The 65,382-nt window shown below is 42.3% G+C and overlaps 21 protein-coding genes across 21 annotated transcripts in view; 12 read left to right on the top strand and 9 right to left on the bottom strand.

The window, feature by feature from the left end:
- Nucleotides 1-9,349: 9,349 nt before the first annotated feature.
- On the bottom strand, nucleotides 9,350-9,816 carry K444DRAFT_646673 (uncharacterized protein; the record flags this gene model as incomplete). The annotated part of the gene is made up of 2 exons (XM_024885230.1): nucleotides 9,350-9,668; nucleotides 9,716-9,816. 2 exons carry the CDS (start codon nucleotides 9,814-9,816, stop codon nucleotides 9,350-9,352), a joined length of 420 nt encoding a protein of 139 aa, XP_024730684.1.
- Nucleotides 9,817-10,028: 212 nt separating this feature from the next.
- On the top strand, nucleotides 10,029-10,667 carry K444DRAFT_540887 (uncharacterized protein; the record flags this gene model as incomplete). Its single annotated transcript, XM_024875751.1, has 2 exons — nucleotides 10,029-10,436; nucleotides 10,563-10,667. The coding sequence occupies 2 exons, from the start codon at nucleotides 10,029-10,031 to the stop codon at nucleotides 10,665-10,667; spliced, it is 513 nt and encodes a 170-aa protein (XP_024730685.1).
- A 41-nt stretch (nucleotides 10,668-10,708) lies between these two features.
- K444DRAFT_700517 (uncharacterized protein) lies at nucleotides 10,709-12,279 on the bottom strand (the record flags this gene model as incomplete). Its single annotated transcript, XM_024888011.1, has 4 exons — nucleotides 10,709-11,188; nucleotides 11,236-11,982; nucleotides 12,032-12,214; nucleotides 12,265-12,279. The coding sequence occupies 4 exons, from the start codon at nucleotides 12,277-12,279 to the stop codon at nucleotides 10,751-10,753; spliced, it is 1,383 nt and encodes a 460-aa protein (XP_024730686.1). The 3' UTR covers nucleotides 10,709-10,750.
- Nucleotides 12,280-12,853: 574 nt separating this feature from the next.
- On the bottom strand, nucleotides 12,854-15,020 carry K444DRAFT_571386 (uncharacterized protein; the record flags this gene model as incomplete). The annotated part of the gene is made up of 3 exons (XM_024877313.1): nucleotides 12,854-13,474; nucleotides 13,525-14,777; nucleotides 14,828-15,020. The coding sequence occupies 3 exons, from the start codon at nucleotides 15,015-15,017 to the stop codon at nucleotides 13,142-13,144; spliced, it is 1,776 nt and encodes a 591-aa protein (XP_024730687.1). The 3' UTR covers nucleotides 12,854-13,141.
- A 135-nt stretch (nucleotides 15,021-15,155) lies between these two features.
- Nucleotides 15,156-16,222, top strand: K444DRAFT_655931 (NTF2-like protein). Its single transcript, XM_024886047.1, has 2 exons — nucleotides 15,156-15,409; nucleotides 15,457-16,222. Exons 1-2 carry the CDS (start codon nucleotides 15,364-15,366, stop codon nucleotides 15,936-15,938), a joined length of 528 nt encoding a protein of 175 aa, XP_024730688.1. The 5' UTR covers nucleotides 15,156-15,363; the 3' UTR covers nucleotides 15,939-16,222.
- Nucleotides 16,223-17,178: 956 nt separating this feature from the next.
- K444DRAFT_635233 (uncharacterized protein) lies at nucleotides 17,179-19,485 on the top strand (the record flags this gene model as incomplete). The annotated part of the gene is made up of 5 exons (XM_024883835.1): nucleotides 17,179-17,497; nucleotides 17,615-17,819; nucleotides 17,868-19,281; nucleotides 19,330-19,386; nucleotides 19,444-19,485. The coding sequence occupies 5 exons, from the start codon at nucleotides 17,179-17,181 to the stop codon at nucleotides 19,483-19,485; spliced, it is 2,037 nt and encodes a 678-aa protein (XP_024730689.1).
- On the bottom strand, nucleotides 19,444-20,710 carry K444DRAFT_599231 (uncharacterized protein). The gene is made up of 5 exons (XM_024878560.1): nucleotides 20,496-20,710; nucleotides 20,432-20,444; nucleotides 20,294-20,377; nucleotides 20,196-20,242; nucleotides 19,444-20,006 (listed from the first exon to the last, which is right to left on the bottom strand). The coding sequence occupies exons 1-5, from the start codon at nucleotides 20,529-20,531 to the stop codon at nucleotides 19,923-19,925; spliced, it is 264 nt and encodes an 87-aa protein (XP_024730690.1). The 5' UTR covers nucleotides 20,532-20,710; the 3' UTR covers nucleotides 19,444-19,922.
- A 151-nt stretch (nucleotides 20,711-20,861) lies between these two features.
- K444DRAFT_618980 (putative 60S ribosomal protein L38) lies at nucleotides 20,862-21,713 on the top strand. The gene is made up of 4 exons (XM_024881429.1): nucleotides 20,862-20,937; nucleotides 21,004-21,037; nucleotides 21,152-21,280; nucleotides 21,428-21,713. Exons 1-4 carry the CDS (start codon nucleotides 20,908-20,910, stop codon nucleotides 21,481-21,483), a joined length of 249 nt encoding a protein of 82 aa, XP_024730691.1. The 5' UTR covers nucleotides 20,862-20,907; the 3' UTR covers nucleotides 21,484-21,713.
- A 140-nt stretch (nucleotides 21,714-21,853) lies between these two features.
- Nucleotides 21,854-22,809, top strand: K444DRAFT_655933 (uncharacterized protein; the record flags this gene model as incomplete). The annotated part of the gene is made up of 5 exons (XM_024886048.1): nucleotides 21,854-22,038; nucleotides 22,116-22,159; nucleotides 22,214-22,238; nucleotides 22,358-22,443; nucleotides 22,521-22,809. The coding sequence occupies exons 1-5, from the start codon at nucleotides 21,961-21,963 to the stop codon at nucleotides 22,807-22,809; spliced, it is 522 nt and encodes a 173-aa protein (XP_024730692.1). The 5' UTR covers nucleotides 21,854-21,960.
- An 895-nt stretch (nucleotides 22,810-23,704) lies between these two features.
- On the top strand, nucleotides 23,705-25,221 carry K444DRAFT_540955 (mevalonate kinase; the record flags this gene model as incomplete). The annotated part of the gene is made up of 2 exons (XM_024875753.1): nucleotides 23,705-23,893; nucleotides 23,944-25,221. 2 exons carry the CDS (start codon nucleotides 23,705-23,707, stop codon nucleotides 25,219-25,221), a joined length of 1,467 nt encoding a protein of 488 aa, XP_024730693.1.
- An 856-nt stretch (nucleotides 25,222-26,077) lies between these two features.
- On the top strand, nucleotides 26,078-27,148 carry K444DRAFT_540839 (protein farnesyltransferase; the record flags this gene model as incomplete). The annotated part of the gene is made up of 2 exons (XM_024875743.1): nucleotides 26,078-26,186; nucleotides 26,235-27,148. The coding sequence occupies 2 exons, from the start codon at nucleotides 26,078-26,080 to the stop codon at nucleotides 27,146-27,148; spliced, it is 1,023 nt and encodes a 340-aa protein (XP_024730694.1).
- A 98-nt stretch (nucleotides 27,149-27,246) lies between these two features.
- On the top strand, nucleotides 27,247-28,115 carry K444DRAFT_147257 (uncharacterized protein). Its single transcript, XM_024870571.1, has one exon. It carries the CDS (start codon nucleotides 27,375-27,377, stop codon nucleotides 27,996-27,998), a length of 624 nt encoding a protein of 207 aa, XP_024730695.1. The 5' UTR covers nucleotides 27,247-27,374; the 3' UTR covers nucleotides 27,999-28,115.
- A 1,096-nt stretch (nucleotides 28,116-29,211) lies between these two features.
- On the bottom strand, nucleotides 29,212-31,041 carry K444DRAFT_700531 (alpha/beta-hydrolase; the record flags this gene model as incomplete). The annotated part of the gene is made up of 7 exons (XM_024888012.1): nucleotides 29,212-29,434; nucleotides 29,482-29,617; nucleotides 29,666-29,806; nucleotides 29,877-30,096; nucleotides 30,289-30,428; nucleotides 30,511-30,621; nucleotides 30,698-31,041. The coding sequence occupies 7 exons, from the start codon at nucleotides 31,039-31,041 to the stop codon at nucleotides 29,375-29,377; spliced, it is 1,152 nt and encodes a 383-aa protein (XP_024730696.1). The 3' UTR covers nucleotides 29,212-29,374.
- A 14,151-nt stretch (nucleotides 31,042-45,192) lies between these two features.
- Nucleotides 45,193-46,164, top strand: K444DRAFT_668049 (uncharacterized protein; the record flags this gene model as incomplete). Its single annotated transcript, XM_024887363.1, has 2 exons — nucleotides 45,193-45,702; nucleotides 45,846-46,164. The coding sequence occupies exons 1-2, from the start codon at nucleotides 45,683-45,685 to the stop codon at nucleotides 46,162-46,164; spliced, it is 339 nt and encodes a 112-aa protein (XP_024730697.1). The 5' UTR covers nucleotides 45,193-45,682.
- A 33-nt stretch (nucleotides 46,165-46,197) lies between these two features.
- K444DRAFT_646682 (glycoside hydrolase family 114 protein) lies at nucleotides 46,198-47,152 on the top strand (the record flags this gene model as incomplete). Its single annotated transcript, XM_024885231.1, has 5 exons — nucleotides 46,198-46,312; nucleotides 46,435-46,614; nucleotides 46,654-46,874; nucleotides 46,908-46,968; nucleotides 47,037-47,152. 5 exons carry the CDS (start codon nucleotides 46,198-46,200, stop codon nucleotides 47,150-47,152), a joined length of 693 nt encoding a protein of 230 aa, XP_024730698.1.
- A 524-nt stretch (nucleotides 47,153-47,676) lies between these two features.
- On the bottom strand, nucleotides 47,677-49,974 carry K444DRAFT_618987 (uncharacterized protein). Its single transcript, XM_024881430.1, has 3 exons — nucleotides 49,567-49,974; nucleotides 48,736-49,496; nucleotides 47,677-48,625 (listed from the first exon to the last, which is right to left on the bottom strand). Exons 1-3 carry the CDS (start codon nucleotides 49,960-49,962, stop codon nucleotides 48,139-48,141), a joined length of 1,644 nt encoding a protein of 547 aa, XP_024730699.1. The 5' UTR covers nucleotides 49,963-49,974; the 3' UTR covers nucleotides 47,677-48,138.
- Nucleotides 49,975-51,091: 1,117 nt separating this feature from the next.
- Nucleotides 51,092-54,044, bottom strand: K444DRAFT_571401 (uncharacterized protein). The gene is made up of 2 exons (XM_024877314.1): nucleotides 53,116-54,044; nucleotides 51,092-53,069 (listed from the first exon to the last, which is right to left on the bottom strand). Exons 1-2 carry the CDS (start codon nucleotides 53,687-53,689, stop codon nucleotides 51,490-51,492), a joined length of 2,154 nt encoding a protein of 717 aa, XP_024730700.1. The 5' UTR covers nucleotides 53,690-54,044; the 3' UTR covers nucleotides 51,092-51,489.
- A 593-nt stretch (nucleotides 54,045-54,637) lies between these two features.
- Nucleotides 54,638-55,937, bottom strand: K444DRAFT_147410 (uncharacterized protein). Its single transcript, XM_024870573.1, has 4 exons — nucleotides 55,905-55,937; nucleotides 55,498-55,843; nucleotides 55,097-55,446; nucleotides 54,638-54,942 (listed from the first exon to the last, which is right to left on the bottom strand). The coding sequence occupies exons 2-3, from the start codon at nucleotides 55,643-55,645 to the stop codon at nucleotides 55,097-55,099; spliced, it is 498 nt and encodes a 165-aa protein (XP_024730701.1). The 5' UTR covers nucleotides 55,646-55,843; nucleotides 55,905-55,937; the 3' UTR covers nucleotides 54,638-54,942.
- A 2,396-nt stretch (nucleotides 55,938-58,333) lies between these two features.
- On the bottom strand, nucleotides 58,334-59,474 carry K444DRAFT_646685 (uncharacterized protein; the record flags this gene model as incomplete). The annotated part of the gene is made up of 2 exons (XM_024885232.1): nucleotides 58,334-59,023; nucleotides 59,463-59,474. 2 exons carry the CDS (start codon nucleotides 59,472-59,474, stop codon nucleotides 58,334-58,336), a joined length of 702 nt encoding a protein of 233 aa, XP_024730702.1.
- K444DRAFT_571409 (uncharacterized protein) lies at nucleotides 59,316-64,395 on the top strand. The gene is made up of 5 exons (XM_024877315.1): nucleotides 59,316-60,170; nucleotides 60,268-61,188; nucleotides 61,292-61,999; nucleotides 62,049-62,268; nucleotides 62,330-64,395. The coding sequence occupies exons 1-5, from the start codon at nucleotides 59,473-59,475 to the stop codon at nucleotides 64,247-64,249; spliced, it is 4,467 nt and encodes a 1,488-aa protein (XP_024730703.1). The 5' UTR covers nucleotides 59,316-59,472; the 3' UTR covers nucleotides 64,250-64,395.
- A 552-nt stretch (nucleotides 64,396-64,947) lies between these two features.
- The window catches only part of K444DRAFT_541050 (uncharacterized protein), a gene marked incomplete at both ends in the record, with an annotated part of 2,703 nt that continues 2,268 nt past the window's right edge, over nucleotides 64,948-65,382 (top strand). Inside the window, one exon of the mRNA XM_024875758.1 lies at nucleotides 64,948-65,382. This exon is cut by the window's right edge and continues 2,268 nt beyond it. Coding sequence (XP_024730704.1) covers nucleotides 64,948-65,382 — 435 coding nt within the window.

Below are 65,382 nucleotides of genomic sequence, written 5' to 3' on the forward strand. Positions count from 1 at the left end.
TTTTAAGATTTATTCTAATTATTATATCTTAAAGTACTTTATAATTACTAAAAAGCTCTTTTCTTAATAAGCTAGATAAGCTAAACTCTTATTTTATTATTATTTTAAGCTTATATATTATTCTGGAAAATTAAATAAATAAGTAAATACTTTATTATAAAAATAAAATAAAGTAAATATTTAAAGCCAGATTAAGGAAAAGCTATAAACTCAAGTATTTCTCTCTAAAAATAAGATTAATCTAGAGATTATTTATAACTTATAGCTTATAATAATACTTTATAAAGTCGGCTTACTTAATCCGGAATTCAGCTCTAAAAACCAAATATATACTAAGAATTTTCTTAAAAGCTTTACTAGTAAACTTTATTATAGTAGCCTTTATAAAAGTATTATTAAAAGCTTCTATTAAATATAATAGTTTATAACTTATAAATAAGATCCTATAAAATAATTATATATTACTAGATCTAGAAAAGCTATATATAATAGCCTAAGCTAAAAGTAATATCTAAATATTATAAAATAGCCTTTTTTTATATTATAAAAGACTTTATATTATAGAAAACGAAATAATTCCCGGACTACTTTTATAAATTATTCTAATTTATAAAATATATAATGAACTTCTTTTTAGATATTCTAGATATATAAAGCTTTATTAGCTATTAAAGAAATAATATTACTAGCTATTTATAAATAAGAATATTAATTAATACTATAGTAATTATTATACTTATAGAAAATTATATATACCTAAAAATAAGAAGTCTAATTTATTTTATTTTTTTCTAGTTTCTAATTATTTCTAGTAATATATTACTATAGATTTTAAGAGCTATCTAGAGAATAAATTAGGCTATAATATAATTATTATATTTATAAATTACTTATTTAAGTACCTAATTATAATTCTAGTATAAGATATAATTATAGCTAAATAGCTAGTATTTCTGTTTTTATTTTATATAATATACTAAATAAATATTTCAGAAATAATTATATTAGATCGAGAACTCTAATTTATATCTGATTTTTAAAATAAATTCTATACGAGAATTAATATAAAGCTTAAGCTTTCTATAACTAATTATTTCTAAATAAATAAATAAACGGAAATTATTAATTAGTACTTTAATTAGAGATTATATTTATATATTAATTATTATTAGAATAACTAGAATAAATAAGTTATTATAATTAATTATTAATAAGCTTTTCTTTAATATAAAACTATTAGCTAGTCTCTATTTATAACTAAAAAGAGCTATAAGCCTTATATTTCTCTAAACTAGAACTCTCTTATTAAAGCTAACTTACCTAAAAAGAAATTAAATAAAGATAAAGCTAAAGTATTAGTAAATTAATTATATAAATTATAATAACTTATCTAAGGCTATATGAAATAAATATAGAAATAATATATAATATAAACTAATAAGTACTATTATTTAATTAATTTCAAAGTCGGAAATAAAATATAAGTTATTATAAAATACTAGAAATTTAATTATTTGAGCTAGAAGCTAGAGAACTAAATAAAGGGCCTATTTAAAATTCTAGAATAATATAACTATTTATTTCTCCTAAAACTACCGGAAATTATAAAAATATATCTAGTTTTTTATATAAAGAAGCTATAAAAAGATTTCTAGAATTCTTTATTAGGTTAAGTAAATCCGGAACTACCTTTATTAATACTAGAGAATAATAAATAAAAGTATAATATTAAATAGATTATTATAGTTAAGCTAGTAAGAAATAGGCTAAAGTATAGAATTTAGTAGATTAGTTAGAATAAAAATCTAGTATAATATCTAGCTTTAGTACTAAATAATAGTTCTCTAGTTTTATAAAGTTTCTATAATAATAATATTAATATACTAGAATCTTTATAAAACCTATAATACTAACTAGATTATATAAAAAATAATACTTATCTAGAATTATATAGAAATAATAATAAATTCTTCTAGATTATATAATAAAGGCACTAGCCTTTTATATATAATATTTATATTCGAAATACTAGTTTTATTTTAAGAAAAAGTATAATATGAAATTAGATAGATTAATAGCTTTTATAAAGCTCGGAAATAAGCTTATTATAAAGAAAGAAATAATATTATAATTTCTAGATATCTGGTATCTAAAATACCTTATTAGATATTAGATATCTTCTAGATATATATAATATGGCTGTTTTACTAGGGAAATATACTTGAAATATACTAGAGATATTTAGAAAGCTAAGCCTCTTTAGAACTAGTATATTATAGAATATATATATTCTCTTATAGCTTTCTATATTCTAGTTTTCCTTTCTTTAGCTTTGAATTATTTTTATAAGAAACCTTTTATCTTACTTTTCAAGCCCTAAATACTATATCTATAATAAGTACTACTTTAAAATAGTATACTAGTTAATAATTAATTTATAATTAGTTATAAATAATATTTTCTTTAGAGAAATATTTATAATTCTTAGAAAGAACTTTATTTAGATTTTATTAATAGTCCTATATAGTTTATAGACTAATATAATATAGGTCTATTTATAGTAAATATAAATTTAGTTATAGCTCTATTAATTATTATTATAAATTAATATATGAATTTATAATAATTTATCTAAATAGAATTTTATAAACTGAATTAGTAATTTATTATATAATCTATTTTTAAATAAGCAAATTATATTTCTGTTTTTTATTTCATATATTTAGTTAGTTATAAACCTAATTAATTATATCTATCTATAAGAATAATTCTTATAGGCCCTATATAATTACTAGGCTTTTAGTAAATAAATAATTCTATTAACCCTAAATAATATAATTTATAAGCTTAACTAAATAATTCTAGATATATTTCTTAGCTAGAAACGAATATATTTTATAATAGATTTAGCTAATATAAATAAAACAGATTCTGAGATTATAGAATTACTTTTAAAAGTCTTATAAAATATTTATTTACTAGATCTATATCTTTTTAAGCTATAACTTAAAATTAGTATATCTATAATATTCTTACGGAATCTCTATTTATAAAAAGGGCTTTATAATAAGTTACGGATATTAATATATAGCTTTAAGAGATTCTTGATTCGAATATAGCTACTAGGTAGCGATTTTAATAACCAGTTATAAATAATTCCACGGATTAAGCTCTAGTCTATAGATTAGTAATTATTTTTTATAATTTCCTATAAGTAGTTTCTATTTACTTTATTCTTTATAATAATTATTAATAAATTATAAGGCTAGTTATTTAAGGCAATAAAAATAAATTTATAATTACTAGTTTTTTCTTATAACTAGTTCTATATAGCTGCCTTACGGGTTATCTTTTAAATAGGGCTTTATATTCTTTTATTCCCTAATATAGATTATATAAGTAATATAATATATCCAGAAATATTATAAGGTCTTACTTAGCTTTTAATTTATTTACAAGTGACTTTATATATTTACGGGCTATTTTTCTTCTTATACTATTTATAAAGAGTTTATACTTAATTTATATACTTAGCTAAAGCCTTTATTAAGTTATATGACTTTGGCCAAGGCCTTTATTATATAACATGCCCCCTTTAATTCCAAATCCACTCGGGACGAGTTTAGAATAAAATTATTAATTAGCCCTAGAGCTTATATAGGGCCGCTAATTAATAATTTTAGTAAAGCAGCCCTAAACTTATCTATATAATACTATTATGAAATCCGTATAATCCGGATACTATTACATAACCAGTTTTTGTTTATATAGGAATACCAAAACTCTTATATACTCTACTTATATACTCTACTTATACACTTCACTTATATACTTCACTTATATACTTCACTTATATACTCCTTATTTATAATTACACTCTCAATGGCCCGCCTATTACTACTACGAGTACCAAACCTGCCTTATCTCTTTAACCTCTGAATCCTTATATATATACTATAAGAAGAGGTACCGGATCCCGTAATCTGCCCGTAATTCGGACCGCTGCTTAATATACAAGCGTATTTGTCCGATAATCGACTTCCCTCTTGACCGGGCCTTCTTATGGGCATATACGTACTCCGCATACTACGTATAGAGGCGTGATTCTTACCGCAGATAAAGGGGCAGGCCGGTTTCACAAGAGGGACGAGTACGACGGTTTGCACAAGTACGGCAGGTTATTAAGAAGGCATTACGGGTACGATTACAAAAGGAGAGAATAAGAAGGCAGTAGCAAGAAAGGCGAGAGCAGTAGGCTAAGGGGGAGAGCTGGGGTATGGTATAAAGGGAGATAGAGAGCTTTATACTTCAGGACGAGTATTGGCTAGGGCCCTTGAGTCGAGAGGACTTTACGGTCTTGGAGGAGAGCTGGAAAGGTGTTCCAAAGGAGGGGGAAGGCCCTATAGATCTGCCAGAGCTTCGTACGGCCTTTTATAAGAAGAGGGAATATGCTAGGGCTATAAAGTGGCACTGGGATAGCCCGTATCGGTATTGGGAGGGTTGGACAAATAAGAAGGGCCCGTAGGAGAAAATGAAGGGCTTTACGAGTATGGGTAGCGGCTATAGCGGTTTGCAGGAGAGAAGGGAGGGTTTGCGAATAGAGGAGAGCTTGGCAGAGGGCTTGCAAGGGGAGGAGAGGGGGGATATAGACCGGGAGGAGAGCTAAGAAGGCTTGACGGACGAGGAAGGGAGCTCTACGGGCTTGCAGGATGGCTGGGGGGGGTTTCCGGATAAGAATGAGGCTTGGGAGGGCCCGCGAGAGGGAGGGAGCTTTGCGGGCGCGAGTAAGGCTTGGGAGGGTCCGCGAGAGGAAAGGGAGAGCTCTGCGAATAGGAGTAAGGCTTGGGAGGGAAGGGAGGGCCCTATAAGTAGGGATATAAGTAGGAGTAAGACTTGGGAAGGAGTTGCGGGTGAAAGTACGGGTGGTAAGGGGCTTGCGGGTGCGAGTGAGGCTTGGGAGGGCCCGCAAGAGCAGTATTGCTCCTCTTGCAATCAAAAAAAGCCTCTTATAGATTTTGGCCGGTTCTTTACGTATAATGCGTACCGGGAGCGGAATAAAAAAGCAAACCGGGCCCGATATACAAAGCAAAAAGCTAAATATTTAAATAAAAGCTCTTAAAAACTAATTTTCCTCACGCTTATACGTTACATTAGTACGAGCTTGCAAGCGCAATGTGGCTATATTTAATAAGGAAAAGGTTTTACAAGTAAGAGAAAGAGCTTAAAAGGGCTTATAATAGAGAAGAGAGAGCTTTACGGATATAATTAAAGGTTCTGGCAGTTTGTAAAGAGAAGTAAAGAGCTTTACGAATAAGAGTGAGGCTTAGTGTGACGGCTGGTGTCACATGGTTGGTTTCAGCTAAGGTTCCAAGCTATGGTTCAAACCAAGCTCGCTTCCAAAGCTCGGTGTTTCAGTGGTCTTAGCCATACCTACTTATCCACTGCCACACCTCACTCCTTCCTCCTTAGCTTTAAATTCTCAAGACATAGGAAATCATTGATCTTTGAGCCTCGTTCCATTGCTCTGTTCCTGCCGTCACACTTAGAATGGCCCGTAAAGAGGGGTAAATAGCTTTGCAAATAGAAGTGAGCCTTGGAAGGGCTTATAAAAGAGAAGGGAGAGCTTTATAAATATAATTAAAAAGTATGGCAGTTAATAAAGAGAGAGAGAGAGAGCTTTATAAGTGGGTATAAGGCTTAGAAAGCCTATAAGTAATAAGAGAGCTTTATTATAAGGAAGTCACGTGCCCTCTTAATCTCGAATCGAGGTCAGGGCAAAATTAAAGACTGGCCCCGGAGCTTGCGTAGGGCCGCCAGGCTTGAATTTTAGCGAAGCGGCCCTGATCTGGTAGTCTGGTATGACCTGATAAGGGAATAGCACAGCAGGAGCAGAGGCAGGGGAAGAGACTCGATTATATTGACTAAAGAGAGAAGAAGAGGAAGGGAGATCGCAGACTCTTATGGAGCTGCAATCTCGCTAGTCTACGCGACAGTGCCACATCTGCACGTGACACCATGTGACCTGTCTTCTCAACATAATAGAAGAAATACGGTATCTCGAGCCGAGGAGAGAAGTCGATTCGAGTCAGAGCAGTGGCAATAGTAAGGAGGAGATTTGCTATTATTAGATCGGGACTCAATCCTAGCTTTATACTCCAGAGGAGCAAATAGTCCGTGGACCGACTACTACAGGTTACCAGACCGCACCACAACGAGGTGTTGAGTCGTCGCGGTCCAACCCCAGCCCCTATTCAGTTTTCTATTTTGTAATTTTAAGACTCAGCTTTTCTTCTCGAGGCCTTAACCCTATGATCTGAGAATAGGAGCTGATTTAGATCGCCGCAACGAATTATATTCCTCAACAGACGTCCCTTTTCCACGTTTCGGTGTGTTCTGGTTTAGTCATTGAGCTTGCAGTGTTGTAAGATGAGTACGAAAAGGCGCGGGTTGAACCTCGTCCAATTCGCTTAACGAGGACCCGCATAATCTTGACCCTCGCCACACAGAAATTCTTATAATTCTGCCTCAAATTTAATTGTCGTAAAATTCCACGAAGCCTAGTTATTTTAGATCTATTTCTTTTCTGTTACGCAAACACGTTTAAAACATTTTGGTGATTCCGTCGAGATTCGGTGTAATTTTCTAATCGAAGCGGTTTTGGTCTTCACGTGTTTTGACAGCTGGTCGGTTTTCAACGCCGCCCGGCTTCGTAAACAAATGCACGATGACGATGATTTCTTCGAAGTTTTTTATCATCGCAATGGCAATATAATACCGCTCGACTTGCTCACTCCATATGCCAATTCCTTGTCGCAAAGCAGTCAAGTCATACCAGCTGACCACGGCCCATTGCGCCTTGGGGTAGCATCATCTCAGACAGGAAGGGCCAACAAGTCTCTCTCCCCGACTGTTTCCCCAACCTTAACCACGAATTTCAACCAGCTGGCTGTCTAGCAGAGCTGTCGAACCCTGTGAGGACGGGAGCTATCTCAACATACTCCTCCCCCCTAAATAAATGTAATAGTGGGTCCCCGCAAAACCAGCCTGGCACCAGTTGCCAGACAAAAAAAACCCCTGCACTTTGACCAATTGTTACATTTAATTAGGGGGGGGGGGGTAGCCAAAAGTCATCTACGTCTCTTCTACCAAACCATCGGAATTTAGTCATTCCTGAACTCTGGTACTCCTTCTGATTGGTCTTTACGGACGATGATGCGGATGATACCAAACTTTCCAAAAGCTTAATGAAGCCTGTTTGAAATTAACCTGGTAGAAGCTCTTCCGGGTGACGCCACAGATGAGATGGTTCCAAGCCATCGGCGCTAGAACCTCAATTGAGCCACGTTTCTAAAGTCTAATTCTACGCAAGGACCCTCAGTCGTCCCTTAACGCACCCATTCTTTTCGGAGAAACAGCCCCTGCGTAAAATTGACGTCCATATGAACTCCAACGAGAGAGGCTGACGAGCTTGCTAGTTGTATCCGGACTTCTCTTTGTAGATCAAATGTTCTGACTGGCGATGCATAATGTCGATGGCTTCTCTTTTTTCAGTTCCCGCACGCCACGAACACCCTTTGCCCTTCCAACCACCAGACTTGTTTGAAAAATCCCCTATGTCCTGTATTTCATTCACTGAATAAGTAACGGGATAGTTCGGATCTATTCAACCGTAGTCCTATGCCGTCTTGTCCTCCAGCTTACACTCGGAAGCCTTGGTGACGACGAGGAAATGTGTACGCTTTTTGACGGCGCGGATTTCGGCCTCTTGAAGTCAAGACACACAGGATCTCTGGGCATCCGTCACCATGGGACATCCATCGAGGCCAACTGAGATATAATTCTCGTTCTGCACCTGATGCAAAGGGCCTTGTTTTTCCAGAATCAAGAGCACAACCAATTCGCCGACATCCAGCCAAGATCATTGCCTCTAATATAATCTTCACATTTTCCACTTCCCTCAATACCAGCATGAATTTTTCAAAGATGGCAGAGGGCCTTACGCTCCTCATTCTTTGCTGCACTACAATCATTGCGGCTTCTATGTCTCAAGGAGCTGGTGTTGGCGCGGGTTGTGATGGTATGTAAAAAGTCATTAGAAACCGACTTCCTTCTCACCTCCGCAACCCTCACAGACGTCGATACTGGATCTGGCATGCTCGTCAAAGAGGCTAGTCAGAAAGCAGCTCCTCTTCTCAAGTCCGCCGGAGTAAAGCGACAGGGTAGCGACGTCTGCAATTCCATCTTGACAGATTGCGATACCGGATTCGGAATGGCTGTGAGAGAGGCCGGTCAAAACGCTGCCTCTCTTCTGAAATCTCCTGCTTAAGACGCCAACTTAACAAAGTCGGGCCGTTGTAGCTGCGTTCTGTCGGGCTGATCCGGACCTCGCTACCAACTAAGAGAGATTAACGGATATTATTGACGGCGATGGAACGAGCACAATGCAGTGGGTTGGTGAGCAGTTCGGGGCTTTGGAGTTCGAAGTTGGAGAAGGTGCTGGCAACCTTGTGCCATCCAAACCGCCTACTGCTGCTTAACTGTCGAATCAACTGAGAAGATTAGCCTCTTATTCACGTGCAGATGTGCGGGTCTGTGTGCCGATGGATTGTTGGGCTTCACCGTCATGTAATGTAAAAATTTGTGGGGTAGCTTGGAATCTCTGGTTATTTACTAGCGATGACATTTTGCATCTTGTTTGACTAATATAGTTTAAGAGCGTGATGTTTCTGGTTTGCTCATCAGCGATAAAATCTTAGATACTGCTTGAAAATTACGTAATGTAAAAGTAACCTTTATGTCAGAGAGACTCCAACTTTTACTTGAAGAGTTTTCAATTTCCTGCTCATCCTCGAATCTTCGGCGCAGATATGAATGATGAATCCAAATTTTGAGCATGACACTTTTCAAGTTGGGTGTAACCTTCAAGGGCCGCGTTGACATGCCATAGTTCCTGTTCCCGATTTTGCACGCTCAAGGTATGTGTAGAAAGATGCTCACCCAACAATAAAGACACCGTTTGATACAACTCACAACTCGACTGACCATGTTGACTTTGCACTGATTGCGCCTGCGAAATATAATACACAAAGAAATTGACGTCCAGAATGACAAGAGTTTTCTTTGAAACCCCCGAGAAAATATCCACTTTACAAACTCCAGGCTCGCCCCCAAAATTCCAACAAGCCGATGATCAGGTGCCGCCTGTCGAGCAAACCACGGACTCAGGGAACCCGGCCGAGGTTGAATATGTCCATTGTCTCCGCCCTCATGTACATCTCAGTATAGCCATACATTCCACCTGTTCTACACAAGCCGTGCGCAATACCATTCATCAATTCTCTCTCCCTCTCTAATGACTCAAAGTGCTCCTCTTTTTCGCCCTCCGCCTCGCCAATGTGTTCCTCCCCTTCCGTGTCCTAATCCTACTTAAGAATCCGTGCCTCCGCTTCCTGACAAAATGACTCGGACTGAACGTATCCCGAGGTCCGCAGCGAACTTGTGTTGCTCCTAATGCTGGATGTGACGATATCTTTTGTAAGAGGTCTAACATGGCCTCGACACCAACTGGTGAGCTTGTTGTGGTGGTTGGAACAGCGAGAGATGCTCTGAAACTAGCGGACGATGGAAATATCGTCGGTCGAGAGGGTCCACGTAGGGATGTGAAGGTTCTGGGGAATTAACTGGCTGTACGAATTTCAGGAGTACTTCATTATACCTCTTTCCTGACGTCTTCAGTACCGGATTTCTGGCTGACCTCGAGACAATTGAAGGCCCAGGTATGGCACTCAGGCCTCGTGAGCATCGGAGACACAGCATCTTGATCAATTGCAATTTGACAGACTGCCTGATTATCGAGGACAATGATCTTAAGGGGTTGTGGTTGTTGAAAACCGCGCTAGCGGGAAAAACTCCGCTTCCTCCAAAAGGTTATTTCGAGTTTCGAGAAACACAACTCATGAACAACCCCTCGAGCTGGACGAAGGTCTCACTTCTTAATTTCAATTGTGTTCAAAGTAACTCTCGTCAAAATGTCAGCCTTTCCACCGCACCACACGATCCCCTCGATACCGATCCCGCAAGAAATCGCCCTCAAATTCCTCTCCAACTACCTCGAAGCCACTAAAACCTCCCCGTATTTGCTTCCGAATGCACGACTAGAATCTTCTGGGCCTACAGCTGGATCCAGCGCCTCATCAGTTACGATCCACAATTTACGGCGCGTGGAAGCAGGATTACGAGGAGAATGGCTTGCGCCAACGTTGGACTTAGAGGAGGGTATTGTCACCGTTGCGGAAGGAATGGACGATGGGATGAATAAGGGACAGGCCGTCAATGAGGAGGGCGAAGCAGAAGGTTGGATGGATTTGGATGAATATCAGAGAGAGCAGAGTATTGAAGGCGGAGAAATCGGGGAGAGGCTACCAGGCGTTGCTGAGGTGGGAGATTCCGATTTTGATGGTCCGCAGGCTGTGGAGGAGAGTGAGGGGAGTGAAGAGGAGGAGGGTGCGAAGGCTCATAGGGCGAAGAAGATTAAAACGAAGGATGATGTTGCTCCTGCGAAGGTGTCGAAGCCAATAGACAGGGTGGCCAGGAAGAGGGAGAAGAAGGCGCGGCTGATACAAGAAAGGAAATTGAAGATGCAAAAGCTACGATCCAAGGCAGAATAAGAAGCACACCAATCACGATTACATACGGCTACACACAATATGGCGAGCGGGACGGACTTGACAATTCTTCATTGCGGTATACTCTACAACTCGCGCCCACTGGCTTGCGCTGCAACCTTTTCGTCCTTCGACTCCTTCCTTTCCGACACACCCACCTTCGAATCTCCGTACCAACCCAGAGCGCCAAGTCTCTCAGATAGAATTGGGTGGGAGAAATGGTAGCTTGCATACATCCAGTCGGCATCCATTGTGCTCAGATTTTGGATCTGCAACTTGATCAAGGAACGAGCTAGCTCAGTTGAATAACCCAGCTTCTGGGCAAACTCATCGGCCTGGAACTCATAGCGACGGCTCAGGATGTTCATCAAAAGCTTGATAATAGTGTCCATTGGTGCGAGGGCGTCGGAGAAGAGGATGAATCCAATTATGATAGGGAATTCCTTATGGAAGCCAAAGGATTCGTAAAGGGATCTGTTGTTGATGAACACCGAAAAGAGGGCGAAGATGTACAAGAAATGGGCCTAATAGAGTCAATAAATAGCCACCTAGCTTGGAATCAAAAACTTACCTGAGAGATTCCAAACAATCTTGTGGTGTGACCAAGACTCCAATGACCAAGTTCGTGAGCAAGAACAGCAACAACCTCCTGGGTTTCGCTCTTCTCAATCAGGGTATCATAGATGACAATGTGTTTTTTCCATGGCATACCGAAGAAATAAGCATTACTGTGAGCACTTCTCTTGCTACCATCAATGACATGGAGTTCGGACAGTGGAAACTTCAATCGCTTCGCAAGATCCTCGACACCGGTCTTCAAGTCGCCAGGTTCGAGGGGAGAAAGCTTGTTGAATAGAGGCAGAATCGTGATCGGGTAGATGGTGATCATAAATACCTGCAGACCAGCTCCAAACAACCAAAGATAATAGAAGAACTGGTTTCCAGTCTTCTGAACAATGGCCAAGAAACCAGCAAGAATGGGTGGGGTAAGAATAAATGCCAGCATTTGCGACTTCAACATATCCATCACAAACAACTTAGGTGTCTGCTTGTTAAAGCCAAACTTCTCTTCCAGAACGAAGGTATGGTATATCGAAGTCGGCAGAGAGAGGACCTGTTGAATGACTATGAAGGTAAGGACGAATACGATTGAGTGTGAGATCTCGCCGGAGAACCGTTCGGGAGCGAATCGATGGAGCCATGAGCCAGTCAGGACCCAGAGCTTAGGTAGAACGTCGTAGTAGATGAATGCAGTGTTTTGGATTTGGCCGTAGAGGCCGCTGAAAAGGCTGTACTTGGCTTTGGCGCGTCCATAAGACTGCCGCGGGTCAGTTCTACTTCTTGATTTAATCTGCAGCCTGACGTACTTGACTCTTGTCAAACACTTCCTGCGAAACCTCGTTCTCGAGAACCTTTGGTGGACGAGTTTGCCTTAGGATCTGGTACTGGCGGAGAGACAGAAACCCTTCGAAGACATATTGGCCTAAAGAAAAGCCGATGATGAGCTTCTTCCAAGGGAAGAGAGGTCGATCGAGGAAATGAGCGAGGCGCTGCAACCAGTTAGCTTTGTCTTGACTTGAAGTATCGATAAATGACGTGCTTGGAGAATATCCATCTTGTCACTCAAGCTAAAGAGGAATGAATAGATGGAACTGGTTGGCAGGATACACCACTTTGCTCTGAAACGGAAAAAAGTTCTGATGGACGGGTCGTCGATAGATCTGTCCTCGCTACAAGGCTGCTACAAGGGCCTCGTACGCCGGCTAAACTCCGGCACTCAGCACGATGTCAACACAGAGTGGCACGTTTCCAAGAGCCCTCAAACATTTCCATACAACCAATAACTCGAATTACGCGGAAATAGTTGATTGCTCTTGCGTGTTCCCCACATTCCGCAGCCATCTCAATTTCATGCGTAGATCCATTGTACATTAATTTTTCAAATCTGCGTTTTCCGTTACGACTCTCCCCACACGCGCCTCCGGTTAGTCGTGATACACCGAAATCCGGGCCGAAAATCAATGTTTTTTATATTAACTTCCATAGCAGTGACAATCAAGTTTTTAGAATTTGATTGAGGGCAATCCTATAGACTGCGCATTAATTGATGTTATTTTTAAGGGAACCTAAGTGTGCTGGCTGTTAAAGAAAGTAATTGGGGGTCTGATTTTCGGCCCAGATTTCGGGGTCTCACGACTAACCGGAGGCGCGTGGTCCCTTCCTTCGCCACCTTTTTCGAAGGTTGGCAAAACGTTCTGAACTTTTTGCTTACCCCAAGTGTACTAAAAATTGATACTTATTAAGAAACTCAGCCACTTGCTGGCCTTGCTCGTTACGAGAAGGCTCAACATTTAAACTTACCGAATTAACTTTCATTGTTCAAGGGGTATCGCATCTACTCTCCACCGACCATCAATCTCTATGGGAGCGGCTCTTGCAACTTTCTTCCAAAAGACATCCTAATCGTACAACATATCTCATGTATCAACTGGCAATGGCGGAAATAATCCCTCCCAAGCGTCCCTTCCCACTGGAGTCTTGGGCGTACCATAATTATAATCAGCTCCAAGTTTAGCATCATCAAACATCCTTTTCGACTCATCGACTCCCAGCATATCGAGTAGTTGGGCTGCCTTCGTCGGCATGTATGGTTGCAACAGAATCCCGATAATTCGAGTAGCCTCGGCGCAGTGGTAGACAATGCAGTCAATTTTAGTCCTCAATTGGGCAGCCATTCCTCGATTGAGGTCGCCTTCTTTAATTGCTTTAGCCAGCGCCCATGGCTCGTTCAGTTGGAGGAATCTATTCGTCTTTTTTCGATCAGTAATAATCTCGTTTCCCCAAGAGAGAGGTGCTATACCTCATAGACTGCATCCATGATTTTTTGCAGGGCAGCTCCAGGATTAAGCTCCTCCATTTTTGCGGAGACTTTTTGAGGAAGCTCTTCCAACATAATAATTTGCCCTTCCATGCTTGGATCAACCTTTTCCAGCTTTCCATCTCTGGCAGCTTGGACTGCGTCCTGAACGTTCCATATTTTGGGCCTAGTGATTCTGCTGACCAGGTTACCAAGTCCTCCTTGGAGACCCTTCTTGTATCTCTCCACGACGAACTGGTTTCCGTAATCAGAATCGTCAGTAATTCCACCATCGTGAGCGAGGTAATATCGCATTGCATCGACCCCATATCGGTCAATGGCAAAGAATGGGTTGACAACATTGCCTGTTGATTTAGCCATCTTTTGGTGTCCCAACGTCCAGTGAGCATGTGTGAGGATCTGCTTTGGGGCCTGGATATCAAGAGCTAACAAAAATGCTGGCCAGTATATGCAATGGAATCGAACAATATCTTTCCCAATGACTTGCACATCGGCCGGCCATCCCAAAGCATGCTCCTGACCAGGCGCCCATGGATAGCCAGCCTTTGTAATGTAGTTTATTAGAGCATCAAGCCAAACATATATCGTTTGACTCTCATCATCCGGAACTCGAATACCCCAGGTTAGTCTTTCAACAGGTCTGGAGATCGAGAGGTCCTCCAATCCTTCGGAGACCCATCGGACAACATCGTGCATTCGTGATACTGGAACGACGAAATTGGGGTTTGCCCTGTAGAATTCCAGTAGACGGTCCTGAAAGGCTGAAAGGCGGAAATGGTAATTGGCCTCCGAGGTCCATTCGACCTCCTTTCCTGTTTCCTGGGAAGCCATAAATGTCCTCCCAGTCAAAGGATCCAACCTCTTCTCAATGGCTGACTCGGGATAGTATGTCTCGTCGCTGACACAATACCACCCCTTATGTTTAGATTCGTAAATGTATTCCCGTTCCTTCAACATATGCCAAAAGTATTGTACAGCTTCCTTGTGATCCTCGTCTGTCGTCCTCACGAAATGGTCATTGGAGAGTCCTGCTCGTTTTGCCAACGTCTTGAAAGTTTCTGCCGTCAAGTCACAGAACTCTTTAGGTGGTGTTTTCGCTTGTGCGGCTGCTTGCTGTATCTTCATACCATGCTCATCCGTTCCTGTGCAGAGGATAGCTCTCTTTCCACGCAGGACTTGCCATCGTTTAAGGATGTCCGTGAGGACCATTGTGTATAAATGGCCAATGTGGGGAGCTGTAGGAACACAATTAGCTCTCTGGCAACACAATTTAGAATGGTCTCACCAGCGTTCACGTAGAAAATGGGTGTCGTGATATAATATGGCTTCTCGAGGGATCTCCTCGAGCTGGAAAAGGTCGCCCAGGGTTGACTGTTCGCCCGACAAGATTGGTAGACCCAGCCATTACCCAATTGGCCCTTCAGACTTGGCCTCAAGGCGCCTCGCAAGGCCGGAAGAGAGATTCGAGGATTCATGGCCGGTTGGCGAGATGGTGAATCTTATGCTCCAATATTTTGGAATTCGGCAGGCAATCCGCATGCGGCCGCAAAGCCCGCCCGAATCCCAGCACCTTTAAAAAGTCAAATACGGCCTCATCTTCTACAAGCAAGCACTGCTTTCCACGATTCAGGTTCCGACTCTTCTAGTCTTGACTGCACTTGCGTAGATGGAGATCTCCTGCAACAGTCTGGCTGACTACGCCTCTTCTATCCCTTGACGGAACGAAAACTTCACACAAAACGGTAGGAACAAAACTCGGGATCATCACCTCCTCCCATTCCTAAAAAGGAAAGCTTCATTCAAGGACTGCGGAGCAAAACAATGGCCGACCTTTCAGAAGATACAGAAGTCAAGGTGGCCACTGATGGTAATGAGTACCCTTCCTACAAATGCTGTATTCTGACCTTTATGAAGCTGCTCAATTGTTCGTGGATGCCTTCTACCCTACTTTAGGCAATCCAAAGACCAGAGGCAACATCACGAGCTTCTATATCAAGCCAACCCTTACCTCACCCCAGAGGCCGGACATAACTCTCAACGGCAATGTCATCTCAGATCCCTCTGAAGTGCAAAAGATCTTCGAGACGCAGATTCCGAAAGCGCACTACGAAGTACAATCGTTCGACTGCCATGTCATTAATCCCAACTATAATGTTGGCCTGGATGATGCGGCACTTGGTCCTAGCAAGGATGGGAAGAAGATGAGCATTGTTGCTATGGTCAGTGGAAGTGTGAAGTATTACAAAAGTAGCGAAGATGAGGAAGCTAGGGCTGAACCGAGGGGTTTTACGGAAACGTTCGTCTTGGTACCAAATCAGGAAGCACAAGGTCCAAAAGCTGCTAAGGGTCTCAAAGGGTGGCTGATCCAGAGCCAAAATTTTAGATTGGTGCTTTGAGCAGTGAAGGTGAAGAAGTTGGGAGTGAAAACAAGGAGTGAGGAGTTTATCTGCGTACCAAGTCAGGAGGCAAAAGGTCCCAAGGCAATGAGGAGAGAGCTCTCAAAAAGTGGGGTTTCAAGAGCCGAAACTTCAACTTGGTGTTCTGATGGCTTGCTTTACGAGCAACAGCAAACAAACCACTTTCTTCAATCACAAAACTACTTTTCGCTCTCCTGGCTTTGACTTATTCGTTGCCTCGCTCATTGCTTCCTCAATAATTCGACTGTCTAGTTCTGTTGAACACATTTGTCACTTCCTTCGTTCCTTTCTCAATTGTTCAACTATCCTGTTGTGGTGGCATATTGGTCACTTATCCATTCTTCTATCTTAGTTGCTCAACTACCTTGCTATGGTGTAAGCTCAGGCCTCTTATTCAATGTTTTCCCCCATCGGCTGTTAACTATCTTGTTGTGGTATTCTTGGGCCACTTATTGTTTCCACTTCCTCAGTTCCTTTCTTAGTTGTTCAACTGTCTTGTGGTGGAGACACTCGTGCCACTTACTCTCTTCGGTTCCTTCATTTTTTCCTGGGCTATTCAATTGTCTTGTTGTAGAAATGCTCGGGAACTTACTCTCTTCTGACCCTTCGCTCCTTCTTGAGTTGCAACTGTCTTGTTGTCGTAACCCTCGCTTACTCTCTTCAGTTCCTCCGTTCCTTCCTTAATTGTGCAGCTATCGTTATGGTAATGCTCGGGCCACCCGCTTCGTATACTGCAAGAGGCCTCGTCACTTCCAAATAACTTTTCCAATTACAACTCCCGACTACATCTATCCCAACTACACCTTTCCCAGATTGGTCTCTCTTCATCCTCAGACTCCAATCGACAAAATCGCTAACAACGACCATTATTCATCATCTCTTCTGCGTTGCCGTCAATTGTACTCCACCCCCACATCTCCACTGCTATCTCTTCTGTGTCGCTCCAGCGTCAAAAACTTGAGGATTGAAGTTATTCCAAGTCCATTGACTTTCACCTTTCCACTCTTCACTTTTACTACTTCTTGTTCCGCAAGTGGTCTTGATTCACCCTGCCACATTCTGCCCTGCTTCATCCCACCTTACTTCGATCGCAAACCCTACCTGAATTCGGCCTCAACTTCTATTCTTCTCATATCAAGTCACAAGTCTATCGCAAGCACCCCTTTGCTTTCCTTTTCTCTTCTCCTTCCGAGACTGGAATCAGGCGTACATTGCCAGAATGAAGACTCTCAACGGTCTCCTCGATGCCAATGGCAAGCCCGGAGAGATCGAGGTTTCCCTGAAAGGTGGCGAGAAGGAGTTGATAGAGTTCACCAAAGATGAGGTATTAACAGCAGGCAGCACATCCAAGTGCTTTGTTCTTACTGCGCCCGGTGACCTTATCAGCGTTGACATTAGAGCTGGCGCACACACAGCTGATGTCTTCGACCTCGAGGTTGATGGTATTCTTCGGACTTCCATCTCAAGTAAGGGTTTGGCCAAGGCCTTCCATGGAACTATCAATAAGGTTTGCTTCCAGGGTATCAAGAATAAATCCGGTAAGCGCGAAGGAGCCAAATACTGCGGAATGAAGGTCCAGAGACGAGACGCAAGTATGGGCAAGTCTTCCTATCTCTCCTCTCTCATGCTTAACTAACATAGCTAACCTTTCTTAGATGCAGCGCTTACTCGAAACGGAACCACATCAGCTGTAAGCAGCCTTGTTGTTAAGGCATGGCGCAAGAATGCGGATGCACAAAGGTTAATTGAAGCTGCTGATGAAGCTGCGCCTGCACTCAATACGTACGAAGAATACGCGACGTGGCAGGAGTTGAAAAATCATATTAGCAAAGAAGGACCCCTACCTCCATTCCAAATTTGGTAAGCACTTTCAATAGACCGGTGGCTGTACAATGCTAATTGTCACAGCTTTGTCGACTCGACAAAATTGACGAAGAAGCAAAAGGACAAGATGGACGAGATCCATAATCGCAAGTCTGAAGATTATACCCTCTTTGCCACTCTCATATTCTCCCTCCAATCAACTGACAACCTTGAAACCCTTGGCTTCGAGAACGTACCTACATATACTCCTGTCCCACCTCCTCCCAAGGCTCCCAGAGCTAAGAAAGGACCGAAAGCTAAGAAGTTTCAAGCCGATGAAAATGATGAGCTAGAGGATGATGAAGCGTCAGTTGTCGAGGGCGAGGAGCGAAAGAAGGAAAAGAAGGTTCCTAAGACGTCTCTTTGCGAAAATGAGTCGGCGGTAGGCAGCCAAAGCTCTCCCAAAAAGCACACTGGTGGAGAGGCTTCTGCGAGCAATTCTAATCCGACGGCCAATTCTCGCACTATTGACAATACCTACGTCCCAAAAGCCCCACAAGAGAATGGAGTCGGAGAGGACATCGAGCCCAACCCTGCAGACGAAATTCTGTCAGCCAATAAGCAAAAAGATTTAGTCCTCCATGGTGAGGTCGGTGGCCCAGCTCGCCGAGCTTTCCTTGCAAAAGGCGATACACCAGAAATCGAGTCTCTGTCCCAAGTTAATCCTACTAAATCGATTACCGAGACGACTGAGATAGCAACCGAGAATAGTTTTACGGCTATTCATTATAATAAGGCTCGAGCAACTTCCCCCATCCACGAAAGTACCGAATTTGAGCCTTTGACCCCGCCAGTCTCGGCCAAGAAACCCTTACCAGAGAGAAATAACCTCGAATTCGGCCATCCTCTTACTAGCGATCAAACTCATACCCTCCCGCTCGGACAATATATCTCAATCGATTCGAACAAGTTGAATACATTTTCCCAAGCTACTGCAGCATTAACTCAAGATAAATCTAGCAATTTAGAAGTGCCTAGCATTCAAGAACCTTTACTCAATATCGAAAAGATAATCAAGGATCTCAAAGCACTATCTCAAGAATCAGATCTAGCTAGAGCCTCTTCACCAGCACTCTCGGAAGCCACAGAAGTTGCGGACCCCATGGAAATCATGGAAAGTGTCAAGAATAGCCAAAGAGTTAGCTATGGCAGTCACGAGGTTCAATATGACTACCCCCTGTCCCACCAAAATGACTTCCACCGAGAGGGCGAGGAGCCCGCTACTCTAATAGATTCTTTTAGCTTTTCACAAAGTGAGAAGCGAAAGGCCGAAGCCATGGCTGGCCGATCGGAGTATAAAGAGCCAAGAAAGACTACCGTTGCTCCCTCTATGGGAAAGACTAGCCTTGAAGAAAAAATGATAAAGGCGAAGGCGAAACTTGCGGCCGCAACTGAGAGAAATCGTAAGCTGGAGGAGGAGAGACGGGCTGCGATGGTCATTAAGAAGGAGCATGATGAGGTATGAGAGTTGCCATAAACCTTTGCGAAGCATGTCTAACTCCATCAGGTTGAGGCGTTGCTTCGAAAGGCTGAGGAAATGGAGCAAACGAATGCGGAATTGGAGGTAAACAATGCCAAAAAGACTATTGGTCCTTTAGAGCTGACAATGAGTATTATATAGGCAGAGATCGTTGCCCTCCTCGGCAGTGGCTGTAACGCCTGAGTCTTGGCGAGAGCAAGCTGCAGAATTTTCCCTTCGGCGAGACTTTCACTATTTCACACGAATTCGGATTTCTGCAAATACGGTTCTTTCCACGCGCATTGATTTCAACAATTTGCCACGACAGGAGGGAGAGCAAGCAAGGGCAAATTTGACAAATAGAACATAAATGCGATGGCTTTCAATGGCAGCCAAGTAATTCGTGATTTGAATGATAAATACGGGCTTTGTGATTGCTCCTGCTTGTGAAGAACATTCTGGCTCATTTTGAGGCTTTCTCTGGTAGCCTTCTAATAAGTTAACATGGCTTAGAGAGCCAGGGAGTCCAGCCGCAATCCAGAAACAAGGACGGTTTTCTCGTTTCCAGAAGAAAGGCCCGTCAGGACCTGCTGCTGAAGTCCGAAACTCATTCTTCCTCGAGCTGAGGGTCGAATCCTTAGCTAGACTCGCGGAGCACGCATGTTGGCTTTTACCCTCTCAAGCAGTTGCTCGTCAGTATCATTCGGACTTGGGTGGAGATTTCTCTGTAATCAAAATGTCAGTCAAGTGAGCATGATAGACAGTGGCAAGGCGCAAAGGGTGATTAGGAGAGAGGGACTCGACTCGTGACTCTGGCGGTATGTCAAATCACGAGCTCCATTAAAGTCACACAACAAGCATCGAGGAGATTATGTTCTCGTACAAAGGAACAGGTGATGAAAAAGAGATCTTACTGCTGCCAGCCACCGCCGCAACTCTTCCCTGGTCCATTTCTCTGGATCTGAAAGAGAATCTCATCAGCATATATCAAATTTCACGAGGGGCAACATACCACCAGTAGGGTCTCCTTCCTTTGGGAACATATCTTGTCCCCAAATAGACCATGCGGCAACTGCTGTCACGATGCTACCGAAGACTTGAGCCAGTTAGTGGATAATCACGGTTGACGTTCTGCCATGAGAGTTCATACCGATGACTGCTTTCTATGGGGAAAATTAGCAACACGTCTCTACATAGTCTCAAGAGCAATGTACCTTCGAATTCAGAGCCTTGTCTAAAGGAGTCGGCATTTTGGGATTTCAGTTCTTGTGGAGGTGGCGTCAATGATGTCAGGCAAGTACGATTTTGAAAGTCTCGCTTGAAATCTGTCGTGTTTGGAAAGCAAATGAAGTCAACTCCAGAATTGAGAGAAGATTCAAGTCATTAAGTGGAAAGCCACAAATATAGGAAACGGAAAGAACACATTCACAAAATACTTTACCCTTCCTGCCTTCAATGCCGCGTCACCAGCCACATGACTGTGGCGCCGGGCGCCCTAGCGCCCTGCGCCTCACCTTATCGGAATAGCCGAGCCGCTGACTAACTCTCCCACAACGAAATTTCGACTTCAACACAACCATCTCGAAACCTTCAATTCCCCAAGGACGAAGTCTACAAACCGCCAAAATGCCTCAAGAAATCTCCGACATCAAGAACGTGAGTTTGGCCCTCTCAGTGCGCGGAGGAGGGAGATTGGAAGGAGAGATGTTAATGGGAGAATAGTTCATTGAGATTTGCAGACGCAAGGATGCTTCCTGTATGTTTTCACCAGCTGCGAGAATACCTAGAAGAATGATGGGAATCGAGGGGATTGGAAATGGGCTTGAAGGAGGGCATGCGAGATCTGCAAACGAAGACTAATAGAGATCAGCTGCACGCATAAAGCGCAACAAGAAGACATCCCAAACCAAGTTCAAGGTCCGCTGCTCACGACACCTCTACACGCTCGTCTTGAAGGATTCGGAGAAGGTCGAGAAGTTGAAGCAATCCCTACCGCCCAGTATGTCTCCGCCCATTACAACGCACTTCTGAGATTCAGGAGAACAGAGCTCTTAGCATCAGGTGGAGCTGGGGACTCGAAGAACTGTCAACGGTTCTTCAAAGCCCAATTGATCAAAACCAATTGCTGATATGTTCTTCTCCACAGGTCTCACCATCGCCGATACCCCCAAGAAGAACGCCAAAGGAAAGCGAACAGCATAAGGAATGACAGTCTTGGGGCTTTGACTTGATGGAGTGGAGATCATGAAGGTGTTGTGCATTGACTTTTCGCAAAAGGCGTCTGGCATACCATGGCAATGGCACAACTGAACTGCTGCGCTGCGATGAGATAGCAGGGCGAATACGAATGGTCAACCAAACCAAAGTCGAAGCGCGTCCTTCTACGCACCTTGCTCTTTTGACTTTCCTAAACGAGGACACTGCTTACTGACTTCACAATTGCATATCGGATCTATGATTCGAAGGTGGCCTCATCTCTTAGCTTGCGGCGAGGACAAGTTAGGTCCGATCCATTGCCCGGAAATCGCCGATTCCCTACGTAAGGTAGTGCTGCCTTCTATTCACGTGAGCATCCTTCATGAGGTTCCATCCTTGATTTGTTCTTTGCTTTCTTCAAACTCCTCATTGAAAATCACACCTCAATATTCCCCAGTTTCGCGAACAAGCAAATCAACAGACATGCCCGCTACGGAGTTCGCTAACCTTCCGCTTAGCGGGGACTCCCTTACTATGGAGAAACCGATCCTTCTCCGTGCCGTCATTTAATTTTATATGATCGAGAGCATCTTTCCCAAGAATTCTTTTTGATCAGTTGATGTCCTTCTGTTGAAAAGCTCCAAACTGCGAGGGAAGTTTTGGAGAAAGCATCCAAGCACAAGTTTCACTATTTCCAGCAAATTGAAGGCCCTTGAATCATCTACATAACCGGAAGATGGAATTCCCCCGAGGCACACTACGTAGGTGTGGCGAGAGAAACTGATTCCTATTCCAATGCCCAGTGTTTCCTGAGACAGTCTGTACTTATTGCCCCAACCTCCCCGAAACAATTTGTATCGAGTAACCGCTGACTCCCTAGGCGTTCTTACCTTCGGCGGAGAACCAGCAATTGCTGAAACTCTTCAAGGAAGATGTGTACATTGAAGAAAAGGAAGGCAAGAAGATGTAAAATGGTATCTGGACCATGATGTGTTCGCAGTACCATCTGGTGCTGAATGGGTTTTCACAGCTCCAGCCAGCAGCTGCATTCGACGTCTTGTACCGAAGGAGAAGAAGGCTGGATTCATCGAGGAATTCAACGAAGTCAGGGGACTGTTGGAGGATTTTACGAAGCCGTATGGTGTCGTGGGAGGTTGGAGGATTGAGAAGGAAGATGAGGAGAGAGAGGAGTGGGTGCTATTTTCCGGTTTTGAGAGTGTGGAGAATCATACGGAGTTTGCAAAGACGGAGGGAATTGTGAAGTATAGGGAGATTGTGGGGTTCGCAAGTGGATTTGAGGTTAAGCATCCGAGGGCTGCCGAGGGGTTGTAAAGGGGCTCTGTGTCGAGTCCAATGAGGCAACTATCTTGCCTAGGGGGGAAAACCATCCTTAAATCAGTCTAAGACCTGGTTTGGTGATACTCTGGTCTTTTAAACTAATGTTCCAAATGGAGCAGCCTCGAGTAGTAAGTAGCGTGTACCATTAGCTGACAATTTTAGTGCAGCTCTTCAGTGCTGCCACCAAGCAGGAACCTTGTCATATGTATTGTGGGGTCTCGTTCCTGTCCCTGAAAACCACAACGGCCCTAAATCTAGAAAGTGTACAAAGAGTGAAGTGTGTCAAGGCAAGCAAGGAGAGCGGACTCGTCCGATCTGTTGAATAATTGAATCTTAATGTCGCTGCCTGCCTAGTTACCACTCACTTGTGGAAGAGCCTGAGCAAGCTAAACAGAGCACGTACCACCCAGCTAGAAATTCTGCTTCTACAGCGTGCCCTTGGTCAACTATTTCAAGGATTTATTGAAGACAAAAAGCAGCTCACAATCTTCCAAACCCAGCGGTTTGGTTGTCTGAGATCGAGATCGAGATCGACGTGAGACTCGACCTGCATGAAGGCGTTAGACACCCCGGCAAAATATTCCAAGCCCGCCGGAAACGGCAACGACCTTTCCATCCCCCCTGTCAATGCCAAATTGCAGTATCTCACCAACGATCAAGCATGCCACTCGTCATTCACTAGCAACATCCTTTGTCACTCGTTTTGCAAGACGCGCCCGACCTCGCAGAGCATGCAATGACCAGTAATCAGAGTAGACGGTCAATCGGTGGAAAACCCCTCAAGACCAAGACTCATTCGCGATCAAGCTCGAGTACGACTTCCCTGCAGATCGAGACACCCTCTGATACGAGTCCCTCTGCTTCTCCGTCTCTGGACATGCCGCCCCGCATGAGCAGTGCACAGTCGGTCAACGGTATCACTGAAGATATGGAAAAGACAGAGGTCAATGGCCCAAGGAAGACTCGGAGGGGAATCCCTTTGGACAGGAAGCAGTCAACTCCTATGATGCCGCCGTTCATGGTGTCTGCGCCTGGCAAAGTCATCGTTTTTGGAGAACATGCAGTAGTTTATGGCAAGGTACATCAGAAAATCCATCGTCGGTGAGACAAGGCTGACCGTCGATTCAGGCCGCCATTGCAGCAGCCGTTTCTCTGCGATCCTACCTCCTTGTCACAGCACTATCGAAATCAAAACGAACAATATCTCTCCGATTCCCTGACATAAATCTTTCGCACACGTGGAATCTCGATGATTTGCCATGGAGCACCTTCTCCCAGCCGGGAAAGAAGAAGTACTACTACGATCTTGTCACCTCTCTCGACCCTGAGCTAGTTGCTGCAATGAAACCACATCTGGCCGACGTCTCTTTAGATCAGCCTGACGATATTCGTAAGGTTCACCAGAATTCCGCTTCATGCTTTTTATATCTTCTGTTGTCTCTTGGGTCGCAATCTTTTCCAGGATGTTTATACACACTTCGCTCAACAATTCCAATCGCTGCCGGACTCGGGAGCAGTGCATCTATTTCTGTTTGCCTTGCTTCTGCGCTTCTCCTCCAAATCCGGACACTCTCAGGGCCACATCCAGATCAGCCTTCCGAAGAAGCACGTCTTCAAATCGAACGAATAAACAGATGGGCATTTGTTGGCGAGATGTGCATACATGGCAATCCATCAGGCGTTGATAATACGGTTGCAACGCAGGGAAAAGCTGTGGTCTTTCAGAGGACGGATTATTCAAAGCCACCCAGGGTGAAGTCACTATGGAATTTCCCTGAGCTCCCTCTCCTCCTCGTGGATACCAGACAACCAAAATCAACCGCGGCAGAGCTTGCAAAGGTGGCTGCGTTGAAAAAAGCACACCCACAGATTACGGAGTCGATCCTAAATGCGATAGACAAAGTCTCGGAGGGTGCCGCAGAGCTCATTCGCCGGGACGATTTTGATAGTGAAGAAATGGCAAGTTTAGAAGACTTGGGAAAACTGATGACGATCAATCATGGTCTTTTGGTTGCTTTGGGAGTGTCACATCCTCGATTGGAACGCATACGGGAGCTTGTCGATCATGAAGGCATTGGCTGGACGAAGCTCACTGGTGCAGGAGGCGGGGGTTGCGCTATTACTCTTCTGAAGCCGGGTGTCTCGCAGGAGAGATTGAAGCGTTTGGAGGATACCCTTGACAGGGAAAACTACCGCAGATTCGAAACCACTCTGGGTTGTGATGGAGTTGGCATTCTTTGGCCTGCAGTGCTTAAGAATGGAACCGAAGATGACATGGGAGGAGAAGAAATCGACCAAGATAAGTTCTTGAACGCTAATGGTATTGAAGGCGTTGAAGAACTTGTTGGGGTTCAAGGGGAGGGTGGTGATAGAGAAGCTTGGAAATTTTGGAGAGTAGAGGATTAGACACAAAATCGCTGGCAACAGCAACAGGCTGTATAAAATCTTACATTAATGATGGGTATGGTAATGGAACGATTCGATTCTTTGTACCAATAGGGAGTGAAATAATCAAATTATAATGACTAATTCCTCAAATCGTTGCCGAACTACACCTTAATATTGTCTCTTGAAGCTTTCAAATATTTTCGTCGCGAGACGAGGCCGAGGCTGACATTCCCCGGAACCCAAAGCCTTCCCCCCAGACACCCCACCTCACCACGATAATGGCTCCCAAAGCCTCCAAAGGTCCAAAACCTCAATCCAAAGCCCCAGAACCACCCAAAGAGTGTACGTATACCAGATTGCTGCTCTAATTATTTGCCATTTCAGCTTCCTTGTTGCACAAGAGCCAACAACTAAGGTGCCACAAACAGACCCCACCATCGCCGCAAAACTCGAAGCTGAATACCAAGCCTCCCGACCCTACCAAGTCCTCAAAGATACAAAAGGCCTCTCCAACCTCACTTCCAACGAAAAAGCAGGCTACGCAAACTACCGATTCCTCGAAACCAGTGCGTGGAAGACGTGGCCTGCCCCGCAACAGAAAGAATTCTGGAAATCTGTCGAACAGCAGAAGATACCCATTCCCTTACCAAAGCCGAAGGATTTAGGGAAGGACAGCAAAGGTGGAGATATTAGAAGCTATACGCCTGAGGAATACCGGCTTTACCAGAAGAAGGAAGGCGATCTACAAACTCTGAGGGAGAAGAGTGCCCAGTTTAAGCAAAAGAGGAGGAAGCTTGGCCAGCAAAGGGATATTGGGAATATTGAAGACGAAAGGAATCTCAGGAAGCTGGTTGGGGTCTTGCAAGGGAAGAAAATGGGGAAATACGAGGGTGATCCTGAATGGGATGATGTGGTTCCCATACCGCAAGATGATGGGGAGGGGGCTTTGGCTCAAATCGCCTATACGGATGAGTATGCAGAAGGTGAGTTGTTAACCATATTTATAAAAACGTTTCTGATTGTTCTCCTAGCTATGGGCTACCTCCGCGCGGTAATGGCTGCAAAGGAATATTCCCAACGAGTGCTAGACCTCACTGAACACATCATATCCATGAACGCAGCCCACTACACCGTCTGGCTCTACCGGGCCTCCACCATCTTCGCCCTCAACGCAGACATTTCGCAAGAACTGAACTGGATAAATGAAGTGGCCCTTGATAATCAGAAGAACTACCAAATCTGGCACCACCGTCAGCTCCTCCTCGACCACCTTTACCCCGGCATCTCCTCTGATTCCGCCGCTCTCCAGGACTTAACAGAATCCGAAATCGAGTTCATGACCCAGATGTTCGATGAAGATGCAAAAAACTATCATGTCTGGAGCTACAGGCAATATTTCGTGCGAAAACTCAACTTATTCAACGATGCTGAACTGAAGTCGATAGAGACGTTACTGAGGACAGATATTAGGAATAACAGTGCTTGGTCTCATCGTTTCTATGTGGTATTCTCAGACCCGAAGCATAGCACCTCTGGTAGCAGAGCCACTGAACATGATCCCAGGATTCCAGACGAGATTATAGACCGTGAGATAGAGTTTAGCAAAGCTGCTACGTTTGAAGCGCCGCAGAATCAGAGCCCGTGGAATTACCTGAGAGGTGTGTTGAGAAAGGGAGGAAGGAAGTTATCTTCTCAAGAATGTTTTGCGAACGAGTTTGTGAAGATCCCAGAAGATGGAGAAGAGGATATCAGGAGCAGTCATGCATTGGACTTCCTTGCAGATGTGTGGGCGGAAGAGGGTAAAACCGAGAAAGCCGATGAGGCGCTAAGGCTGCTAGGAGATAAGTATGATCGGATTCGGAAGAATTATTGGGATTGGAGGAGAGGTATGCTGAAGGAAGACGAGGTCACGAAGGCGGTAGAGAAGGTTGAGCTTGGTCAATGAGTGAGCTTTGGAGGCACTGTGGCGAAAACTTATTACCATGGATTTCTTTTCATCCGCTTTCATGCAGTGAGACCAAACCATCCAAGAACTTGCCAACAAAACTCCAACACAAAATGCCCGAAAAGGACCCCTATCCCACCTTATAGCACAAGGCTTTTCTTCCTCCTCTTCATTCTCACCCCCAATCAAGAATTTCGCGTTCCACAGCATTGCGTGGCTCAGCTTGATGCATTTTACTGTACCAGAATTCCTGGGGTCCTCAACCCCTCATTCGCTACCGTCCTGCCTGCCGACGATCACTGAGGTCATCCTAGCGGTCAGCAGCGTCTGTAATTCGCTCCTCTCTTTTATCTTCTCCGCTATGCAATTGTATGGAGGGATTGATAGGTTCCTGTTACAAATTCTGGTGGACGGAGAGCTGAACTGCTGGGGTTGGGGGAGGCAACGCGGTGGATATGATGTCGGGATAGCGGGGTCCCTGGAAGGGTTAGTGACAACGACGCTGATATGGACCTTTCTTGGGGATTGTGATAGTAGAATTGCGATCTGCCGGGTATGTTGTTCCTCGTCCGTCATGTTATATACTCTCTGTTCTTGCTCTTTCTTTTTACAACAGTTTGCAACGCAATCCGAAGCTTGTGCAAGCCTACGGGAGGTAGTCACTGCTCCATGCTTCAGCAATTATAAATTCTTCTACCACCAGCAACAAGTACATCTCTCTCTCTACGCAACTCCAAGCCTTTGCAGACACATTCTCCAGGCTCAGCACCGTCCCTTTATACCACAAGCAACAAGCGCAACTCTTTTCCGCAGACGGACCAAGCACAAATGCAAATGTTATACGGCCTAATAAACATCCCCGATTTCCGGCCCTCGCAAGCCCATCCCCTCCACCGTGCCAAACGCAAGGCAATCGAGAAAGCGAACCCACGTTTCGACCTCAAGGAAGCGGGCTTGAAAGCCGCTGTTCTGGCGATATTGGCGGCTATTGCGTAAGACCCAATTTCTCGGGCTAAATACCTCTTGTAGCAATGTTCAACAACTCCTGGAACAAACTACTCTTGAAATACCGGGAATAAGCATGCTGACTCTGATTTCTTGGGACTAGGTGTTACCCGAGGGTTAAGGCGGAGCATGATTTAAAGCAACATCCGGAGAGGTTTGAGGATAAGGGGAAGGGGAGGGGGAGGGAGAGGGGACATGGGGGACATGGGGGAAGGAGGAGCGAGGGGTATAATAGGGGGAGAGAGAGGATTGGACACGGAGGAAGATGTAAATATGATAAGAGGATGGAAGGAGTGTGCGGAAGTGAGAGGAGAAGCGTGGGTGAGAGGAGAAGCGTGGGTGAGAGGAGAAGCGTGGGTGAGAGGAGAAGCGTGGGTGAGAGGAGACGGTGATGTGTGGACTAAGATTACCTTGTTGTACGATATCCACTCGAAGAATTGGTGAAATGGCAATTGGTTTCAGCGGTATTGCCCAATAAAGCGATTACAGTACTAGTCACTGAGTTCTCGTGTTTTGCTGGTTTTACGCAAAAGTCACCTGATTCACTTCCGAGTTTTATGGTAAAGGCATCAATTTCACGTAACACCTAATTAGTACCTAACTAATCCGAGTATTCCGTACATTTTTATCTCTTTGTTAGTGTTTATAAGCTAAGATCACAGGTTAATTATGGAGTAAATCCTAGGAAGAGTGTTCCATCGTGATTTTACCCCTATTTTCGCTTAATTACGCCACCCCGTACCTTTACCCTCGGTAAACCTTTAATACATTACTTTTAATTTTAATTTTAATTCCAAGGTAATAGAACAATTGGAATCATTCTAAATAGTCTATGTTTTAATTCTTAGATCTGGTTTTAATATATTTGTGTGGAATAATAAGTTGGTATTCTTAGAGTACTGGCTTTTGGTGCAATTCGCTTAAAATACGAGAACTAAGCGACAGTTACTCCCCAGCTACTTATGATAATATATTAAACTGACAGGTCATGGAGCTATGTAATTAAATTTACGATTAGAGCATTGGAGAAAGTACACGCAAAAGACCGGGCTATTGAAGGGATTTCATATTATCATTATCTAAGCAATTGAAAGCCATTAATCTCGGCCCAACGTCGCTATGCTTATCAAACACTCTCCGGAGCAATAGGCTTTTCCATCAACGATTAATGCACAGCTCGAATGGTACAGTGGTCACGTAATTGGCCTCGGCAACAAAAGATCACAAGCCATTCTTCTTGAGGTAATCGGTGATGACCCTATAACCTCCCGTAGCATTGTACTAGAGACTATGAGCGCATTCAGGAAGACCAGGTGCCCTTGACTTACCGCTGTGGTCAGAATGTGGCCAGTGTTGGGCTGAATGTAGGCTTCAAAACCCACGGACTTTGGGAAGAGAGGCGCAACAGCATTGGCGTAAACACCATTGCAGTCTCCCTGGCAGATCACCATATCATTCGAGCCTCTACGGAACAATTAGTTCCTTTATATTGGCTGTGTGCGAGAAACTTACGTGAAGAACAGGACTGGGATGGTAGATTGCGAGACGAAGTTCATGGCGAAGAGGGTGAAGAACTCCATGATCGAGATCGGCCAGCTTGAGGCCAATGCCAGTTGGGCAGTTGCAAAATCGAAAGAGCCGATCTTGTAGAACCTGCAGGGTAGCTATTAGCACTAAAATCATCCTGACTGAGCCCATTTTACAGGTCTTATAATGTACATACAATTGAATGCAGGAGTAGATGTCGATGACCGTAACCCAACCATTGTCGTAAGCACCCCAGCGAGAAGGATTGACTGTGTTCGCAATCTTGAGTTGGGTAGCCGCAAAAATACCCGGAGCTCCAGCCAAAAGGCCAGAGTTGAGAGACCAGCCAGTCAAAACAGCTCCATCCACAATTGTCGGATTGGCCGATGCTAGCAAGGCGTTGGAGACAATAGAACCTGGGTCTTGAGTCAGCTTTATGAATGTGCGCAACGCTTCGAGGCGCCTGCGTAGGGTGCGTCCTTGAGTGTACAAGAACTCGCGAGATATCCGGGACACAGGCGGGTCGAATGTACCGCAACTTGTGCAACTTCGGTTTGGAGGGGACAGGGATTTGAATCTACCACAAGGGTGTGGAGGAATATGCATACCCAAGCTATGGCCGACCAACACTATCTTCTTTGGTGTCACGCCTCCCGCATAAGAGCTCAGACAGCCTGATCGTACGTATTGAATCAACTGTTCCAAGACTGCGACGTGGATTGGGATCTGAGAAACATAGCCATTGAGTCTATGGAAGAATGAGCAATATAATATGAGGATGGAGCGACGATACTGCTAAGAAGGAAAGCGCGAGTAAGGAATGGACTTACTTAGTAGACTCGCCAGCTCCGACTCTATCGTAGAAGAGTACCGAATAACCCTTAGAAACAACAAAATCGACGAAGCTGTACTTGGAAGATTGATAGGGGAAGTGCCAATAACTTTGCGAACAATCAGCCCCAGCTTCAACAACACCACTGTACCCGCGCTGTTCAGGAAAATGGGTCTGCTTCTTACTATCTATCAAGAGTGGCGCCGTGGGTTGCCAAGAGAAGTGTTGAGGGTTTGTTGTAGCTGGGTCGACAATAGGTGCCGGCAATTTGATAGGCAGCAGTCTCGTTGTGAGTACCGGCGAATGGATTCAAAGCGGCAGCGACACCTCGAGTATTGAACTCAATGTTGAGCGCAGTGACATCGAGGTTGTTAGAGAACTTTGGGAGGCCGAAGACGAAGTTGTTCGAGGTAACATTGACAGGAATGGTGATATTGAAGCAGAATTTATCAACATCCCGCAACTCAGCACCGTGAGCTGGCAGGAATCCAGAGAAGAGGGCGACGAACAAAAAAAGAAGGAGGTCCATCTTGAGAAGATGGGAGGAAGTCAGGGCTAGCTGTGAGTATCGAGAGTGATTGATTGTTCTTGGTGATGGGGAAGAAGGAAGTGTGATTGTGTCCTGGTGATGAAGAACAAGGAGAGTAGGTTTTGAGAGTTTGTAAGAAAATATTCAGTGCGATTTCGGAAAGAAGAAGACTACCTCTAGTGCGATGGGCGAGTTAGAGCAGCGCAGCATGAGTGAAGTCTCAGCCGAGAGGAAGGTGATTTCTCAAACGGAAGATTCCGCTCAAACGGCACTGAAAACCCAATCTCCCCCGTCAATGTTGAACAATTATCTGAGAAAGACTTCAATGTACTGAAGTCTCTGAGCCATTCAAAGAGGAATGTCCAACTTGACTTGGAACAACAATGAATACCGCTTTTCTGACGGCCGAGGGCTAAAGGTAAGAAACGCGGAGCTATGACTGTGGAGATATGAGAGACATCAAACGAAACGGAAGAATAAGGAAGGCACAGAAACCAGGAGGTTCTAAACTACCACAGATGCGATTTGTCAAATAATGGCTTCATGTTGTAAACGTGTGATCGGGTAGATCCATTCTTGAAGCCAAAGAAGAACTGCAACAACTTTTCCGCCAGCCCAATTGTTCAACCTGGGAGCCTCAAAGTTTGTACCCAACTTTATGGTACTCATTTGTTTCAATTGAAACCACTGCGATGAGTTTAGGAGGTTGGCTGGCAATGACCATCCTCTTTCATGTTAAGAAAGAACACTAATGTTCCTCTTAGGCACAATATAGCAACTCCAGAATTTATATAGTCTTGTTACCAAGCGTTCCTGATCCCGACACCGCAGTGGCAGTTCTGATTCGCTGGTTCCGGAAGCTGTTGCGAGAAACAACTGCACTCCGGGCCGTCAATCGGAACGGTTGAACATTAAGCTTTATGCAAATGAGTTCAAGGTACTGTGCCTTCCCAAATCTATCAGCAGTCAGACGGGTGGATATACGCTTCAGCTGCTAACTCTAAAAAAACAGAAGACATTCCAATGGTGACATATCTGATGGCATCATGTTCGTTTCCTCCAGAGCCCCTGCTTTCCCGCCTGCTTAAGTGGCTCGCCTTCCACAGCATCATTAAGGATGAATGGCTATTTTTGTCTTCTGGAGTTGTTGAATTGACGATGATTTGTAAGATAAATTGGCGACAGGGAGAAAAGGGGCGATTGCAGCTGCCGCAAAAATCGGTGGCACGTACAGCTAGGGCAGGATTTTAGGCGGTGAAGTAGGGCAGGATTTTAGGCGGTGAAGGGCCAAACTGCAAAACTGCGAACCTTCAAACCATTAAAACCGCGAAATCAAAACTACGAATTGCATGCTACTTAAAATTAGGCATAGAATTACACTGAAATTATACTTAGACTCGTACTTACTATTAATAGGGTGCTCTTTATGTATTGCAGTAAGCTGCCCCGCAGGAAGCTGCATCCCCCAACCCCCCGCCCCCCCCCCTCCCTCCCTCCCCCCCAAGAGCAGCCCTCCAGGAAGCTCTTTATATATTGCAGTGAGCTGTCCCAAGGGAACCACCCCCAGAGAGCTATCCCAAGGGAACTGCCCCCCAAGGAGCTGCCCACTAAGGAGCTCTATAGGTATTACAGTGAGCTCTCCCCCAGAGAGCTCTTTATATATCGCAGTAAGCTGCCCCTTGGGGAGCTGCCCCCCACTGCCCCCCAGGGAGCTCTTTACCAGACTCCCCACTGAGATCTAGTACCGGATATGGAAGTCCTTAAGTAAAGGAACTTAGACGGTTCTCGACGATATTATACCAGACAAATTTGGGTATATGGCAATTAGTTAAAAAAAAATTTGGGTCTTATAGGCTTATGGTATATTTTCTCTTAACCTCTAGTAAAACCAAAGGCATTATTAGGTTTTAATTATTTTAAATCATTGACCCTGCTTATCCTAGACCCTATAACTTCATGACTAGAGTAATTTGCCAGAAAATCCTTATTTTAATATAATAGACTACTTCCCAATTTATAATCAAATTATAATATTAGCTAGTAAGTATAACCTCTAATATTTGAATAATAATTAAGAGCCTTTCGAGCTATTTATTATAGCGATTTACTATATAATGCCCCTTTATTACTTTTGAAGTCTAGAACTTATTATATATAAAAAATAGTACCTTTATCTACTATAGGCTTAAAATATAGTAAACGGAGGTACTATATTTTTACCTCGGGATAGATTAAAATAAGGAGTACCTTCCTAAATTAGTTTATCTAAAGTAATATAATAATTTATAATAGGTTCTAAATATATTCTATTTACTTATATCTATAAAATTTAGTATATCGAGTATAAATTATACGAGTAAATAGGCGAACTTAAATATTTTATATACCTGTTCTATAAATATAAAAAAACCTCCTTACCCTACCTTAACTTTTTCTTCCTTTATATTTTTAAATACTATCTTACTATTAATATAAGTATTACTAAGTCAAAATAGTAATAACTAGTAAGTATATTTATTTAAGAATAATTCCTTAAATTAATCCTAATTTTATCTTTAGCTAAGCTTTGCTTTAGGATCAAGTTTAAGTCCCTATAAACTATATTAGCTTAAGCCCCTAGCTACTATAAATCTGGTAATAGCTGGCCATTCTGGCTTATATTTATAGTATTTAAGCTTAAGGATATACTTATTATACTATCTATAGGATTAAGTACTTTACTAATACTATCCTTTATCCTATTTATAATAGTAATAATATTTCTTTCTTTAATAAGTATACTAACTATATATACTCTAACTTACCTGCTTTCTAGTACGGAGCTACTATTATTAATTCACTTAACCCTGGCCTTCCTTCTTAGCCTCTTTTTATATTACTAGTACCTGCTATAGTTACCCTAATTTGCCCTCCTTCTTAATTATCTAGATTAGGGTCTTAATCTCTACTTCCTCCCTAATAACCTTAGTTTTAGCCTGCTTTATTTTTATTTATTTAATAGTAAACTTCTCTGGCTAGCTTCTTACCTATAAATACTTCTCCTTAATAATATATGAATTTCTTTATTTCCTTACTTTAGGATATTTAATAATAATCCAGTTTTATTATAGGTTTGCCCTTAGTTCTAAGAAGAGGAGAATTAGTCTCTCTATCTAATAATGAAATACCTAACTTCTATATAGATATGAATATAGAGAGTTCTATAGCTTCTAATAAATTAGGTAATATATTACTTAATTCTATATTCTTTTTACTATATACTAGGCTACTATTAAGCCTTCTTAGCTAATAACTCCCTATTTCTTCTAGACGCCCCCTAATACCTCGGAATTCTCCCTATAGTAGCTTTTCTCCCTTAATATCCGGCCCTTAATAACCTACTTTAAGTTCTTAGTAAAGTTTACCCTATTACTAGAATCTAGTTCTTTGCCTTAATACTTTATATTAGGCGGCTACTTATAATAGAATAATTACTATTAAGAATATTTATAACCGAGAGAATTAGGAACTCGTATTAGAACTCCCTTAGAGTATTAGCTACTTGAATTATTATATAAAGAAGTTAGAGCGGTAATTAAATATAATAAATGCCTTAGTTAAAGGGTTTTAGTATTATTAGAGAGATTTACTAAACTACGAGTATTAGTTCTATACTAAGATTAGGATAATCTTGAGACGAGAGAATAAGTATAATAATAATAGAAGTATACTAAAGGCAGCTATAGATATATTTATACTTGCGAATTTCAGGCCACTCTTTAGTATACCTATTCCTTAATAATAAAGGGAAATATAGTAAAGAGATATATATATATAATAGAATATTTGTGAATTTTAAGAAAGTATATAAGATAGTTTAATTAATATAATAGTTTGCTTTATATTTTAGTATAACTATATACTAAAAAGAATTAATTCTAGACTAGATCTAATTCTATTAAATATATAAATCCTTACTAACCTAGTAAATCTCTGGAATATAACTTACTTCTTTTATTTTTACTTCAAACTATAATAGGAAGATATAGTAAGTATTTACTATATTTTGTTCCTATAGTTTAGTAAAGGGGTAATAGATCCTAGTACTTTTTTTGTCCTTATTTCAAACTATAATAGGAAGATATAGTAGGTATTTACTATATTTTGCCCCTATAGTTTAGTAAAGGAATAATAGATCCCAGTTATAATAGCGGGATTAATATAATAATTAAAGGCTTAAAGTTTAATAAATTTTATATATTAAAAATACTAAGCTAGAAAGTAAAAAAAAAAAGAAATATCTCGACCTTTTAGTATTCTTTTATTTAAGTATTCCGGCTTAGCTCTATTTTATACCTATTTCCGATTCCCTATTTCTAGTAAATTATACTATTATACTAGCTATTATATAAGTACTAATATATTTGCTTTAAATTATAATAAGAAGATATAGTAGGTATTTACTATATTTTGCCCTTATATTTTAGTAATATAATAGATCCGATTATCTTTAAAATAAAGATTTTATCTTTATTTAAAGAAGATATTATATTTATATTATTAAATTATAGGTATTTATATATAAATATATTATAAATAAAGCTAGCTATACTAAGAACTATACTATATTTATATATAAGAATACTAATTGCTTTAACTTAGTAGTAGACCCGTATAGTCACGTGACTCCATATAATTAGCTGGCTATAAAAAAGCCCTAAAGCCCGAAACTTATAAAGAGTCTCAAGGGCTTTAGGGCTTCCGGACTATTACTAGTACCTAGTACTTTTTAGGAAAAGAGTATAATATATTCTATAATAGGTAACCTATTATAAACTACTTAATCTTTAAGTTAAGCGGGAAATCTGAGGGCCAGGCTCGTAATTCAAGTCTTATTAAGGTTATTAAAGTCTTTACTAGCTAGTATTATAGATTTAATATAAATATTACAGGAATCCTATAGGTTCTATCCTAATCTATTTAGAAAGCATATATAGTATGTTTTTATATTTGTTCTATTAATATTTATATATAATTCCTAAGAGCCAAACTATTACCTAAGAAAGAAATAAGAAGGCTAAACTAATACCTTTAAAAACCAAGGCCTTAATAAATCTGTCTAGAAAAGCTTACTAATTCTTCTAAAAATAACCCAAGCTCTAATAGGCCAGAAAATTTTGAGTTTATTATATATTATAACTTATATAACTAGAAATAGAGACTATTCTAATAGGCCAGAAAGAGTTTCTTATATAGCTTATTTATATAACCAGGAATAGGAACTTAAGTTTATTATATGAAATTACTTATATATAGAGACTCTTACTATAAACTCCTTGTTTAAATTAATTAGTTAAACCCATTTTTAATACTAAGTCTTTATTAGGGCAATTTCCCGCTTCCAGAGGCTTTAGATAAAGTAGCTAATAAGTTTCTTAGCTATTAGCCAAGACTTATTAGCTAGAAAATAAATAAATAATAAATAAGATTATAAAGCAGAACTTCTCTAATTATAATACTAAGATATTTTATTATAATATAAAGTAATTGGATATAGAAGCCCTATTAAATACAATATATCTCGAGCTATAAGTTTACAAGATAGGTATAGGAAGTCTTAGTACTTAACTAGTATTATAGTCTAGCCTAAAGGCGCCTGCTATTCTTTATATCTAATTTAATAGAAATAAAAAATACCTATATTTTAACTCGAGGGATAATTAGGACTTTTATATGGATTTAGGGCAGTGGTTTGCTTTATAGAGAGAGAATAGACCAGAATTACTTATACTATATTAATCTTTAGGAGGAATTATAGTAAATACCATAATTCCTGAAATATTCTCGAGGAAGCTTTCCTGAACTAAAGTAGGCTAGTTTATAATCCCGAAAGATCTATAGGAGTTTTATATACCCGAGAGTATAAGTACTTAAGGTAAATACTATTTGAGTTCTAATTTATAATAAAAAAAAAGTAAAATATATAAAATAAAATACGTAAAGTAAAAGTAAAATAAAATACCCGGGTATTTAATAAATAGAAAGCCTAACTATAAGTTATAAGAACTAGTACTAACTAGGCATATATATAGTAATATTAAAAGAGAGGTAAGGCAAGAGGAACTAAAAAATAAGTTAGTATATATTTTGTAAAAGCGAACGGAGAGATATTTAAATAGCCTAAAGGCAAGAAATATATATTAAAAGAGTCGAAATTAGAGAGAGAAGGGCTATTTCCTATAAGAATAAGTTAGTATATATTCTAAGATAAAGAATAGAGGTACTTAGTAGTGGCCCAAAGGCTTTTATAAGTATTAAAAGAGGAGAGGAGGTATTAAAGTTTAGAGAAATCTAAATAGGAATTAGTTTCTTTTTTGGAAATTCGAAAAAAAGTATTCCCAAAAGGCCTAAAGGTATAAGAGGTATTAGAAAAGAGGAGAAGATATTAAAGTTCGGAAAAGGGAAGAAGGTATTAAAGAAGGAAAGGAAATATTAAAGAAGGAGAGGGATCTAAATAGGAATTAGCCTCATTTTTGGAAGTTTGAGAGAGGGTATTCCTAAAGAGCCCAAAGATATAAGAGGTATTAGAAAAGAAAAGGAGGTATTAGAGTTCGGAAAAGGAGAGAAGGTATTAAAATTTAGAGGGATCTAAAATTAGTTAAGGAGCAAGTGGGTTAAAGACTTATAGTATGAGAGATAAAGTATTCCGGATAAAAGTAATCCCGAAATAGTAGTTAGGTACTAGCTCTTAGTATTATTAGTAGAAGAATTAAAGGAGGAGGGATTTGGAGAAGAAGGAGAAGGCCGTAAGGTAGTTAGATACTAGTTCTTAGTATTAATAAAGGTATTAATAAAGGGTAATTAGATACTAGCTCTTGGTATTATTAGTAAAGAAATAGAAAAAATAAGAAGGAAGGATAGAGGATTAATAATAAAAATAAAATAGAGTTATATTTTTATAGAAAAGAAAGGTATTAGTATAAGATAATTATATTATTATATAATTCCATATTTACTTTTACTATTTATTAAGAATATATATCCCTTAAAAAAAAGTATTATTTAGTATTTCTAGGAAATTATAACTTAAGAATAATATCTTTAAAAAAAAAAATTTAATATACTTTAATATACCAAAATAAGGCAATTATTTATATATTAAATTTATAACTATAGTATTACTAAATATAGAGCTATTTAAAATCGCAGACCGAGCTAGATATAGAGATTCGAGGAGATTAAAGTTAACTCGAATTACTTATAGATTAGCTATATCTAATAGCTAGTAATATAATAAGGTAATATCGCGCCTTACCTAATTAGGTTATTAATCTCTAAAGCTATAAAATCTATTTCTTTTAATTTTTTATATTTCTAGAAAATAAAAATTTATATATTAATTAAAATTAAGTATTATATAACTTATTTCAAGAAATATTCTGCTATATATACCTTCCTTAAAGAGGAAATCAGAGGTTACTTAAAGGCAGTAAAGGAAAATTATATTATTTTTGAGATTTTTAAAGCTTAGTTAATTAAATTAGTGAAATATTACAAAATTAATAATTTATCTAATATTATTAAGTCTATATTACCTATTTTTGGGCTTTATTTATATTATATATTATAGCCTCCTTTATTAATCCTCTAATCTTATCTTTACTATACTTATTACTACTTGACCCCGCTCTAATACTTGATTTAGGAACTAGTTATAATCCTATATAAAGTTATATTAAAGTAAATATACTAATTTCTTATTACTTGGGGTCCTAAATTAGAGGCTTAGAAGGTTATATTATATACTAAATCGAGGAGATTTATGAAATCATATATAGGAGAATATTAGAAGGCTTATAGGTTATTTATTTAGAGAAGAAAAGAAAGTTATTATAACTAAATCTATTAAGAAAATATTAGCTAGATAATTAATAAGACAAGAATATAAGTATCTTATTTCTTTATTTATAGCTTATTAAATCTTCTATTATCTTATTATTTAAAGCTTTATAATCTTAATTTATATGTTTAAATCTTAAGTATTAAGCTTAATTACTATTAAAATATCTGCCTTTACTCCTTCTACTAATAATACCTTTATTAATATTAACTTCTGTCCTATTTATACCGAGCCTTAATTAAAGAAAGCTAGATATATCAAGTATTAGAAATATTAGAAGTTCCCTTTATCTATTTTTATAAATACTACTTATAAACCTAATAATATAGGAGAGCCTACTAATATAAGTATAGCTATAATTACTACTAAAGTAATAAAGGATAATTAATTTTAGATAGTATTTAATAAGGTTACTAAGAATAAACGTATATGTAATTAAGGCTCAAATTTCGATGATTTCTAATAATTTTCTAGAAGGATAAGATAGCTAGTTAGTAAAACGTTAAGACTACTAGAAAAGATAAGAATGGGAAGTATAAACCGGGTATGAAGCCATGTCCTTCTCAAGCCTCTATTAAACCTCCGGCCGGTCTAGTAACTAGTACTCGAGTTATATGTCTATTAATAGTAATAATATATATGTATTTATATATCTTTAGTATAGAGTTCTTTTCTTTTCCTAATATAGGAGCAAGTATTATTTTTAATTAAAAAGAGAAGATTAGGGACTTAAACTAATAAATATATTATTAAGCCAAGACCTATTTTTAATTTTAACCTAGAATAAGGGTATTAGTTAGGATTATTATTAAGGATCCTAATTAAGAATACTATAGTTAGATTAGTCTCAAAAAGGGCTACTCGAAATATAATAATATTAGCTTTATTACTAATAAAGATTTAACTATTAGTAATATTTTTAACTATATTAATACCCTCCTCTCCTCTATAGAAAGATGTAGTTCTAGGATTATCTTTAATCTTCTAGTAATCGAGTACGAGTACTATTTCTTGAATAATTCCCGGAATAGGTCAGATCTTTATCCTAGCAAATTAACTAATAATTTGGCTAAAGAGTATTAAAACAGGTTCTCTTATAGGCAATCCTTTAGTATTAATTATAAGGCAGGTTATAAGAGAGGAAAGATGCCTGTTCCTAAGGGCAAGAAGGTTAGATATATAATTAAAGTACTAGAGATTAATGTTTTTAAGCTAAATAAATTACTTAAATACCCAGAGGAATTATTAAGTATTTATAGGTTCTGGGATAATAAAGCCAAGTACCTTAATAAAGAGTATGGTCCCCTCTTACTCCTATTAACCTAGCCTGTTCCTTAATCCTCTTATAAAGAGTCTCTATCTCTATTACTAAAAAAAAGTATATCTCTATTACTAGAAGGAAGTATATCTTTATTACTAGAAAAAAAAAAATTTCTATTACTAGAAGGGAATACTAGTATATTGGCAGATACTAAAGATAGTAGTAAAGATGCCGGGAAGGCTAAAAAAGAAGCTAAAGAGGTTATAATATCTAAGGAAAGAGAGAGAGGCAAAGTAATAAAAAGTACCATAATAGGAGATCTAGTAATTAGAAAGTTGTCCCGTACTAAGAAGCCCTCCTTAAAATTAAGAATTAATAATTTAATATAGTTAGATTAATTTAATATTAAATTTTAATAATATTTTCTTTAGTTATATTATTTTGGTTATTTTAGTAATAGTAGATAATAAATTAAAGGAAGAATTTAGTAAAGTTTATTATAATAATTTTAGTAATAACTATATACTAGTTCCTTATTATTACTTATATAAAAAGACTCTTTTAGAAATTAATATTATATTTAAATTATATCTGATTCTTATAATTTTTCTTTTAAATTTCAAATTAATATTAGATCTTTCTAAAATAAATCCGTAAAAAAAAGAAAGCGGGCCTACTTATAGTTAGAACTTAGTAAAGAGAAAAAGAAATATATAATATTAATAATAATTTTAGTAAGCTTTGCCCTACCTTATATATATTTGAATTATAATTATAAATTATAATAGAATTTTAAACGAAGCTCGGTAATTATGAGATAATAGTTTATTATAGCTTCTATATTTATATTACTAAGTTATAGTAATAATTTAGTATTAAATTCTGGTTAGAATAAAGAATGCATTTAGGTCGGATGCAAGTAAGCCCTATAGCTAGTACTTTTCCAAAAATCCTTTATTATATTTATCTCTTTTTCTCTTATATCTGGTAGTCTTATTAAGATACTACTAAAAATAATGCTTCCGGCCGGTTTTAACTATAGTAATTAATACTTTTCTATAAGAAACTTATAGGGCTCGAATTAAGTAGCTTTATTACGAGTTGTGGTATTCTTTAAATAAAGTAAGGGCTATTATAGCTAAGGAAGCTGGCTTTAAACCAAGTGAGAGATCCTATAAAAGGCAGTTTACTTAGTGAAATACGGAAGATCCTGAGTTTTAGAAGTTAAGGTAATTTAATTAGTATCTAAACGAGCTCTTACTATCCCTAATTTAGCTTTTTTAGTATTATAATTATATCCTAAAGAAAATACTAATATGTCTCTAGAAGAACTTTAATTTTACTAACCTAATTATAGGGGCTCTTTAATAGCTCTATAAGTACTATAGTATTATATAATATTACTATTAACCGGGGAAATATATGAATAATATCTTAAGAGTAAGAGATTTTATTCTAAACTATCTTTATAGTAAACAGACTACTCGGTATAGTAGAGGAAATATATATACTTGAATTTATATAAATCTTCTAATATTTGTCTCTAACCAAGATATTTAATAAATTTTAAAGGTCCTTAATAATAAAGGTATTATAAATTGCAAGCCTAAAGAGTATTAATAGCAGAAGAGATAGTTAGTAAGAGGCCCTAATTAAGTCTGGTTAGTTAATAAACATAATAAGCTCTCTGAATATAGCTTCTAAATATATGGTATTATTAATAGATATTCTTAATATATCTTAGGCTATTAGGTTAGGCTCTTAAATTATACTTAAGTAGCTATCTAGAAGTTCTATCTCTAGACTATCTAATAGTATGGCATCCTATAAGTAGTAAGGTCTAATAAAGAAGTAAAGATAATACTTATATATATTACTTAGCTAGCCCTTTATTACTTTATAAATTCCCTTATCTCCTTTTTAAAAGCCTATATATATAGTTCTTTTATAAAGAATTAAAGAATTAAAACTTAGTAGAATATACTTATAAATAGTCTTACTAAGGGCTAGAAGTAGTTCTTTATTAAGCTTAATAAGGCAAACTTGTTTAATAAAGAATTAGTCTATAATATAATTACTCTATAGTTCATTTATATAGATATACTTCGAGAGTAGGTAAAGAACTTTATTAACCTTTATAATATCTATATTATTTGGAAATAAAAGTAGAGAGATTATATTATTTCCCCTAGATATCCCGAGGATCTTTACTTTTTCTATAATAATATACCTAATTATAAGATAACTCCAGATAGGGCTATAGAGGCTAGGTTATCTAAAATAAAGAAGTATCTTATGGTATATAATAAGAAGAAATATTAGTTAGAGGCAATTACTAAGCTCTATAAGACTTTACTTTCCCTAGGTAATATTAAATACTTACTAGAAGAGTTTATAGGCAAGCTAGATTAATCTTATATCCAAGCTTATAACTTCCTATAAATAGTACTTTGAGAGTTCGAATAATTAACTAAATTACTACTCTAGGATATTAATATGGAACCTTTATATAGTAGTATATATTAGGTAATTATATAGCAGGTAGCTAAGTATAAATAGTAAGAGGTAATATAATTAAATTAATACCTTAAAGATATACTAGATAATAAACTTATAAGCGAGTATAATATTAATAAGAGAGATAAAGATAATAATAATAATAATAATAATAATAGAGGTATACTAGATAGTATATAAGTAAAGAATAGGAGACTAGTAGAATTACTAAAGTAAATAATTTAATATTACTTAGGTAGTAAAAGAATATAATCTCGTTTTTAAGTATTTTATAATAAGAGGGTCTGGAATCTATTATAGTTTTGGCTAGCTAAATAGTTATATAATTGCTCTAATAATACTTTAAGATTTCTATACTTTCTATTATTAAATACTTGTAAGACTTTTATTTCTTAATAAAGACACTTCTAGCCTTTTAATATCTTAAAGTTTTATGAATTTATCTTAATTTTTAGTATTATAGTATGGCCAGGAAATTGCGGCTTAAATATAATTATATAATAAAACCTAACCCTGCCTTATAAGCTAATATACCCTATAGCTTAGTAATATGTCTTCTAGAATAGTACTTAATGCCCTGTAGTATCCTATAAGATACTATAATTCAGGGTAGTATATATACTAAATCTCTATACTTAAATACTTAATTACTATTATTAGGGAGGTCTCGTAACTAGAGGAAACACCCGGTATAATTATATAATTTATTACGAGTAGTATTATTATAATTATTATATACTATTATATAACTATACCGGGTATTTCCTCTAGTTATAAGATTCCCAAAAATGAAGTTATTTAGAGTATAATTACTTATTTCCGGCTAGCTATATATATATAATTATAACTAGATATTACGAGTTAATTATAATAACTTCTATTAATTAAATCTTATTATTCTTTTAGATTTAAAGAGCTAGATATTAAAGCTATTTAGATTTTTAAAAATACTAGAAACTAATTAATATTATTAAAGTTATTATAGTAAGAAGTATTAAGGAGTTTGCGACCTTGCAGATAGCGGGGTAAGGCGACCTATAAGGCTATATATAGTAGCTCTTAAAGCCTCTAACTTCTTTACTTAATAAAATAGTAATGTTCTAATAAAAAATCATAATTCTTTTATATAAAGATATACCTAAATTATTGCGAATTAGTTTATTAATACGAATAATTATATATTATTAAGTATTAGATTTATTTAGCTAGCAAAATAAAGTACTAGAGTAGAGCCATAATAAACGAGGCTATATAAGGCTAAGTTTATAAATCTCTTAAACTCTTATTAACTCTAATTATAATTATAACTATAATATAACTACTAAGCTCTTAATTAAAGCTCTAAACCCTTTTAAAGATATTAAATTAGCCTCTGCTATATTATAATATCTATAATATTAATAATATTAATAATATATATATAGGTATATAGGTATGACTAGATATAGTATTATAATATACTTCTCGAGCTTCTAGTATAAGTATATGCTCTGTATTTATCTTTATAGGCCAAAGTTCTTTAATTTAAGATTAGGTATTAATATAATACTATTTATAGGCTCTAGTACTTTCCCTACTACCTCCTTTACTATCCCTACTTCCTTTACCTACTCCAAGTTACCCCGAGCTTTAAACTTTCCCTATAAATACTATATAAGTAATATGAAATATCTTTGATTTACTAATATAGAGAGCCCTTAAATATTACCCTGGAAAGATTTTAAAGAGCTTAGATAAGGGGTGAGATAATCTGGAAGCTATACTAGGGTAAGAAAAAAAGAACTTAGTACTAATGTCCTATATTAATTATACTAAAAAGAATCTGAAAGGCCCTTTTACTAAATGTATTATTATACCTAATTTCTTTAATAGAGCTTATTATAACTATTAATATAATACTAGAGGCTCTAAATATATTCTTTATTAAAAAAATACGGTACCTAATAATCCCCTACTACCGTAATCCGCCTCCTCAAACCCCTCTCTCCCGAAGGCAAAGACCCCTATAAGAGCAAGCAAAAAGGCGGTAAGATTAATAAAGGGAAAGGGAAAGGAGAAGGCAGTAGAGAAGAAGGAGGAGGAGGACGAAGATAGTATATTAGAAGATAATATCTCTTCTGACTTAGGTAATAATGGGAATAGTAAGGAATAAAGGATATTATAGCTAATTATATGGCAGTTCAAAGAAGCAGCTAAACAGAAAATTTTACGAAGGACCTTAATTTTGGTAGGGCTACGTACGCAAATCGAGGTGGTTTTGCAATTTCGTGGTTTTCGTGGTTTTCGTGGTTTGACGTTCCGCAGTTTTGCAGTTTGGCCCTTTACCGCCTAAAATCCTGCCCTAGTACAGCACGTGACTCGGCCCATTCCTTGTTTTGGGGGGTTCTACCGGCAGCACGTCTGAAACATCTCAAAAGCTCACCGTCCTGTTGTTATTAACACCGACTATCTACCTGCATATCGATAATAGTACTCGCACTCCAGGTACTTGGGATAGATTGATCGGCTCGCAAAGGGGGACCCGAGCGAATCTCGAATGCTCCACGTGCTACGCCGCTGCCGCCCTTCATCTCTTCTCTCCTGGCGTCCTGGCCCGACTGTTGGCAATGCGAAGGCAGCAAAGCAGAACGCCGGTCGGTTTGGAAGCAAGAGCCTTGTCTCTGGAAGCTCCCTATTTAGCTGTGTCCCTGAGTTGCTGATCAGGCTGAATCTCACAGCCTGACCTCCCATATGTGGTTCAGGGAGCACAAGCGTCTTACCCCCGCAATTGGAGCTCCGCCACTAAACAACAACGCCCACGAACGGCCCCTGGGCCTTGCCACTCGCCAGGCTGAGCTCAGCAGTAAAATATATTTAGGAAAAACGTCATCGCGGCCTCGTTGATGCTCATAGCTTTAGCCACCGATATATTAGTTGGACCTTGTTGGTTCTCCTGAGTCTGAGGGCAGGTGTACGACGCATCGCTGACAGTTGTGGATATAAAGATGGAGTTACTTGGTCGTGTGTAAGTCTTTCTCATGCTGTTCAAATAATCCAAGTCTCGGACGCCTCTCCATTCCTTTCCCGCCTTGCGGTTGTTCATTATGCTTTCCATTCTTAAAACAGTCCTTATCTCATACGTTCTTTTTCTTCAACTATCTTCTTCAGTTGTCGTCAGAAGACATGGGCCGCATGGGTTATAGCACCTTCCGAGGCACATTACTGCACCCAAAAGACTGAGCACAAATTTTTGCCTCCGACCTCGCCGGACGAGAACTCTCAACACGGCTTACTAAACACAAGTACGGAAGATGATAATTCTTCAGACGAAGATGGGGACAATTTTGGACGGGATCAAGACGATGAGGGAAATCAAGAGAATGGGGATAAAGAAGAGGATCCAGACACAGAGGACACAGATAGTATCGGGGATACAGACGATGCCGAAGACGTCATCGATACCAACGTTGACGAAGGCGAAGGCTAAGGCGATTGCGATTCTGGTCCGGAGGTTCCTCTAATGCTCACAAAAGAGCACCCTGTAGCACCAAAACCGACAACCCTAAGCCCGATTGCAGTGCTTCCGCCAACACCAACCAACGAACTTCCTGCACCACCGAAACCAACTACCTTAAGTACGGTGACCGTAGTTCCGGTGCCAAAAACGTCCTCAGCGGCCATTCAACCTGTTGCTTCTGCTTTCTGAGCAAAGGATTCTTCATTACCAGTGGTGAGCCTGTTGCTTCATCTTTGGGAGCAAAGACCGTGTGGCAACCAACAGCTGGAACGATATGGCAAATTGAACTCGGCGGCACTGTGTCTGATCTCATACATCCTGCTAACGTTTTCGACGTGGACCACTATGATACCCCTGCAGCCACCATCAAGACTGTGAAGGGCAATGTCAAGAAAACCGTCTGCTATTTCTCTGCGGGGAGTTTCGAGGACTGATGCCCCGACAAAGCTTCATTCGAAGCATCTGAGAAAGGGAGTCCGCTGCAGGGTTGGCCAGGGGAGTTTTGGCTTGACACCAAATCCCCCAATGTCCGATCTATCGTGACATCTCAGATTAAAATGGCGCAAGACAGAGGCTGCGATGGCCTCAATCCTAATAATGTCGATTGTTATGACAATTCAAACAAGTTAGGTCCTTCCCCAGCCGCCGCAATCAATTATATGTACTATATGGCCAACGAGGTACATTATCGGGGATTACTCTTTGGCTTGAAGACCGCAGGCAGTATTTTTGGTGATGTTCTGCCAGTCGTGGAATGGCACGTTAACGAGCAATGTCTCCACTATGGCGAATGCGACAAGTTTATGCCCTTCATCCATCAAAATAAACTGGCTCCGACGGAGCACCGAATATCACACTGGATGTGAAAACAAAGATTTTCAATACCTCTTTTACGAAGGGGTTCTCTACTGTCTGGAAGATAATGAATCTAGATGCTTGGATTGATCCTTGCACTTGACGAAATTTCCTTGGAGGAGCGAGAGATTTAAGAGCAGAGCGAAAAAGGTCGGATCATCTTCATTTCAATGTATATGCTTTAGGCTTTATGAAGGCCTGCGACTTTATCAAACTACTTTTATCATAAAATATGAGTGAGGGTTCAGGATTAGAAGACAAATTCATCGTTTCGGAAATGTCCTCCCCCTTATTCTCACCACTAGCATCCTCGCTTAAGTCTCCGCCACTCAGGGGTTACATTACTACTCTTTCATTCTTCCACTCCTCCGTACATGTCTTCATGACAAGCAACGATGGAGTCACGACTCTCAAGTCACGCTCTTAGGAAGGAGCGCATCTTCTAATCGTGCGTCAGGACTTGCACAAAAGCCCCTATGTGCCCTGCGGGTTTGGTTCATATCAGCAAGACGGTCGTTTTTATGACAACTTCCACTATTTCACAAATTTGAAAATTTGAAAGAATCCAAAAATTGCGTAATATCGGGCGTATATCTATATATTCTTTTTTTATTTTAAAGATCCTTTGTTATGTTGTGAAGCTTTTAATAATTCTAGCTTTTTTTGTTAGGGGGAAAAAAGACCGTATCACTGATTCGCACCAATATACCAAGGGTCCATATTATTGAGAACGTGGCTGCACGATTATTAATGCTGAAAATCAAATCTATCTGCTTTCGTTACCCAACTACCTGCAACGCCCCCCTTGAATACCATCATATCGCTGTCCTATTCATCCTTTGATATTTCACAACCCCATTTCCCATGACAAAGGAAATAAATAACGAATGTTCGAATATTCGAGATGAGCTCGGTTGATTGAAGGACATCTTGTCGCAAGTGATCTTTACGTCCACTGCTAACTCAACCTCACATGGGGTTCCTTCGTGGTGATTTTGTGCGTGCTGAGTTTCTTCTTGGGGAGCTCCTGCGCACATCGAGAGCTGAGGAATTCTGAGCAGCGTCAATTCGAATGCCAATATCTCACTGCTATGGCCGACCATCCAATTTGAAAGACGTGCCAGAGAAACCTGTCTCGGTGGACGCAATGCTAACGTTGAAGCGATGTTCGGCTGGAGAACTTCCACTGCGCTCAGCACCACCTTGTCTAGCCTCGGGCTCCGGAGACTCTAAATTAACTACCTCAATAATTCTTTGACTAGACCTCTTGTTGCTTGGAGAATGATCATTGGTGTGAAGAGAAGGAGAGAACTCGATCGTAGGATAGAGTTGGTCTTGTTCCAGGCTAGAACCAGACATTGGGTGCAGGTGGCTGTTGTACTTCGAGTCAGGTATGACATTCGGGTGGATATTCTGCTGAGGTTCGGGGCTGGAGGCAGAGGGGGATCGCAGTCGGTCGTAGTATCTTGCGTTGAACTCTTTATTGGGGATTTTGTGTTGGTGTTCGAAGGCGTTAAGGCGCTCTTGCATGCTGGTGCTTGAATGGTTGCCGCGGGAGCTTGAGGAGGCAGAAGACCTGGAAATATTAGCGTGAGCCTTCCGGTTGATTTTGAGCGGAATCGTAGAGCAGTCTCAAGTGCGAACAAGGCTCCCAACGTGACTTGGTGTTTGAGAGCAGATACTTACTTCGTAGGTGATATGTGTTGAGGCTTCAGAGTTGTCGGGCGAGGAAGATCGCAAGTCTGGATAACCTCAATATCAGAGTCACCCTCTTGTGACGAAGTAGTAAAAATATGATGACGGCGAGCTCCTCGGCTGCCTGATTTCTGAGCTGGCCCCGAAGATGGCGTCTTGAAAGGAATAGCGTTGGATCTAGGTTGAATGGGCAACTGGTACTCTTTGTCCTCAACAAGTCGGGGAGCCGGCGTCATGTCCATGGTGGGCGGCATTCTAAATTTTGGTGCTGGGGATGATTGGTAACGTGCCCGCTTCTTCTGCCACTGCTTTTCCCTTTTGTCTTCCCGACCAGACACACCGCAGAGATATTCCTCGGGACCACAGCGGACTACTTTTTCTTGCTTTATGTGATGCAAGTGCTGCAGCTGCTTCAAAGTTGGAAACTGCTCGCCATCAGAATCTATATAGTGAGTGAACTGCGGACGGCTATCATCGTTGTACTTCCTCTTTCGGGAAATTGGGGAAGCCAAATCAGACTCGTCTCCAGTATAACCGCTATGGATATCATCGAGGTTTTTATCCCAGGCTCTTCTGGTTGCTGGTTGATTCGTAGAGCCAGATGAGGTATCGTTACCTGTGAGGCCAGCAGTGGTTATAGTTTCTTTAGCAGCTTTCTCCCTTTCCTTCCTATCCTTTTTAGCTCTCTTTGGCTCTCTGGGGCTGATAGAGTTTGGACTGATAATATCGTGGAGTTTGAGAGGTTGAGGCTTCTAGAAGAATGATATTAGTTAGTTGACCACCGTCAACAGCTATTCTTAAAAGGTAAGAGTGCGCTCTTACCAGGGGGAACATTGGCTTTGGATACTGGGAATAGTTTTCACTAGTAAACCACTTCAAACGCTGCAGCGTCTCCCAGCAAATGACAGGCGGTTCCTTGGGTTCCTTCTCACCTTCCTCTACCACCAATTTCCAAGGTCTCATCGTCTGATTTTGGCATTCTTCTCTATCTATCTCTGCTTCCAGCCACGCAACTGGATTCGGCCATCGCTCATAGCCGCCCTTAAATATCCTCTCAAATCTCTCGAATCGAGCAATAAAACAGTCGACTGACCAGCCACGGCTTGTTCGTCGAGGGTTGAGAACTTTCAGAGGAAGCAGAGGTGTGACGCCATTGGGGACGAAATACTTCGGATCATTTTGACTCTCCAAGACAAACGAAATGAGTTCGACTTTCATCAGGCCGGCGAGGCAGAAGAGGTAATGTTGGAAGTCTATTGGTAGTATAGTAGCTCGGTACCTACTGCAATATTCTCTGTACAAGTTTGTGAACTCGGCTTCCACTTCTTGTGTTGCGCATGCTTGAAAGCCGTTGGGGTTGAAGTCCCAAGTCGGGCTGGCAATGAGTGGAATGCACTGCATTGCTTGGTCCTGAATTTCTTCGGACGATCCAAGAGCTTCTCGCGGCTGAAGATTTGTCAAACCTGGGCAGTTTGGGCTTTTCTGAATATCGCATATGAAAGTGAGAGAACCTTTGATCTAGAAGTTGTGAGCTTCCATTGTCCCAAATTGCCGCAGACATTGAATATCTCTCCGAGGACAAAAATGGACTGAAGCTTACTGAACTTTCAGAAGGGAATTCCCTCGCAGCTTTTGCTCTAAAACCCTCGTCCTCAAGAATGTCATGATAGTATTGTACGCTTCTGCTCATCAACTCGATAAAGTGGAGTCGCTGGCTCCGATCCAAATCGGGGGTCCTGTCTTTGAAGGTGTTTCTAAAGCAAATTCTTTCCGCGTTGACGAATGTTCCATCACCGTGAACGAAGCGGAGGCTGGCGATGCTGGGGTCGTAGATGGCATAGACTGCTTTGGTAGGCGTAATTGCATCAATGCCGACTAGTAGAGAGATGTAAGGGAGAGCTCGGAGCGCGGAGGGGGTGAGGCAGGTGGGGGTATCTGGCGTTGGTGTTGGGGGGGTCTTAAGGTGATTTGAGCCATGATATTCATAAATTCAAGGTGAAATTGGGATACTTACAACGAACTGGTCCTTCATGGGAGATCCTCTGACTCGATGGTCCATGATTGAGGAGGCGGAGTTATAACGATGAACTTGAAGTGGTTGTTGATCCAAGAGATCCCGAGAGACTTTGCCTGTAGGTAGGATAGCTCAATCGAGCTTGAGTGGCGTTCCTTGGTCGAGCTTGCATCCAAAACCCAAGCTAGATCCTAGATAAGAGCATTGGTGAAATATGTGGATATTTCATGATCCCGAAGAAAGATTGCAAGACTCTTGAAGGAGATGGGGTGGGTTTGAAGGGGACGAGATGGAGATGGGCTGCCAGTCCAACTCGGAGCGAGGTGAATGGAGCTGATTGCGTGGACTTGGATTAGTAGCTGTACTGGAAGTTTAGCATTGACTTCACCTTTGCGGATATGTAACAGCAAGGCAAGAGTGCGCTGGAGAAAAAGGTAGCTGGAAGTCGAATAGAGTCGCAAAGACAGACGGTGGTCTATGAAGCCCGTGTGAACTGTAACCGAACTTCACCAAGACCAAAGCAACCCCCCCTTACTTTCGAATGCACGCCACCAAAGTCAACTTGACTTGTGAAAGGCCAAGATTCTAATTTATGCGTCAGTACTTTTGCTCTAATGTCAACGCCTATTTGTACAGTGCCATCTCCAGCCAAGCAACGCCAAAATCTATCGATGATGATGAATGTGTTCCAAGCGAAACCTCGCAAACAATGTTAGTCACTTGAGAATCTGCTAATCGACATCCATCCCCTCACTGACTTCTTCCTCAGTCTCATCACCGTCACCACCCAAGCCCAACAATTGCTTCTCGACATCATCCAAATCCTCTTCTCCGTCTTCCTCAACCTCGACCTCGCTACCAAGGCCCAAGATCTCTTTCTCCATATCGTCAAGGTCCTCTTCGTCCGCCAGATGAGTATCTCCCTTGGCTCTGGATTTAATTTCCTCCTCGGGGGGTCTCTCATCCTCGGTCTCATCAGCGTCTCTGACAGTATCGTGACCGTTTACAGCAGCCGGCTTGACCTGCGAGACTCGATTTGTGCCCATGACGCCAAGATTCAGATCTTTCTGACCATCCCAGCGATCTAGTCTTCTACCCATGCGACGGAATGCAGCAGCATAAGCAGACATCTCTTCGCCAAAATCATCTTCCTCCGACTCTAATTGAACAAGACCTCCAAACCCTCTAGCCTTGAAAGGCGGAGGCGCATGAAGCAGGTCACCGTCTCCTTCGCTATCATCAAATGGATCTGCCATTTGCTTCGTCCTTTGCAATGCACGCCAAAAGGCACCCTCTTGCTTGCGCTGCTTTCTGGCATGATGGTGCTTCTTCCGCAATCCACGACTCAGGATATAATCGACTCGTTGATTTCGGTTGCGTTCCACCGCTAATTGATGGGCAGTAAGTGGTCGGGAACGTCTCATGATAGTCTCTCCTTGATGAGCGACAGGCGATGAGCCTTCAACCATCTGGTGCTTCAGAGATCCTCGACCCTTACCAGTGTTGAGAGCACTCGCAATTCGTATGCCACCAAGAGATCGAGGTGGTGGTGTAGAACGAGTGCTATCAATATCTGACTCGTACTTTGGTCGAATACGGCCAATCAATGCCGCGGGACTACCAACAATATCTTCGTACTTTGGGCGAATTCGACCCAAAATAGCAGCTGGGCTTGGACCGCCATCATCTGGAGGTAGGTGAAGCTTTGGCTTAGGACCTCTCTTTGGTGGGCCATGTTCTGCTTGAAAGGCTGCCTGATCTGCTTCGATGATTCTCTTTCTCTCTCTCATCTTGGCATATCCATACTCCTTTTCTTCTGCCGTGTCCACATTTTCCAGGGCTTCCTGCTCCGCAGTCAAGTACTCGAATCTCGGCACGCCCTGATTCCTGACATCAACGTCGTAGTCAACACCCGGCCCAAATGGATTCTCGTCTGCTCCCTCTTCGGTAAAGTCGGATTCCAGATAGAACCACATTAGCCATAAGAAGGCTCTTGCTCGAGAAACACTAGATATATCCTCCTTCATGATCAGGTCGTAGAAGTCCTTGTTGGGGGGGAAATGCAGCTCAGTAACTTTCGGGGCGAATTGTGCCAGGACGAATATCAGATTTACAGGATTGGTTCGAGGAACATCCTTGACCTTGATCTTTTCTAGTGTGTTTGGTTCCGGGCGGTCCTCCGATGCTCCCTTGAGAATCGATTTGAGTCGCGGCGCATCCTGGAGCTGCTTGTAGGAATTGGGGTCTTGATGAGCTTGTAAGGAGGGGATGGCATGGTATGTTCGAAGCTGGGCTCGCATCTCCGGGAAGACTGTAGCAGGTTAGAAAAAGGTACTGATGGGGCAAGTAATACGCACAATTGAGCGTCGTGTTCATGCGACCGAGATTGACGAGCAAGCACACCATCGCCATATTCTTCGCAGGTTCGTGCTCAGTCAGCAGCTTGTCTCTCAAGATCTTGCTCGTCTTGCTACTCCTGGCCATCGTGTCGATATAGAGATTAGCAAAGGTCTGCTTGGCGATCTGATCCGGCTCATAGCTGTTTGTGAAGACAGCCTTGTCGTCCTCAAACACGGCCTTGAGAAACTCATATTGGATGTCCTTCCGCCAGAGCGGCTCTCCGTCGTCCTTCTTAAGATGCTTTACCTTGTTGCCGCTGTACATTGAATTGTTCTGCGCGCTGCCCGGCGGGGGTTCCTTGCGCTTGCGGGATGTGCTGGTCGCTGGTTTGGAAGGAGGTTCGCGCACAGCTTCTCCGGGCGTCCGAACATCCTCGTCTTCCGTCATGTCGTTGTTCCGTCGCGGGGCGGGCGGTGTATCTCTTGGGTTGTCGAGAACGTGCTGCAATGAAGTTCTAGGATCTGCACGCGCTGGAGATGAAGGGTGGTCTGAATTCGCGATCGTGGAATCAGGGGACGCAACTTCCGTCATAATGCGTTGCCCAATGTCGCTATGGCAACACTCGCGGTGTCATGTGATCGGCGGTGACAGCTCTGAGTGGTTTCGGGGTGGGGATGGGTCTGGACAGCATGAGGGCCAGGTGAGTCCTCTGGTGATGCTCCCGACAGTGAATGGTGTCGTCAATTGTCCGTGAGGTGTTGCTCGCTTAGGCTTGCTTGCCAAAGGGCCCCAAACTTTATTTTAAGCTCAGCCTCCCAGCCGAGCGCGGCAAGCAAGCAAGCCCCCCCTTAATCCCCCCAATCGAGGATCACAACCCACAACTCACAACTCTCATGACTAGGTACGTCCGTGAAACTCGGCTTCCCAGAGCTCCCCTCCCCTCCGGACTGATGTTTCCGCAATTATTATTCAAGGTTCAAGATCCTCGGTCGTATACGAGCCGTGTCTGATCCCAAAAGAAATTCGATAATCCTCCTAGTATGCAACGCAGATCATTTCAAAGAGCTATTTTCGACAGCATCAACACCTCCGTTTTCCGAGGCGGTTGCTTTTCTGGGCAAGGACGGAATTTCTCCGGCCACTGAGGTTGAGCCCCAGTTTCAGTCTTCCGCCACCAATTCTTGGAAGGTCTCTCGAAGGTCTGTGATATGCTGCGAGGGTTGGAATCCTTCATCCCTCCTCCACCTTGCCGAGAAAAAGTCCAATCCAGTCACGCAGGTTACACAACCATAAAATTGCCCACTTCTCCACCGGGTAGGGCTAACGATGGAGATTTGGGGTGCATCTGCCGATCTTGCTGGTCAACCCGGGAAAGGTGCACCAAGTGGAAAGCTGTCCCGGCCTCGGACGCCCTGTCACCGACATTTAACCGTGCATGAGACCAGGACACCAGGTGACCGCGCGAACGACGTGTTTGGTTGATCGTTTCTTGGAATTAGCTATTATTATCATTACGCGGCACGAGCGAAAAGAGCTTTAATAATACATGAGAGGGCTGAACTCTGGTGCACGACCCACCCCGGTCAGCAGCTGAGAGGAATCAGACAGTAACATGATGCCATACCGGAGTTCTTCTATGTTGAGATACCCCGATTGCTTACGCTGTAAGAAGGAGAAGCGCTTTCAATACGCCAAGATCTAAACCCGCAGGAGGAGAGAACAGGAGTCATATACCCGTTAAGAACTACCTTGAATGACCCGCAATCCGCTGTACTTCGTGTAACACATTTAAGCAGAAAATCTATTCCTAGAGACATGAATCCTGCGAAGAAGAAAAAAACAGAGTAGGAGATCCAATTAGATTCGTGTGTGACCGTCAATTCGTGGGAATCGTGTAAGCAAAGGACCTGTAGAAGACTTCGTTGTGTCAGCGATCTTTCAAGTGTATGGATCTGCAATTGCCTCACACTGAGATGAGAGAGCAACTAGAAAATTCATCTAGCGAGATCTACCTCCATTACCACTTCCTCCACTCCCATAGTCATAGTATGCTCTATCGTCTTCGTAATACGCATCTTGCTCATAATATACATCTCTCTCCTCGTAGACTGGCTCTTGTTCGTAATGACTCCTGTCTTCGTGGGTTTTGGATCCTCTTCTGGACTCCTCTTCTCTTGCCTTGCCCTTGGAAACCACATGTCTCAGTGATAAAGATCCCCAGGGCAGGCCTGAGAGCTCCTCGTCTGTTCCCATCTCACCAGGATCGGGTGTATGGTAGGAATGCCCAGCATGAGCTCTGTTTTCGGCCTCTCTATCTTGACGTTCCTTGGCCTCTTTGGCCTTATCTCCTACTCAAAACTATGAGTGACTTATTACCAGCACTAGAATGGTAGACGTACGAAATTTTCTTTGTGCAATTCGATTCTGAACGCGTCTTCTCTCCTCAGGATCGGTGATATCTGACCAATCGTCCTTCTTGGTTTTGGACTTTGAAGAATGATGTTTTCCCTTGGAAGAGTGATGTGAAGATCGGTGTGAGGAGGACATCTCGGTTTCAGTAGCAGAAGACGAGGAATCGTACTTGACTGTTTGATTCTGATCAGGATCGTCAATTGTGATGCGGGGGATTTCTCTGGTTGCTTGTTGTTGTTGTTGTTGCTGCTGCTGCTGCTGCTGTTGTTCTTGGCCTTGTTCTTGGCCTTGTTCTTGTTGTTTGGATACTTCAGATGGTTCGTTCTCATGGGTCTGAGAGTCCCTACTGGGCTTTAGCTTTAGTTATTCCGCAACTAATTGGAAAGGTACTGACATCTACTTCAAAGACGAGACTCGCTAGGTTCTGGATTCATGCAATCGCAAAGAGAATGTGGAGGTCATTGATCGAGTTGTAGAACCATTCAAAGGACAGAAACTTAACAGTCCGAGCAAAATGGAGGAGCCGACTCAATGGGTATTGAGGTGGTGGTGAAACGATATTGGATGCAGGGTGACTTTAATTGAAGCAGATAGTAGTATTCAACAAGTATCAGTCTATATGAAAGGAGGAAATAGTCCACTTCAGAGAGTGGTTTAGATGTTTGTGGATTGGAAGGAATGGAGACTAAAGGAGAAGTGGCAGATATATAAGCCTGAGGAGACTGGAGTGGGACGAAACATGAGTGGAAGACATCCAATTGGAGATAGAGCACCGCCTCCAAAGGAGTTTAGGGTGTATCGACAGCCGCGAAGCGTGAACGTGTGGCAGATGCATCTACGGAGAAAGGAAACTGATACAGGCAAGCCCAAGCCCACAACGTTTTAAGGCAGCCTCAATCCGCTCTACCGGCAATGCATGATGATTGGCTTCGGGGAATACAGGTGACCCGTGGCTTAAACCCTTCGAGAATACGGCGCGGACCCGAGAATCCTTGAGAAGGGGGGGGGGGGGGTTCGGATGGGCACAAGCGAGTCGGAAAGGCGTGAGTAGGAGTGAAGGGGTGGGCAGGGATGGGATGGAGAGGGGGAGCCATTTTAGGTTCTGGAGGCTTTGCCAGGGGTGATGGTGATTCGGTAGCTTGTTTTCCAACTTAGGAGGGCTAAGGAGGCAGGATCCTGAAATTCCTGAGATCCCTGAGATCTCTAAGATCCTTGAAGTGCGTGAGAGCGTGGCCGAGGATTATCACGTTTGCGTTGCAAAAAAAAGGCAGCCGAGCATAGCGGGTCAGGCAGAGCGGTCAGGCAGAGAGACACAGAGATTTCCTGTCGGTACCTGCATAGCGGCCAGGGATGGGGTTGCCGCCATGAGCATCAGAAAATAGGCATCCATCTACCCTCCACCGCATCCCACGCAACCCAAAGCGCCGGCGTGCAGCGATGAGTCTTTTCCTGTCGCACTCCGACAGTCACTGTCCAGCATTTAAGATTGGCGCGTGGGTCATCTGTTAGGATGACGCATGCCAACCCTCGACTGCTCAAACTGGTGGCCCTCCCGCACGCCAAGCTACCGTAGAAGCCAGAGGGAAGCCAGAGAAGCCAGAGAAGCCAGAGAAGCCAGAGAAGCCAGAGAAGCTAAGAAGACCGGCCGTCGGTGCTTCCCTCTGCTGAGTCTGCTCATAAGTGCTGATGCTGCACGGCGTTGAACACCGAGGCTGGCAGCCTTCTTCTGTGGCCCGCCCCCTCCTGTCTCTCCTCGTACCTCCACCCCCTCTTAACCCTTCTTACTCATCACCCCGTCGCTGGCCTCATCCGACTGAGGTTGTTGTCGCGTCCATTGCGAGTTCGCGGCGGGCAGACTGGCGCCTGATCCAGTGAACGCCGCCCTGCCCATTGGGGCTGAAATACTTTTTTTTACCTGCGAACGCCATTGTGCATGAGTAAGAAGGAGTATCTATCCCCCGACCAGCCAGTCCTGGGCGTTCTTAACAATCCCAATTTCCTGTGGCAGAGTCTCGCCCTTGTTTCGACCGTTTTTATTATATCAGCACGAATCACAATTAGGACTATGATTCACTGAGATACGAACACCGAGTGACGGACGGAGGAGGCTGGAGGCTGTTCAACCCGGGGAAACTCAAGGGGGCAAGGCCCGATCGAATGTCCCGGGCCCGCGTGGGAATTGGCAGGCAAGGAACGTGGAGCTTGGAGCTTGGAGCTTGGAGCATGAAGCTTGGAAGTTCTGCAGCGTTTCTGGAAGCAGCGCCGGAAGTACGGTGCAGTAGAGACTGAGCCATTTCGGCTGTAGACGGAACCCTTTGCGAAGAGGACTCACAGAGGACTCCGAGGAGAGGACTCAGAGGAAAGCTCAACTACCACACGACCACAATATGACTCTATGACTCTTCGCCGCCGCCGCCGCCGCCGCCGCCCTTTCCGGCCGACGATCACCGGCATCTGAATTGGCAAAATGACCCACGTTTCACGTTTCTCTAAAATATTTCTCTTTGACCGAATCCTTCGGATGCGAGAACTCATTGACCAATAACACACCCACCCCCCAATTATTGCGCACATATTCCCCATCCGCTCTTTGCACGACGGGCTGTGTTTTTGCACCACTGATCTGGACGATCTGCATGCAGCCTTGTCCTCGAAAAGCTTCTGGAAGCAGAAGAAGCACGCCCTATGGAACACAGAATACTTGGATGGGATGAGAAACCCGGTTATTTGCCTCACGAGGAGCCTTTCCTCGTTGGTAGCACGGATGTACAACGCCATAGCCCCAAAATACCCTACAAAGCGTCACGCGAGCCAAATCTAAGCCTATCTCGCTGCACGTCTCTCTTCTCCTCTCCTCTTTGCTCGCACCTCGGCTTGACGTCTCTCTCCTCCGTCAATCTTGTGGCCTCTTCGGTCCTCCCACAGCCCTTCCTTTACCACAACCTTCGCAGCTTTCCCTCCCTTGAGTGGCTGTACGTGCGGTCCAACTATTGTCTGCGCACCCTTAATATGCAGGCCTTTGACGGGTTCAAGTTGCTCCGCCGGCTTCTCCAAAGCACTGCCCCCCGCAGCCACATTCACCACAATCTTGCGCTTCCCTGCTGTCAACGTGGCCGTAGCTGGACTATTCCCAGAAACAGGGACCTCCACCACGCGGAGCAGTGCTTCCCCGTTTTCCACGTACTTGAGATCCCCCCCAACTCCATATTGCCCATTTCGAAATTTCTCACGCCATCGAAGTAGGTAACGTCGACTTCGTGGAGGCTCAATGCCAAGCTCTTTAAGTTGTGCGGAGGTGAGGGAGAACAGCGCTTTCCATGAGGGTATTTTCGATGCGTGTTGGCTCAAATTGCGGCCAATGACAGTGAGAAAGGTTTGTGTATCGGGGACGAATGGAGTCGGCCGTGGAATTCGAGTAGCCTTTACTCGGGTTTGTAAATATCGTGCTTGTGGAGTTATCCGTGACTGTGTGCAAGGGAGGAGGAAGGACGGTATGGACCGCAACTGCGTAGCCTTGACAATCATAGTGGTCAACACTTTATATTTGGTTAGCAGGCAGCGTCAATGGGGAGAGTGCGTTGATCTACCTTTACCAGGAACGGTGTTGTTGTCGAAAGGCGCCGTCTTGGAAACAAATCTCGCGTCGTCTTTCGCAGTAAAGTTTAACGTTTAAGGTTTTGGCTACCTAAGGCCACATGATTCTTGAGTCATGAATATGCGAAGCTAGAGCATTTTAAGTTAAGCTCGTCGATAAGAACCTTATCGGAGGCAGCTGTGCTCGAGTTTCACCTCCACACTCCGTTGCCTTCTTTCACACGACTCCACGATTCTCTGTACCACTGGTGGTATGCTCACCCAGCCTCAAGCTAGAGCATGCTCAAAGAGTTTTCAAACCCCTGAAGCGATTTGTAAATGTTTGTTGAGAGCATCCATCTCCTGCAGACAACTGCACTTTCGACGTCATGCCTCCTCGAATGAAGCAAACTCCTCGAGGGCCTCCAGGACCCGTCGGTGGCAGACACGATTCACAAGCTTCATCTTTGCCCTCGCCGGGTATTGCAACTCCTAACAATGAACATGTATCGTTGACCTCATCCGAAAGTGGCTCCTCAGAATCCTCTCCTCGCGAGCTCCCCGACCAGCTCATCGAATTCGTTTCCCAGCAGAACAATGTCTCCGAACCTCCTCGTAAGCGACAGAAATTTAAAACTGCGAGCTCGCTGCCGACCAAGGACCCTGAACTCGAACATATAATAGTTCACCAGTGTCGCTGGGAGATTCGGTGTGTTGGGTCCAAGTTATCCAACTCTGACATACCCATGGAAAGGAGTGATATTGGACCATATGTTTATTCGACCCAGCCCTGGGGATCCCCCGCCTCTCTTTATATCGTTGGTGAGACGAGACAGCAGGTCTTCCATGGGAAAATACCTCTGACGGAAGGCATGGAAGATGTTCACCTGGCGCTGCTCGTCCACCAGGAGTCAAGAAAATGGGCTAGGTTACAGGGCAGACTGTGGACTGAGTTCGGGATTTCCTTGTACCAGAAAAATGGACTCGATTGCATTGAGTTGATCTTTACAATAAAATGGAATACGACTACCTCGCCACATAACGTTCTGCAAGCTACTACTAAGACTCTAGCACTGTTGAAAGTCATGTGAGTAGTTGGGGGAGGCGTCTTTGCCCATTCAATCTATCTTCATTATTTTAGCCCGCTGGAATTTGTTAAAATTACTGACTCACTCATTACCTAGGGCACGATACTTTCCTGACCAAAATGTTACCAAAGCCGAGAAATGGTCTCCTCGGGACTTTTATCAAAGCGTCCATTCAACCGATAAGAACGATGCATCCTCAGCCTCCATGAGAATTGAAGAGTTGGAGTCGGAATTATATCCGTTCCAGAAGAGAGCTGTTCGGTGGCTTCTACGAAAGGAGGGGGTTGAGTGGTCTGCCAAAGGAGGTGTCAAAGATGCTTCCATTCCGAATGGCAAGGCCTTACCCAACTCATTCATCCAAGCGAAAGATTTCTTTGGTCGGCCATGTTATGCCAGCCATTTATTTGGAATTGTTACCCTTGATGTTGGTCCTTTTCTGGCCTCGGAGCAGCAACTGAATGGCGGTATTCTCGCAGAAGAGATGGGTCTTGGGAAGACGGTCGAGATGATTTCTTTGATCACACTTCACAAGCGTCCCAATGACGGCACGACCAATGTTTTCGACCATTTTACCGGCAGAGACGTGCAAAAAACTGCAGCCACATTGATTATCACTCCACCATCTATTCTTCAGCAATGGATATCCGAGATCAACAGACACGCTCCGCATCTTAGAGTTTTGCATTATGTGGGCATAAAGGCAAAAAGCAAGGTCAAGCCCTCCGACCTCTTGAATAAGCTGGCGACATCAGATATCGTTATCTCAACATATTCTGTACTCGCTGCCGAGATCAATTTCACGCAATTGAACCCGACCAAGAAGCTACGCAACGAGTCCAAATATCCACGACCGAAAAGCCCCATCATGCAATTATCTTGGTGGCGGATTCTCCTGGACGAGGCGCAAATGGTTGAGAGTGGAGTCAGTAAGGCAGCCGTTGTGGCAAGGATGATTCCGCGCGAAAATGCATGGTGTGTTACTGGAACGCCTGTGAGGAAAGACGTGAACGATCTCTTGTAAGTACAAAATAGTCGGATGTTGATGTTTCAATTCCGGCTGGTTTTTTCACCCTACCTCTAGACTCCTTACCCTGCAACTACTGACTTCCTCGTCACTCAGAGGCCTATTAGTATTTCTTCGTTATGAGCCATATGCCTCGATGAAGCACATCTGGTCCTCACTGATCTCATCCCATAAGAATGAGTTCCACAAGCTCTTTGGATCGTTAGCTCTTCGCCATAACAAGCAGAGTGTCCGTGACGAGCTCAGACTCCCTGCTCAACGAAGATATGTAATCACAATGCCCTTTACTTCGATAGAGGAACAACACTACCAAGAGTTATTCAATCAGATGTGTGAAGAGGTCGGGTTGGATGCTCAAGGGGCACCCCTTTTAGATAATTGGAATCCGGATGAGGTGTCCGATGTCATGCGACGTTGGCTGGTGCGTCTTCGCCAGACCGTCCTTCATCCTGAGGTTGGAGGCCGAAACAGGCGTGCACTAGGGCAAAAGGATGGTCCTCTGCGGACTGTAGATCAAGTGTTGGATGTGATGATGGATCAAACTGATGTTTCTATCCGGGCCGACCAAAGAGCTCTACTCACATCCAGGCTGCGAAGAGGTCAATTGTTTGAAAACTCTCCACGAGTTCAGGAAGCTTATGACATCTGGGCAGAAGTCGTTACTGAGGCCCGTGCCATTGTGGAAGAATGTCGAGCACAGCTTAGCGAAGAGCAAGCAAAATTCCCAGTTGATGGAAAGACATCCTCGGCCAATCGAAGCTGGCAAGTCTCTGGGACGGATAGCGATGAAGATGAGCAAGAAGAGTGAGTAAGCCACTGAACATCTAGAGAACCGTCTGAAGCTTTGCAACAGGATTGATCCAACTTCGCGTTTGAGCGTTTTCCGAATGCGACTGAGGAATGCTTTAGAGATTGAACACATGGCGATATTCTTTCGTGCGAACGCCTATTTCCAGATCAAGTCAAACGAGGACATGACAAAGCCCGATACTCTTGAATTTGAAGCGCTAGAAAAGCTCGAGACCGAGGGCTATGATGAGGCTAAGAAGTTGAGGCGCGAAATTTTGCAAGAGGTGAGTGATTGGGGCGCTGGCTTGCGTTCTCCCAAGATGCTCGATGCTGATAGAATTAAAGATCTTTCGAAAAGCGGACAAGCTCATGAGAACTATAGCGAAACGAGCTGCTACCCAGACTTTTGCACAAATTCCCGAATTCCTTTCTAACCCGCCGAGAGGTGGTCTCGAGAGTCGACGAATTATGGAGCAGCTGGATACCTTAGCCATCGCCCTTGATTCCCAGGCAAATAAACTTGACGAATGGAGAGAACAAACTGTGCAATTTCTTCTGCGCTCTCTGGTGGACGAAGAAGAGGGTATAGAGATCACAGGAGACGAATATGAGGAGTCGACCAAAACACAGGATGAAGTAATGGTCTATGTTCAGGCATTGAGAGCGGCAATTGCGGACCGCCACGATGCCTTGACCGGACAAGAGAACCAGCTCGTTGCACATGAGATCAAGACAACACTCCGCCTGGCAAAAGACGGCGAGGGACCTTTCCCAGAGAAAACGCTTGAATTACTCAACGCCCGAGCACAATTGAAACCTACGAAAGAAATGGGCTCTGTTCGCGGAATCGTTGCTGAGCTCCGGGCCCTAGCAATGTCGTTGAGACCTGACGCTGAGAACGGCAGCATGAGAGCGCAAAATGAGCTTTCAATTGTCGAGAAACAGCTCAATGCTACGCAGAAGCAGTTTAGTGAGCAGACTAAAGTTACAGCGGCATTAGAAAAGGAGGTGGAGCTCTTTACAAACGTGATGAATACCCGCTTGGAATACTACCGGCAATTGCAATTTATCTCCGACACGGTAGCACCATATGAAGGCCCAAACAACGAAAGGGTGCTTGCAAGAATGCTCGAGGACGAAGCAAAACTCTCTCGAAAGATTGCCACCGCAAAATCAAAACGACGATACTTAGATCATCTAAGAATGGAGGCGACAAATCAAAAAGAACAACGAATGTGCGTAATCTGCAGAGAAACATTTGAAATTGGAGCGCTTACCGTGTGTGGCCACCAATATTGTAAAGAGTGCATCCATTTCTGGTGGAGTTCTCACCGCAACTGCCCTGTCTGCAAGCGGAAGTTGATCCAAGCCGATCTCCATGACATTACTTATAAGCCACAGGAACTCACAATTGAAGCTGAGGAGGTCCACGAAGCTCATGAGAGGTCGTCACCGTCTTCGACATCAAGGAGATCTGCCATCTATTCCGAAATCAGCAAGAGCAAACTTGCAGAGATCAAGAATATTGAACTGGACGGGCCATCTTTCACAACAAAAGTTGATACCTTAGCCAGGCATCTCATGTGGTTGAGGGAGACAGACCCAGGAGCCAAATCCATCATCTACTCTCAATTCAGGGACTTTCTGGACGTCTTAGCTCGTGCGTTCCAGCGATTCAGAATCGGATTTTCGTCAATCGACAAGCCCAATGGTATCGAGAGATTTAAGAACGACCCAGGCGTCGAATGTTTCTTACTCCATGCTCGAGCGCACAGTTCAGGGTTGAACTTGGTCAACGCAAGCCATGTCTTCCTCTGTGAGCCCCTTTTGAACACAGCTCTTGAGCTCCAAGCCATCGCTCGTGTCGATCGAATCGGACAACACCAAGAGACGAATGTCTGGCTTTATTTGGTAGACGGCACAGTGGAAGAATCCATTCACCAGCTCTCTGTCAAGAAACGCATGGAGCATATCGGTCAAAGATTGTCAGCCGGAAAGGGTAAACAGAAAGAGTTGAGTCCTGATGAGCTCCTCGACACAAACCTCGAAGAAGCCAATTCGATGGAATTGCAGCAAGCTTCGTTGACTGGTTTGCTAGCCAAAGGCGGCAGAGGGGGTGAAATGATTGAGAAAGAGGATCTGTGGGATTGTTTGTTTGGTGGTGTTGGACAGCGAAATACGGCGATCCGTACGCTGGAGAACGATCCCGAGATTCGGCAGCACCTTGCAGCTGAGGCAGCTCAGGAGAGACTGGCTGTTGCTTGAAGAGTCCAGGTGTTGTCCTGGTTGCACTAACTTATTGGGTATATCTATGGACTTTGCAGGTAAATTCCTGGGCAATACATTTGCAGAATAGATAATAGACACATGAGCGAACGAACACGCATATCTGAAAGAACTTTAACCACTGGAAGCCCTGCCAAAACCAGTTCGTCACTAAGCTCTGACTACAAGGCCACCATACCCACTGAATACCTACGCAAAGCCCAAGCCATTCCACGTGCCGCCCGGGTTCAAGGGGTCAAATACTACCAAACCTAGAAGGAGAGACGAAGCGCTGATTGGAGGGCTTGGCTTTCAGGAACATCAATGCATAATGTACGGATATTTTCCAAACAAAACAATCGGGACATATGAAATTGAAGCTCTTCTTCACTTAGGCACAGATCCTCTTGATGTCTACTGAAGTTCTCAGCCTTGCATGCTGAGCCTCGCTGACTCTGGCTTTATTAGCGAGCCCCCACAGTCAGCTGAAGCGACAGCCGACAACTTCTCTTCCACACACAACACGCAGGACTGCTCACCACAACTCAACTTCCCTTTGATGGAGACACGAAGCCCCTCTCGCATCCAAGAAATTAAGTGGCGACGTCACACGAGAAGCAATGTCGAACTTCAAGCGCGCTCCCGTCCAGACGGGGGCGCCGAGGAGCAATGTCCTCGCCTCCCTGAAGGCAACCCAGATGATCGATATCAAGCCTGTCCTCCCTGCGGAGATCATTTCAACGATCCTTGATTTTCTGCCTATACCCGATCTTATGAGTTTCGGGCGTACTTCAAAACGAATGCTGGAAATGGTATACGAGGATTCGAGGTGGGTACAAAGGTTGAAGATCATGGGGGTCTGGAATGAGGGGGAGGCACGGAAGCGATTCGAAGAGGCCTTGAAAATGAAGAGGGAGATGATGAAAATAAGAGCGGAGGAGGAAGCCAAACGGACAGGAATAGGGGTCAATGGGAATGCAGGTCTGAGGAAGACGAGCACAACATTATTCGATGCTGGCATAGAGGAGGAACGACAGAAGAGATCTATGGAGATGGCAGCGAAGGCGAAGCCCTCTTTGGATGGCTTTGAGACCCTGGCTCTCTCTTCTCCTGCCCAATCGACACCTGCCCCA

This window comes from Hyaloscypha bicolor, assembly GCF_002865645.1.
Source record: "Hyaloscypha bicolor E unplaced genomic scaffold K444scaffold_141, whole genome shotgun sequence".
Lineage (NCBI taxonomy): Eukaryota > Fungi > Ascomycota > Leotiomycetes > Helotiales > Hyaloscyphaceae > Hyaloscypha > Hyaloscypha bicolor.

What these genes read in the sequence shown, in the direction of transcription:
- K444DRAFT_655931 (XM_024886047.1), top strand. Translation starts at nt 15,364, where the DNA reads ATGGCCGACCTTTCAGAAGATACAGAAGTCAAGGTGGCCACTGATG. An exon ending in AGTCAAGGTGGCCACTGATG is followed by an intron (nt 15,410 to 15,456) that starts GTAATGAGTACC and finishes ACCTTTATGAAG; the next exon opens with CTGCTCAATTGTTCGTGGAT.
- K444DRAFT_599231 (XM_024878560.1), bottom strand. Translation starts at nt 20,531, where the DNA reads ATGCCGACTCCTTTAGACAAGGCTCTGAATTCGAAG. An exon ending in GGAAGGAGACCCTACTGGTG is followed by an intron (nt 20,243 to 20,293) that starts GTATGTTGCCCC and finishes ATTCTCTTTCAG; the next exon opens with ATCCAGAGAAATGGACCAGG. An exon ending in TGCGGCGGTGGCTGGCAGCA is followed by an intron (nt 20,007 to 20,195) that starts GTAAGATCTCTT and finishes TTTTGATTACAG; the next exon opens with AGAAATCTCCACCCAAGTCC.
- K444DRAFT_618980 (XM_024881429.1), top strand. Translation starts at nt 20,908, where the DNA reads ATGCCTCAAGAAATCTCCGACATCAAGAAC. An exon ending in AAATCTCCGACATCAAGAAC is followed by an intron (nt 20,938 to 21,003) that starts GTGAGTTTGGCC and finishes ATGGGAGAATAG; the next exon opens with TTCATTGAGATTTGCAGACG. An exon ending in CAGACGCAAGGATGCTTCCT is followed by an intron (nt 21,038 to 21,151) that starts GTATGTTTTCAC and finishes AATAGAGATCAG; the next exon opens with CTGCACGCATAAAGCGCAAC.
- K444DRAFT_147257 (XM_024870571.1), top strand. Translation starts at nt 27,375, where the DNA reads ATGCATTTTACTGTACCAGAATTCCTGGGGTCCTCAACCCCTCATTCG.
- K444DRAFT_618987 (XM_024881430.1), bottom strand. Translation starts at nt 49,962, where the DNA reads ATGAAAGTCGAACTCATTTCGTTTGTCTTGGAGAGTCAAAATGATCCG. An exon ending in CAAAGCCAATGTTCCCCCTG is followed by an intron (nt 49,497 to 49,566) that starts GTAAGAGCGCAC and finishes TCATTCTTCTAG; the next exon opens with AAGCCTCAACCTCTCAAACT. An exon ending in CAACACATATCACCTACGAA is followed by an intron (nt 48,626 to 48,735) that starts GTAAGTATCTGC and finishes TAATATTTCCAG; the next exon opens with GTCTTCTGCCTCCTCAAGCT.
- K444DRAFT_571401 (XM_024877314.1), bottom strand. Translation starts at nt 53,689, where the DNA reads ATGACGGAAGTTGCGTCCCCTGATTCCACGATCGCGAATTCAGACCAC. An exon ending in CATGAACACGACGCTCAATT is followed by an intron (nt 53,070 to 53,115) that starts GTGCGTATTACT and finishes AACCTGCTACAG; the next exon opens with TCTTCCCGGAGATGCGAGCC.
- K444DRAFT_147410 (XM_024870573.1), bottom strand. Translation starts at nt 55,645, where the DNA reads ATGTCCTCCTCACACCGATCTTCACATCACTCTTCCAAGGGAAAACAT. An exon ending in AATTGCACAAAGAAAATTTC is followed by an intron (nt 55,447 to 55,497) that starts GTACGTCTACCA and finishes AGTTTTGAGTAG; the next exon opens with GAGATAAGGCCAAAGAGGCC.
- K444DRAFT_571409 (XM_024877315.1), top strand. Translation starts at nt 59,473, where the DNA reads ATGCCTCCTCGAATGAAGCAAACTCCTCGAGGGCCTCCAGGACCCGTC. An exon ending in CTAGCACTGTTGAAAGTCAT is followed by an intron (nt 60,171 to 60,267) that starts GTGAGTAGTTGG and finishes CTCATTACCTAG; the next exon opens with GGCACGATACTTTCCTGACC. An exon ending in GGCGCGAAATTTTGCAAGAG is followed by an intron (nt 62,269 to 62,329) that starts GTGAGTGATTGG and finishes ATAGAATTAAAG; the next exon opens with ATCTTTCGAAAAGCGGACAA.